The sequence below is a fragment of the Peromyscus maniculatus genome, chromosome 2 (assembly GCF_049852395.1).
Source record: "Peromyscus maniculatus bairdii isolate BWxNUB_F1_BW_parent chromosome 2, HU_Pman_BW_mat_3.1, whole genome shotgun sequence".
NCBI classification, from domain to species: Eukaryota; Metazoa; Chordata; class Mammalia; order Rodentia; family Cricetidae; genus Peromyscus; species Peromyscus maniculatus.
In genome coordinates, this window is record NC_134853.1 from 155,815,831 (window position 1) to 155,887,643 (window position 71,813).

At 51.9% G+C, this 71,813-nt stretch overlaps 1 long non-coding RNA gene across 1 annotated transcript; it reads right to left on the reverse strand.

Annotated features, from left to right (window-relative positions):
- Positions 1–32,193: 32,193 nt before the first annotated feature.
- LOC143272024 (uncharacterized) lies at positions 32,194–51,801 on the reverse strand. The gene is made up of 2 exons (XR_013049400.1): positions 51,679–51,801; positions 32,194–33,073 (listed from the first exon to the last, which is right to left on the reverse strand). It is a non-coding gene; the product is annotated as an uncharacterized LOC143272024 (long non-coding RNA).
- Between the last annotated feature and the right edge of the window lie 20,012 nt (positions 51,802–71,813).

Genomic DNA, 71,813 nt, shown 5'->3' on the forward strand with positions numbered 1-71,813 from the left:
CATGTGAGCATGTACACTCATTGTCCCCCTGCGCTGGTCCTCCCCACCCCTAGTACCGCTTCCACGGACCCTAGCTCTGTCCCCTGACTAGTATAACCTGCCGAGCTGAATTCTTGCTGGCACTTTTAAACAATTCCAGTTATTTGGGGGGAGGGGTACCACTGTGTCTCCCAGGAGGCTGTGGGATGGGTGAGAGGGAGCCAAAGGAACCCACTTCAGAGCATGGCAGCCTCCAAGTTGTTTGCGCTGCTGTCTGGAGCCCCAGCCTACTCACCCCGTCCCCAACCTCTTTACTCCTGGATCAGGCCTCAAGGAAGCCCCGCACCTTCCAAAGCCCAGGCTTTGCCTTGAGTCCTGTCCCTCATTTCCCAGCAGATGAACACTGACATCACCCCCAAGGCCCTGACAGCCCCCTCTGCCCAACCCATCTGTGTCACTCTGTTTGGGTGACACTCTGCCTCCTGAAGGATGGAGTCTTTAAGGACAGAGAGTGCAGTGGTATCTTCCTATCCACACCCCGTCCCAGCACAGGTCCTGAGCCCAGAGATTCCTCCAGGACCTTGAGAAAGGGTCCAGCAATGTGGGGGTTTTGAACTGAGTCAGAGTCTTGGGTCCTGACCTGGAACTAATCACTTCCCTGGCCTGCCATCCCGACAGCCTGGGCCACTGAGGCCTCAGAAGGGCCATGAGACTGCTCTGACCCTAAGGGATGGAGGCAGAGTATTCTGAGAACTTTTGGGGCAGGTATGAGCCATGGACAGGCCAGTGCCACAGGATATCAGAACAGAGCAGGTGGGAGAAAGAACAGGGCAGGGTCTCCAGCATCCCCATCCAGTACCATCACCAAAATCATTGCCACCATCCAACACCATGTCCCCTGTTACTATCCCAGTGCCACCAACACAGCGTGATTGTTCACACACTGTCTTCCCATCAACCCCTACACAGCTCTGACCTCACTCCATCTGCGCGCGTGCGCACGCGCGCACACACACACACACACACCACATATAGACACATATACACATCACACACACACACACACACACACACACACACACACACACACACACACACAAACAGCTATTACAGGGCAGGGCCAAGTGACTAAAGTTACCCAGCCCCTCCTGAGTGGCAGCCCCCTATGGCTGCTGAGGTAACCATCTCTCTGGATCCTTGAGGTTTCCTGCAGAGACTGGGCCCAGTCTCAAGTCAAAGCTCCCAAGGATGACCAGAGGATGTTATAGATCTAGGGGAAAGGGACTCAGTATGTGAGGGGGGCTGGGGAGATTGTGCAGCAGATGAGAGCACTTGCTGTATAACCAGGCTCTGAACTTGAGTCGAGCACCCATGTAAAACACTGGGCATGGACACGTGCACCTGCAAACCCATGCTGAGCGGGGAAGAGAATCACTGCTGCTTCCTGGCCATCAGCCTGGCTCTGGGTTCATGACCCTGTGTCAAGGGAATAAGACAGCGGGTGATAGAGCAGGACCCCTGACGTCCTCCTCTGGGCTCTGTGTGCACACAAATATGTACATACACACCATAGAGAGAGAAAGAGAACTCAGTGAGGCTCTGAGTTTCTCTGTTTGTGAGCCTCAGTTTCCCTGTTTGTGAACATGGGGACATCATACCCCAGCTGTCCCTTGAGCAGAGGGGAGGATGGAATGAGCAGCAGGGAGGTGTCCCTCGGGATCACCTCCCTTGAGGTCAGTTCCTACAAGCCAACTGGTCTTTATCTCAGCACCGCCTGGCTTTTGGAGATGGCACAAGGTAGGGCACTCTCCAGGGTTGGGGTTTGGAGATGGGGCCCAAACATGACGTTTTGACCTGGTAAGTTTCCTACATCATTTCCTGCCCACCCCACCCCCATACTCTACAGGGAGTCTGTGTCTTCACTTTATAAATAAGCAAACAGTAACTCACACATGTCCTCAGCCAACAGCAGAGACTGCAGGATCGTTGACTCTCGGGGACATCAGTAGGTCAGAGGCTCTGAGCAGTGCTGAGACCTGAAGCTTCCACCTTGTCCTGACAATGTGGCACCAGGGCCCAGAGAGGCGCTGCTCAGAAGAGTCCTAGGAAACAGGTCTGCCCAGTCCCTTGGGATGGAGGACCAGAACTCCCCAAGGAAGTTCTTTCTCTAGTCTATCCTTTATTAAGATTTGGACACCAGTGCAGTGTGGGAGTCATCCTTACTGTGCCCTACCCCCACACTTGCCAGGAAAATGGACCAATGGCCCAAGCCAGGCCCACTCCCCTGGTCCACTTCCCCTAGAAGATAAAAGAGCTGGCTGGCTGTCAAGCCTGCTGACCCCACCACCAGTGCAGGGACAGCTTCCTGTCTGTAGGGACAGGCACTGCTATAGTGTCAGGGGGAGGTGGCCATCCAGGTGGACCTCCCAGCCTGTCCCCGTCACAGACATCCACCTTGCCAAGCAGCTAGCTGGCAACACCATGAGGCCTCTGGTCAAAGGGGCCACAGGCAGGCACTGCCCGCAACCTGGGCAAGCAAGGCACTCTTTATCTCTCCCAGGCTTCTGGAACTTTCCAGACTCGGGACACCAGGAGCCCAGTGGAACAGGAAGGTCAGACTAGGGAGCGTGGGAAGGGGCCCAGGGAGGGGCCAAGGGACTTGAAGCTCAAGGCCTAAGACTTCGGTCAAACGGAAGAGGTCAGGGGTCACCCTCAGGTCTCTGTCTCCACTCTGTCTATCCCTGGGTGCAGCTGCTGTGTGGCCAGAGGCACAGCGCTCCACCTCTCTGAGCCTCTGGCTCCTCTACTACCAAGCGGGAACCACAGAGATAGTTATGAAGGTCTGAATCTGCCAGACACACAAACAGGGCACTCAGTTAGTGATAATAAAAGTAAGAGTTGAGTTTGATGGAGGACAAAGCCTGCCACGGGCTATTTTCATTCAATGCATGTGACACCCTAAGATGTGCAGCTTGCTGACATCCCCTCTTGCAGAACGTTGAAGGTGGAAGAGAGAGCGGGGAGAAGTTTCCCAAATAGCACAGGCAATAGGTGAGTGGCTAACATGTTACCCGGTGAATCAGCTAATTCAGTTGAGCACATAACAGGCCCTCAGCTTCTTCCCACAGCCCACCCCAGGCATCAACCGCAGGGTCTTCATCTACCCATCCATTGTTTCTCAACCGTTCAGTAGCAACAATGAGTAACAGCAGTCAGCAACTGGGGTGTGTGTGTGTGTGTGTGTGTGTGTGTGTGTGTGTGTGTGTGTCCGTCCCTCCGTCCGTCCGTCCGTCCGTCCTTGATAACAACCAGCGAGGGTTAAGGCAGCTGCCTGGCATCGCTGGGCCCTGTGAAATCAGAACTGGAGTCTGATCCAGGAAACTGAAGAGAGACAGGGTGGAGGCCCCCAGAGGTGCACAGCAAGCTGAAGTCAGAACTGAGGCTGCTGAGGGCTGTGTGGCCCGAATGGGAGATCCTGGACACGGCTCCATGGAGACCAGCAGCACTGATTGCCAACACAGTCCAGGGCAAGAGGCCCCGGGAGCAGGAAGAGGGAGGGTGCGTCTCAGATAGGGACTATCAAGGAGGGAGGGGGTGGGCAGAGGAAAGTGGGGAGGGCTGCAGGAGTGGGGCATCCCTTCCTACATCCTGTCCCTGATCAGAAAGGCTGGACTTCCAGAAGCCACCGGGAGCCACTGCCTGCCTGTGCCCTCTCCCTATGGTAACCAGAAGTAGGAAGCTGCAGTAGATGGAAACCCACACACACACTGAAGATGCCCTACCCACCCATTCTGCAAGCCTTCTCCACATCTAAACTGATGCTTCTGGGTCTGACCACGCCCGTGCTCATTGCCTTGCCTCGGGTACCCACAGCTCTGGTGTGAAGGCCACATGCCTGAGCATGGAGTTCCAGGTTCTTCACGACCGAGCCCCACTTCCCACGCCTGCGGCATAACCAGAGCGGCCCGCAGATGCCCCAGCCAAATGGACCTTCTGTTCGAGGGATGTTCTTCATCCTCTCTCCTGTGCTCTTACCCCTGCTGTTCCCACAGTTCTATCCTCACAGGCCTTGTTTCGGACAGCTCCCAGGCTCTCCTGGGGCGTTCCTAGTGCAGAACATGGAATAGACCACAGGACTTCATTCACAAGCCAAGATCTGCTTGAGGCTGAATCAACGAACTGATGAATAGATAAGCCGCTGGATGAGTCCCTGAGGTGGTGGGTGACTAAGTGAGTGAGAAAACATGTGGACATAGTAGCAAGATAAATCAGAGATTTGGGGGGACAGTGAAGATGGGGTGGGGATAGGGAACAGATCGGAGTGAATGGATACTCAAAGGAAGTAAAAGCAAGGAGAGTCCCTTCACGTGGAGGCACTCTAAGTAAAGCCAAGAACAGAGAGAGGCTAGTGCCTCCAGCCCCGCCCACAAGCCCATATCATAGGCTTTGTAAGTTTGGCCCAATGCTTGTGCTTGCAAATAAAGCTTTATTAGAATTTGGCCACTAGTTTGTGTCAGGATTGTCAGGGCTGCTTTCAGGCTACAGCCTCTAAAGTAGTTGTAGCAGAAATTAGTGTGAGCTGCAAAATCCAAAGTTTCTACTGCTTAGCCCATTCCAGAAAGTGTCCGTTTGTCCCTCTGGCAGAGCCAAAAGATAGAAGGATCTGGCCTGCGTCCAAAGGGTAATGACTGCGGCTCTCTTTTAATGGCCACCCATTTGCCCACCTCTGGCACAGTTCTCAACCCTCTCCAGGCAGCCCTTCCCCTCTTGGGATAGCCATGCCTGCTGTCTGCAGAGCAAGACATCCTGTCCTCATCCTCACCCTGAGCCCAACCTCCCTCCTTGACCATCATGTTTACCCTGAACTCTGCCCTGCATCCCCACCAGCTGAGCGGGCTTGGGCCGGCTGGATCCCTCACTCCAGCGGGAAGGCCATGAGTCACCAAGTCCAGAAAAGGGACATCTGCTGGCCTCCTGTGCTCAGCTAATCTCATCAATGCAGGACAGAGAGGCCCCCCGCCACTCTGCTGCTCCGCTCTGTGTTTGCCTGGTGTGGAAGCCAGCAGTCTGGGAGGAGACCCACTCAAGCCGAAGCGTGGGCCATTTGGACCTGAGTGTTTACTTCAGCTTTGGTTTTGGCTGCAGCTCCCAGGATGGTTTCCCTAATGGAGGAGGGTCAGGGATCTCAGAGAGGCCTGTGCATGGGAGGGCACAGTACTGCTCTCTTGTGAGCCCCACACAGATCCCCACCCCCACTTTACAGGTGGACACTCACCAACTGTCCTGTTACCCATCCAGGTTTCCACCCACTGTTTTGTCCTTTCTGGAACCTTCTAGAATATAGAGTCTCGGTGTGTTTGTTTGGACCTTTCTTTTTCTCTTTCTTTCTTATTCTATGTTAGCGAGGTTTGAATTCAGGACTTCACCCATGCAAGGGAAGCAATCTACCACAGAAATATATCACCAGCCCTCTTTTTATTTACTTTGGGATAGGGTTTCACTAAGTTGTCTAGGCTGGCCTTGAACTCACCTTATAATCTAGGTTAGCCTTGAACTTGTGGTTCCCCTGTCTCAGCCTCCCACAAGTAGCTTGTGCCATCACGCTCCTCTTTCAGACTCCATTGAACATATGCCAACACTTCTGACCTCGGGGAGGCTTCCTTCCCCATCAGACTACGAGCTGTTCAACACAATATGAGCTCATGGGAGGGACCCATAGCCCAGGAGAGAAGAGAACAGACAGAGAGACAGAAATGAAGTAAGCTGGCGGTTACGAGCTCCAGGTTTTGAGCCCCAGACTGGCCAGGTTCAAGGATGAGACCCATAAGCAGGGCCCTGGTTCTCCTCCTCTGTCATGTATAACACACAGATTCTTGAGGGTGTGAGGAAGTCACACATGTGTGCCAGCCTCAGACCCAGGGTTGGGTCAAACCAGGTACTCAGCCAGTGCACACACCTTCTCTTAAACACAAAGGGCTACCTCCCGATTGCTATTTGAATCCAGAACTCACCCTGATCCAGATGCCAAGCTCAAAGTTGATTCTGTTTACTACTGGTATGAGGCCCCCGGCACTGTCCCCAGGCCAAGTCAGACCAGTCTGGGAGGGGACCCTGCCACGGGAGCATACCTGGCCTGCTGCTGCCCCCATGGCGTCACCTGCACACATTAATGAAAAATTCTTGACGCGGAGCAGAGCCAGGCCAGACCAGGAAATTGCAAAGTCGTGGGGGCCTTACCTCAGCCTCACTGAACACTGCTTTTATAGCTCCACGTGTAATAACATAAAAGCGTAATTCATACAAGTATCACTTTAAGTGGGATGGCAGGGGGGTGGGCCTGTGCCCAGGGACAGGGGTGTGAGTGCCACATTGGCTGGAGATGCCAAGTGAGGGGAGAGCCTGGATGTGTGGTTCACCTGCCTGCTGTCAGCACAGCTGTTGAGTGAGCCAAGAACCCTGGCCCTGGACAAAGTATCCAGGAGCTACCAGAGGCTGCCACAAAAGGCATGAGAGCCGGAGGCAAGAGCTAGGCCTCATGGGTTTGGATTCTGGCTGTGCGACCTTGGGTGGTCAGTTGCTCTCTCTGAGCTGCTAATTCCCTGTCTGTAAATAAGAAGATTTGCTGAGGGGGACCCAAGTCCCTCATTAGCAGCCCTCCCTCTGCCTGGGCCTGTTCCTCCCGGGGTGAGAGAGATTTCCAGGCAGTGAGCTGTGCCAGGAAATGGCCTGGGATCGCCTCATTAAACACGCAGGGGTATTTACACTGGGGGAAACAAATATTTATCTGTGGATGAGAAGGACGAAGGTTTTTGGAAGCCTAGCCTGGCTCGGCTCAGCTTGGACAGGGACGAGGGAAGGGCATGAGGGAGGGAGGGCTCAGGCTTGAGTAGACAGGGCCAGGGTTGGGAGACAGGCAGCCTGGGTTCCCATCCCAGCTCTGCCTGATTAGCTAAGGGCCACCTCTCCCGGACCTGGAGTCTTCCCAGAAACACAGCACTAGGCGTACCCCATCTTCTCAGACAAATGAAAGACTGGAGAGGCAATGCATGCTGGAGCAGCAGGGAGTTTGGGCCCTGACACTGCGGGCAATCTGCAGTCTCTCGGAAGGCAGAAGACGGCTAGGAAAGATAGCACAGGGCAAGGTCTGTCCTGGGGACCTGCACCAATGGCTCACGGAGCTGTCAGCATCAGGGAGCCCGGTCCCTGGACACATCACCCTCACAGAGGGTGGACAGCCACGGGTCAGAGGCACAACAGCCATCCTTGGTTCTGGGTGGCCCACCCCCAAAGAAGGACCACAGATGAGCGGCCTCTCGGGGACAGGGGCCAAGTTCAAGAGCCATGGGTCAACCGAGGAACCCTAGGGTGTTTCCCGCACGGGGCCGGTCCTAGGACAGGAGATTTTCTGGAAAACAGCTGTTCCCCTCCACCTGTACAGCTACCACCTGGTCCTGGTCCTGGTCCAGGCAGCATCGCTCCTCCCTCGACGATGCTGGTGGTCTCCTGGCTGCTCTTCCCACAGCAGCCAGCGTGTTTGAATGTTGGAAGTGGTTGGAGGTGGCTGAGGTCAGAGGGGAGGAATCCTGTGAAGTGGACAGCAGGCAGGAGAGGAGGTGGTCGGATGTGGGAAGAACTTCCTGGCATCTTCCTGCAGTCTCACTTCGCGGAAGCTTCGGCTGCCGCTGGGCTGTGACCCAGAGTAGGCCCAGAAGGCACCAGAACTAAAGGCACAGTGTGGTGCGAGCAAATCTGGCTGGCCAGATAGCAGCAGGGCCCCCCCAAGGCCCTGGGGCCAAGCAGTCCACCAGGCAGGCCCTATTTGTTTAACACTGAGACTACGGGAGATGGAGTCAGAGTCCTGTTGGTTGAAATGACTCTAGGGTTCTCCTCCCACCGGGGACTTGAAAGTAATGTTCTTCTACCAAGCTAAGAGGAGGGCAGGAGCCAGCAGAGGACAGTGGAGGAAGGGCAGCTAGGGACAGGCTAGGGGAGGGGGTTCTCAGAGTAACCATCGATAATGGATTCATCAAAAGACCTCACAGAAAAGGGGTTCCAAGGTGTGGGGTGGAAAGAGTGGGGAGCGGTTAGCACCCTAAAGTCTGCAGGCTGAAGTGGGGAGCAATGCCTTGAGCTCGTAGAAGAGCTGCATCCAGACATTGAAAGACTTAGAGAGGGAGCTGGCTTTAGACAGGGGGCCCCTTCAGCTCCCACCCTCCCCTTTGGCTGAATCTAACCAGCAGTAAGCAGCCTAGACCTCGAGCTCTTCCTGTAGACTCTCAGGGCTGTTGAGTGACCCAAAGCCCAAGCCACCTAAAGCCCCTTGGCAGGGTGGAAATGCTCCCTGGGAGAGGAAGTCATCAGGTTCCAGGCTCCACTTTGTCCCTAATCGGGCAGGGCAAGGAGGCACAGGCCTATAAAGCCAGCACTTTGGAGTTGGAGGATGATCAGGAGTTCAAGGTCATCCTCACCTACATATAAAGGTCAAGGCCAATGGAAGGCAGAAAAAAGGATGGGAAGTGAGTTGGACCTGAGTTCAAATCCCAGCTCTGTCCTTCCAGGCCAGGAAAACCTTAGGGGCAGGCATGGGGAGGTGCTCACTCAACTAAGCTAAGACATTTACCTGATCCATGGGGTTGAAAAGATTCAGGCCCGGAGATGGCTCAGTGGTAAAGCAATTGCTCTGCAATCATGAGGATGTGAGTTCAGATCCCCAGCACTTACTTAAAGGTGTGGCCGTGGATGTCTGTGACCCTGGTGCTGAGGGGCAGAGACAGGAGAGCCCCAGGGGCACACTGGCCACACAGCTGAGCTGAATCAGTGAGCTCCAGGTTCAGTGAGAGACCTTGTATCAAACAAATAAGGCGTAGAAGTGAGGCCGAGGAGATAGCTCAATGGATAAAGAGCGTGCCCTGAAAACGTGAGGACCGGAGTTCAGATCCCAGGCAGCCACCTGGCTGTGGCAGCCTGCCTGCAAGGCCAGGACTCAGAAGGTGAAGACAGGAGACTCCCGTGTAAGCTGGCTAGATTAGCCAGCTCTGGGCTCGATTGAGTGATCCTGCCTCGGTGAATGAAGTGGAGAGTAACCAAGCAAGAAAGAAATACATACACACACACACACACAGACACACACACACAACCTTCATATGCATGTGTCCTGCATACACATGCACACTAATCCCAGAATTAGGGCCCAGAATCCCTCTAACCACACCAGAGTGAAGGGGAGGCAGGCACACATTTGAGTTTTAGGGGTGCATCTGCCCCATCCCCAGTCATTCAGGAGCAAGCTGAGCCCCCTAGGCTGGCCGTCAGAACATCACTTCCTAGACCATCTACTTCTCCACTGTTGCCCCCTTTCCCGGGACCACACACACACACACACACACACACACACACACACACACACCACTCTTCTCCTTTTCCAGAAGCATCTCCAGGCCTGCAATAGTCCTGTCTACTCACCACCTCTGCCCTGGGCCCACCATGCCAGTGTCCAACAGCTGTCAGCTAGATGGACATCATAAGAAGGGAGGCCCTGACCTGGTCCCAGGGCTCTGTTTAGATCCTCCTCTCTGCCCCTACCCCAGACCCCAGCTTCCCTTTGTGAACAATCAAGGGTAAGAGCCACAGCAGGTGTGTGCATACTCAAACACCCATGCTAGCCTCTCTGCAGTACCCAGAGCTTCTCTTGGATTAGAGTGCCAGCATGCCATGGCAGAGAGGTCGGGGGCAGGCCAAGGGAAGGAGCTGTGAATTCCACACACACAGCTTGTCCCCACAAGGCCCGCACCAAACACCACAGAGTGCTCTGCCCATCTGCCTCTGGGTGGGGTGGCAGTGAGGGGCAGTGGGGCAGAGGTACGGGTAGGAAGTGGTCATCCAAATTCAGAATGCCAGAGAAACACACACTGCCCATGGATGCAACTGCACGGCCATGTGTTCCCATGAATGCACACATTCAAACACAACATGCATGTGCTCTGTGCATTTGAACTCACACACAAGATGTTCTCTTTTAGCCACTCAACACCCATGGAGCCGTTGTGTTATAATGCTAGCTCTCTTTCTCTCACTCTTTAGGGAAGCATGACTCCATGAGACTGTTAACATCCTGAGACACTCAAGCTTGCTCCAGTCAGCCCCATACCATCTTGCATCCCAGGCCTTACATTGCAGGCTTCTCTCAAGACCCCAGCAATATGTTCACATGATGGTTAAAGCCGGGGGGAAAAAAAAAAGGAGATGTGTGGAAATCAATAGCAGACAGAGTAGCAAAGGAATCAATGAATTCAAAAGATGAGGGGCTGGGATGTGACTCGTTGTTAAAGCATTTACCGAGTGTGCGCAAAGTTCTGGGTCCCAGGCCCAGTACGGCACGAACCAAGTGGCACATGCCTGCCATCCCAGCACTCTGGAGGTAGAGGCAGAAACATCAGAAGTTCAAGGTCACCCTTGGCTACATAGTAAGTTCAAGGCACATTAAGAGCTTATTTCAAGAAGTCAAATATTATGAGCCAAGGAAAGGCCTCACTGGGCGTGGTGTTTTGAATAGGAATGGCCCCTACAGACTCATGTGTTTGAAGGCTTGGTCGTTAGGGAGTGGAGCTACTTGAGAGGGATTAGGAGGTGTGGCTTTGAAGTAGGTGTGTACTTGGAAGTTCATCACTGGGGGTGGGCTTTGGGGTTTCAAAAGCCCAAGCCAGGCCCGGTGGCTCTCTCTTCCTGCTGCCTATGGATCCCGATGTAGAACTCTCAGCTACCTCTCCAGCACCACGTCTGCCTGCTTCCCACCAGGACGATAATGGACTAAACCTCTGAAACTGTAAGCAAGCCCCCAACTAAATGTGTTCATTTATAAGAGTTGCCGTGTTCATGGTGTCTCTTCACAGAGATAGAACAGTGACTAAGACACTGGGTAAACACACTAGCTTTGAAAGCCTGACACTAGAACCTACTTTTATAAAAAGTCAGATATGGGGGTGAGCATCTGAAATCCCAGCACTCCTATGGTGAGCTGGGAGATGGAGACAGAAGAATCATCCAGAAGTTCATGAGACAACTAGCCTGGAGTACAAGGAGACCCTGCATCCACAGGTGAGAAGGGAAAACAAACTCCCCAAAGCTGTCTTCTGACCTCTGAATGTGTACACACCATACCTGCACAGGGACAGACACACACACACCACCCACTCTCACTCACACACATACACACTCACACACACACATTCACACACACACTCACACATACATACTCATATACACACACTCACTCACATACACACACATTCTCACATATACACACTCTCACATGCACACACTCACACTCACATGCACTCACTCATATATACACTCACACACTCACACTCACATACACACATATACACACACTCACACTCACATACATACACTCACACTCACACACACTCACATACACATACATACATCAATGAATAAAGATAATAAAAATGTTTTAAAAATAACTGTAACAATAAATAAAAGGATGATAATTTCCTAGACTGAGTAATGTTAGAGTTTTGTTCCCCTAAAATCTTGTCGTGGGTGGTTCGCTGTGGTTTCTCTACTGGAAAGGTCTAGTATTTCCAACTTTGTATCCCAAGAGAAAAAGGTCTCCAGCTGTGAATTTTTTTTTTAGTCTCTCCAAACAAACTTCCAAATGTTCAGCCCAAAAATCCCTCCTGTCAATCACACAGCCCTCTCCAAACTCACTGCAGACAGGTGGTAACAGGGCACCTGCCACCCCAGGCCTCAGGTCACACCTGTCATTCTGTCTGCTGATGCCTGACCCTTCGAGGCCTGCACCCTGAGACGCCACAGTTATCATAACAGGTACCAGCCGCAGATCTCCCACCTCGAGGCCCCAACCATTCTGGAATAACTCAGGTGAACTCCTCGATGGCCAGTGGAAGCTGATACAGATAAGAGAAAATAATAGCTGAAATTATACAGCCCTTCCTGGAGTCTACATCTGCTACATGTTCACAGGCAAGTGAGCACATCTCTTGTGTCTCCGTTTCCCCATCTGCAAAATGGGGGATACAATTTTACCACGTAAGCCTGCAGTGAGGGTTATCATAGGCAAAGCCCAGCTTATGGGTACAGTCCTTGTTCCTGGAGGAATGAGCCCCAGACCTGCCTCCAGCTCTGAGCTGGGCCAGCTCCACTTCCCTTCCCCTTACCTCTGCCACACCACCCTCAGCCACCAGCGCACCTGCTTCCCAGGGCTTCAATTTCCTGTAAGTGTAAGAATTTAGGTCAGACACAGCCAGAGGCCCACAGCCCCCTCCCGGCCAAAACCCATAAATAATGCAGCTCAGCCAGCTTGGCCGCGCCATGAGACTTTCTCTCCTTACCCGGCACCATGCTGGGCCTCAATGCGGCCCTGACTGCCAAACTGTTACAGCCATTTCCATGTCACACTGGGAAACTGAGGCACAGGAGAGGAAGCCCGAGTTGAGACCCTGACCTGTGAACTAGTAAGAGTTGTCCCTCACCACTGCAATGGATGACCTCCTGCCAATCCCTAAAAGTCAAATGACTCTGGTCTGACATCAACCCACCAGGGCACATAGCTGTCCTTCGAGGGCCATGTAGAGAATTGTTAGAATCTTAAAGCCAGACGAAGTCGAGGACATGCTCCCTGCTCTGGGGATAGAGCTACAGGCAATATTTGAAGGAAGAGACACAGGTCTGTGCCAGGAAAAGCTCTTCACAAAATCAGGAAGCAGGCTGGGTTTGGAGGAGCTGGCCACCCCTGTGTTGGTTCACTGAACCCTGCAGTACCCAGAATGCAGCCCAGAAGCCCAAACTGTCAGCCCCCGGGACCCTCAGAGAGAGTCTCACACAACGCTATGTAAAGGACAGAGCAGAGGCCCACGGAGCAATGCCACCTGGCCAGGCTTCCCACAGTCAGAGCTGGGACTGTGGATTCCAGTCTGGTGCTCTTTCCTGGCACCAAGGGTGTGTCCTCTGATTGTGAGCTTTTGGCCTTCTGCTCAATGCTCCTTTGTGTCCTGACAGAGATGCAGCTGGAACCTGGCGTGTCTTCCAGCTGGGAAGTGAAGGTTCTCTGAGCATCCGGATCTGTCTGACAATGGACCAGGCTGGAACCTGCAGCATCCTATCCCCAGCATTGTAGTAAGAGGCACAGGGAGAGTGTGTGGCCTGGGACCCGGAACCCTTGAGGCAGCCCTAGGCCCAGACTATTCCATCTCTTAGCCTATTGATAGGTCTCCACTGTGGAGACCATCCTCTGGTCACTTAGAAGTTCCAGTCCCACCCTACCCCTCCTTTCTAATTGCTAAGATCGAACACTGTGGGTTGCTACCACGTGCCCCCAGACTGACTGCCACTTGTGCTCTGGAAAGTAAAGTCCCCCTGGTTGAAAGCCACTTCCCTGGACACCCAGGTCCGTGCTCTGCAGTGTGCCACTGAGACACCTGTACCCTTCTAGCCTCAGTCTCCACAGCCCAGGATGGGCCCGGAGCCCCTGAGCCCCAGCTCTGGCTGGAGGCAAGGGACCCTGACAGAAGAGGAATGTGGCCACAGCTGCAGGGCCCCAAAGCACTGAGGAGACACGAAGACGTTTCCCTGTGAGTCAGGTCTCAGGAATGTGTCGCCCAATGTGGCCACGAGCCAGAGCCCCCCCAACGCCATGCCGACCCCCACAACCCCAGGGCATCCGCCTTTTATTAGAACAGAAAAAGAGGCAGGTGCCAGGTCTCCGAGAGCCCATTAAAGAGCCAATAAAGACCAAGGAGGGGCTGCTGGGCTGGCTGCTACCCTGAGTGAGCAGGAGGCCTGCCCTGCCACTATGGGGACAGGGCTGTGGAGAGCCAAGGGACCCCGTCCCCATTCCACTGTGTGCTGGCCTTCCTGCCTGCATTTCCTTCTTTCTCAAATTATTATTATTATTATTTTTTAATCATGTAATTTTTGGGTCCAATTTTTGCTTGTAAGGAACCTCAGTGGACTATAAGTTTTAGCACTGTTCTGGGTGGAGCTGCCTAGATCTGCCTCCAGACGGCCACATGTGCCCAGGAAGGTAAAGTCCTCAGCAGGCCTTAGTTCCACATCTGTAAAGTGGGGTCACCCCTAACAGAGGGGTCACCGCCCTCACAGAGTTTAGGGCATGCTCTGTGACTTTACCTTGATCCTCCCCTTTCCACTCCCAAGCCCCGGTTTTAAACAAACCCTACAAGCCTAGACCTTCCCACACTGCTCTTCTCTCCCATCCACAGGGCTCATGCACACTTGCTTTAGCTCCCCAAGTCCACCCCGGTGCCCAAAGCTGCAGCTGCTGCCTCTGCTCCTCCCAGGAGCCTGTCTGGATGGCTCGTTCCCAGCACAAAGGTCCTAAGAGCATCCCAGTGACCCCTACCTTCTCCTGGGACATTGTCACTGTGCCAGGCACCAGCCAAGCTCCTCACAGAGCCCGCATGATTTGCACCCCACAGCACAACCATGCCCCCATCTCCCAGATGTGGGAACCAAGCCTCATGGAGGTGTGTGGACTTACAGTCCATGCATTTCTCACAGTGTTGGGAAGCCCGTCCACTCAGTTAAAAAACGTTTATGTGAGAGTTTTTAGCCATGTACCAGATGACTAACTGTACAGATAGATGTCTGATTGCTATTTTGTTTTGATTTGAGACAGTCCCGTGTAGCCTAAGCTAGCCTCAATTTTTTTCTTAGAGATTTTTATTATTTTTAATGATGTGTATGTCTCTGCGCATGTGTGTGCACTGAAGTGCAGGTGCCTGCAGAGACCAGAAGTATCAGATGCCCTGAAGCTGGAGTTACAGGTGGTTGTGAGCCACCTGCATGGGTGCTGGGAATTGAACTCAGGGCCTCTGCAAGAGCAGTCTTTCTGCACGCTGTGAATATATGTTCTTCCCATTGGTTAATAAATAAGCTGCTTTGGCCTATGGCAAGGCAGCTTAGAGGCAGGTGGGAAATCCAAGGAGAGAGACAGCAAAGAGGAAGTTGGAGTGGGAGAGACGCCAGACTGCCATGGTAGGAGCAACATGCGCTTCCCCAGGGCTGGACTCACACACATGCGCCACCGTGCTCAGTTTTGTGAAAGTGCTGGACACTTAACCTAGGACTGTGTAGGCTAAGTAAGTACTAAGTAAGTACTCTGTCAACTGAGTTACGTGCCGGGCCCAGACACTTCTGAATTTTTATGTTCTGCTTTCTTCCTCCTCCCTCTCCCTCTCTTCCTCCTCTCTCTCCTCCTCTTCTCTCTCCTCCTCCCTCTCCTCCTCCCTCTCCTCCTCTTCTCTCTCCTCCTCTTCCCTCTCCTCCTCCCTCTCCTCCTCTTCTCTCTCCTCCTCTTCTCTCTCCTCCTCCCTCTCCTCCTCTTCCTCCCTCTCCTCCTCCCTCTCCTCCTCCTCCCTCTCCTCCTCCTCTTCTCTCTCCTCCTCCCTCTCCTCCTCCTCCCTCTCCTCCTCCTCCCTCTCCTCCTCCCTCTCCTTCTCCTCCCTCTCCTCCTCCTCTTCTCTCTCCTCCTCCCTCTCCTCCTCTTCCCTCTCCTCCTCTTCCCTCTCCTCCTCCTCCCTCTCCTCCTCCTCCCTCTCCTCCTCTTCCCTCTCCTCCTCCTCCCTCTCCTCCTCTTCCCTCTCCTCCTCCTCCCTCTCCTCCTCTTCCTCCCTCTCCCCCTCCCTCTCCTCCTCCTCTTCTCTCTCCTCCTCTTCTTACTCCCTCTCCTCCTTTCTCTCCTCCTCCTCTTCCTCCTTCTCTTCTTCAAAATAATAACACATTATATAGCCCAGACTGACTTTGAGCTCCTGACAATCCTCCTGCTTTGGCCGTCTACCCACAAACCCTAAAATCATGTGACCCCAAGACATCTTGGGGCTCACAGCCCCTTGCATCATCTTCAGCCACCCTGACCCTCCACATCACTTGAGGGCTAGCTCCCTCTCCCCTGACATCATTACTTCCCCCAGTCTCCGGAGTGGGATTCACATCTGCAGCCCCCTCCTGTGGACCTTGGATCCAGCTCTCCACTCACCGGTGACTGAGGGCCTCCTTAAAACTTGGGGGTCATGGGGGAGGCACAGAAACCTGCTGCCTCAGGAACTGCTGAGGGTCTCCAGCCCAAGGCCTGACTAAGAGCCTACTCGTTCCTTCCACGTCGCCTTGTCCCCAACTCTGTCCTGTAGACTCCCAAGGCCACTGAGATTGCAAAGCACTAGCCTTTGTCTGCTCTTATCCAGGGAGGTCTGGTCCCCAGTTGGGCCCCAAAAAGCCAAGCTGCATTCTTATCTCATTGGGTATGGGTGGTATGGATGGCCTGGGAGTGGTCTCCACCTTCCCTGATCCCATGATGATACCCAGGCTTGGACCTCATCTTATAGTTTGGCAGGGCTCAAGGGGATTGCATACCCAAGGAGACATTCCCCAGGGCCTGGGCCATGGCAGAGAAGTGCCAGCACTACCCAGGAGGGTATAGGAGGGCCAAGCTCAGCTTCTTTATGGACACCTCTGTACACTCACCTTTCTGCACTGTGCCCCTGGCAGGCATCGCCTGCCCACAGCAGCCCACCACAGAGGGTGGAGCCTGGCAGAGAGCTCCTGGCCTGGACTCAGTGCCCCTGGGGTCCACCTATACCCATAGTGCCTACTGCAGACCATCCTGACCCCTGTTAACATCATCTTACCTACCCCAAGGGCTCCTATTTCACGGGCTGGACCCTGGACAACTGTGCCAGCTGGGGACTGTAGTAAACCCAGTCCTGCCCACTCAGAGCCTTCAAACCTGAAATTTGTCTTCTTCCTCTGAAACTTGAAGCATGAACTCTGTTCCTACAACTTTGCTCTAAAGATTTATTTTTCTCTTTTGCCAAAACACTAGAAGTCCGGAGGTGGGAAGGACCTGAGACCTCTGAATGAAGAAAGGAGGGGGCTGCAGCTAAGAGAGGAAAGGTGGCCGGTCGGCAGTGGCGCATGCCTTTAATCCCAGTCCTGGGAGGCAGAGCCAGGTGGATCTCTGTGAGTTCGAGGCCAGCCTGGTCTACAGAGTAAGATCCAGGACAGGCACCAAAACTACACAGGGAAACCCTGTCTCAAAAAAATGAGAGAGGTGCGGGGGAGGTGATTCCCCAAGGTCACGCAGCATGATGATGACAGAGCTGGGGCAAAGACCACAGTATGTGGTCCCTCTGTCCGTACCTGTGGCTTTGGAGCCTCCAATCTCTGGAGCCAGGACTTCCCGAGAGGCCTTGCTCTAGAGGGAAGGTCTACTTCCAGCCTGTCTACTGAGCTCTAGAGGGAAGGTCCCGCCCACCCCACCTCAACCCTCCGGAATGGCTCACAGGCCAGAGCCCATGTCCCAAGCTGTATCAGGGTCAAGAAGCACCCTTGCCCCCTGCCAAGGTGCCTGGGCCTCCGTGCCACCCCTAAAATAGCCCAGCTCTCACGCCTTCAGATCGGATTGCAGCCTGGCCATCCAGATGGGGCTCTTGGCAGGATGGCAAGCACTTCCCCTCATATTGCCCCTGCTCCCCTCACCTGTCAGCACTTGGGCCAGCCTTAAATCAGCCTCCCTCTGCAGGGCACAGCCTTTTCCAGAGCCTGGGGGACACAGCAGTAACGGGAGTGGTCTCAGGAGCTGGGCAGGGGCAGCAGGTGACATTGACATCAGAGATGCTGGAGTCGGGTCCCCACTGATGAGCCAGGGAGCTTACACTGCTACAGAACTACCGCATGGCCTCTAAAGGGCCACTTCCCGTTCTGAGCCTGCCTGTCCGTAAAGTGGGCACAGTGTTCCAGCTTATCCAAAGGCTATGACTCAGCAGCAGGCGGAACAAAGGCCCCTCCCAGAGGAGTCTCCTTTCCAAGGGGCAGCATGCTCTGGCCTGGCCACCAGACTCCAGTGTTTTGTGCCAGTGGGTACCAAGGGCCAGGAAGATGGCTATGCTATTTCATTTAGAGTAGTCCAGGCAGGTCTGTGAGGAGACCTGAGCACTCCCCCTGGGGCTAGAGGATGGGCATGAGAGGTGGGACCCAGGATCCTCCCCACCTAGGCCAGAAGAAAAAGCCTCGCTAAGCTCTGTCCAGCTTCACGAGTGTGGTGGGGATTGGCTTCATGAGGCCCAGATTGGGGAGGGCTGGTGTTCTAGGTGGACAGGCCTGTGAGGGTGTCATTGTGAGGTGTTCCTGTCCAGGAGGAGACACGCTGGCTGTTACAAGCATTGCTCACCAAGTCCACAGCAGTAGTGTAAGGGACATGGATAGAGCCTGCGGGGGACCACGCTGCCAGAGGGCCACACATCTGGAAAGCCAGAGCTGCAGCTGGCTGAGTCCCGGCTTCACAGGCTTTAGGTTTTTAAAATGGTGAATTCAATTTAAGGTAGTTCATTTTATCTTTGCTTTTTGAGGTAGAATCTAATTCTGTCACCCAGGCTATCCCTCAAACTCATGATCCTCCTGCCGCAGCTTCCAGGCTGCTGGAGTCGCAGGTGCACACAGCCACACTTGTCCAGGTTTTTAAAAATCCGATACATGGTTTGCTGTTGTGGCCTTGGCAGGCCCGGCTGGTTCTCTCTGTCCATCTGAGGAGCCTCATGTTGCTTCTTCAAAGAAGGAAAAATAAAAGCACTCAGAACAGGTGATAATGAACTGGGAAGATGTGCACAGGTAGGGTGGTCACACACACACACACACACACACACACACACACAGAGAGAGAGAGAGAGAGAGATACAACACAACACAGCTCAATGCATACACAATGTACACATACACATATATCACACACACAAACATGCACACACTCACACATACATACAAACACATCACACACATACACACAGCACACAAATACATACAAGTGCACATATACACATTCATACACACACACACACACACACACACACACACACACACACACACACACACTTTTCCCAAAAGTGGGAGGCTGGCTGTATGACCCTCCTTCCTGGAGCATGAAATCACCGCCTGAGCAGAGGAGCGCTCCGTTCCCAGGACTGAGCCCAGACCCATGTGCTGGCTATCCTTGGAGACGCCCGGCAGTACTGTCTGCCACAGAGCCTGTTCAGCGACGTGTTTGTGAATGTGTTTGTGATTGAATGAATAAAAGAATGAGTGAATGAACGAGACGAAGAACCCAGAAAAACGGAAGCAGTCAAGAGAACACGAATGCTTCTCGTGGTCCCCTCCAGCCACCCAGCGGAGCAGGGGCCGGTCAACCACACGTCACTGCAGGTGTCAAAAGCAAGCGTGTGAGCAGAAATGGAGCAGGAAGGTGTCTGTTGTGTCCCACTCAGCTCCCGCCGCCACCCACCAGCTGCCCCCTCTCCCATCTCCCACACCACCTCCTTACGGTGTTAGCCCTGCCAGCAATGTTGTGCCCCTCCAGCCAGGGGCCAGCCCGGCCTCCTCCCCTCCCTCCCCTAAGCTGCTTGACAAAAGCTGTCCTTGTGGGGAGCTGGGACATTGTAATTAAAAAGGAAACATAATAAAGCCATCTCTGGGACCAAATCCCCATCCCAAGCATGACGCCCAGCCCACCCCTTGCTGCCCACCAAGGACACATGCCCCTTTGTGTGCCCTGATCCAGGACCACGCCTACTCCAGCCCACTGGCCACTGCTCTCCCTCCCTCCCTCCCTTCCTCTTACCCTAGGGTCCTACCATCCCAGCTGAGTGAGGGCTGCCTTCTCTGATCGGAGAGAAAAGTGAGGCCCAGAAAGGCAGAGTCTGTGGCTCTCTCCTGGACTCTGTGCTCTGGAGCAGAAGTCCTGAGCAAAGGGACAGTATAAAGCTGGGATTAATCCAGCAACAAAGCTCTGCCCATGCCTTGAAGGTCAAGATGCTGACATCCAGAGAGGGTGACATTCCTAGAGGCCACACAGCAAGGCAACCCCTCATGAAATGTTCTGCAAGGAATCTCTTGTTTGTCATGACATTGACTCTGTCACCCCAGCAGGGGCCTGAAGGTGAGCCGCAAGGCTATGACTGCCCGCCCCCCCCCCGCACCCCCCCCCTCCCGCAATGCAGGTCTGGGAACTCTGGAGTCTTCCACTTCTGTAGGATAGGAAAGTGAAGGGCTGACCAAGAGCCTGCATCAAGGTTGACCCTGTCCCTGCATTAGCCTCCTGCTTGTCCCCAGCCACACAGTCCTTGTCAAGTGACCTCAGCTACGACTTTGTCCGCCTCACCGACTGCTACAACCAACATGAGCATACTCATTTATCTGGTATCCAGTAACTCCCAGAGGCCACCATAGCCATCCAAGGCTCAGAGAATCCTACAGAGACCCATCAGAGGTCAAGGACCAAGGACCAGGGTCCTGACCAAGATATAAGCATTGCTGGGGATAGAGAGGAGGAACTATTACAGAACAGTCAGGATAACCTGTTGCGACTTCCTGGGCACTTATGGAAACACTATGCCCCAATTGCTCCCACACAGCCCCCCTTCTAGGGAAAACCTTCTAAGGAAATCACCAAAGGACCGGCAGCCGGGGAGTACTGCAGTTTGGGTTCAAAGGCACATGCCTGACCCAGAGTGCACAGAAGGGATGCTACCCTTCGCTCTGTTTGGCCTGTTGACCTTCAGAACTGAGGGATAGTGGCCACCCGGGCTGACCATACCAGTCAACTCAAGAATCCACCAGAGTGTGAGCATAAAAGTGGGTGTGAAAGTCTTGGGTGGTGCTGGTCAGGCCTGGAATGGGAACCCTGCCATGGTCTGCCTTCTCCCATGGTCCAGCCAGCTTATCCAGCAAGGCTGAAGAGGAGACATGCTTACACCCAGGGTAGAGGACAGATGGGAGGGAATTTGGTATGGGTCCCAGCACCCCTGCACCCCAGGAGCCAGCCAGGGCAGCCAGGGATTAGGCAGATAATGCCTCTTGTAAGAACAGCGGATTGTTGCGAAGGGGAAGCGAGAGTGGGGGGCCAATGCCAGTTCAGATTTCTCCTGGGGTGAAAACTGAGCCCCCCGGGAGGAGGCACCCCTGCTGCCAGCCCTAATCCCCCATCCTTCTCACCAAACCCCAAAGAAGGGGCTGCTCCCTGTCTGCAGATTCCTGGGATTCATTAACTAGGGATTTGCAGAGGGACGGCCCGCACCCCTCCACCGACACCCTCCACTGTCGCCAGGCAGTAATCTGAGCACACAGGTGGGTACCCCTTGGGGACATTCAGGGAGTCACAGAAAGGGAGGCTGACTGGAGGCTTCCCACCTTCTGACTGAGCTGAGGCTTCTTCCTGGACCATCGAGGACAATGGGTATCCTCCTCGGGTGCTCAGGAGTCAGGATCCTGGGACAACCCTGGTGGCTGAGGACACAGAGGCCACGCCCACCCAGGACCCCAGCCTCCCCACCTGTCTCCATTTGGCCCATTTTCACTTCCGGCTTCTCTTCTTCTCTCTACACATTCGAATGCCTAGTTCTTTTGGTCAGGATAGAGACCCAGGTCCTCCCATGAGCAAGGAAGAGGCCATTTCACCCCTCCTGAAATGTCCCTTGTGCCCTGCTGGCACTGGTCCCCACCCTGAGCAACAAGGATCAGCTTTGCTGCCATAGGTCAGCTTGACCTCTCCTAGAATTTCCATGACTGCAAGCCTACTCACGGTGGTGTGCTCCGTGTGACTTCAGGGGGTCCTGTGTAGTCACTGCTGTCTGGTGATCTTGAAGGACACACCCCTGGCTAACATAGTTTGTAAAATCTGCATCTTCCGAGGCGGGAGGACTCTGGACTCCTCCTGATCCCTCCGACTCACACCCTCAGCTGTCCCTGTGCACACCTCACCCGCCAGTCCCTTCCTCTATCACTGCCCCCACTGTCCCTGCTGCCACCAAGACCCCCTTCCCTGCTCTTCTCCAGCTCCGTCCTCACTGACCCCCCTCCACTCCGCTCAGGGTAACTTTAAGTGCTCTGTCACACTTCTCACATGCTCACTGCCTCCCTGACGCCCCAGAAGAAGGTCTGAGCTTCTTTTGCCTGGTGTTCTGGAACCTTCCTGGTCCGATCCCTCTTCATCTCAAGCCTCATCTGCCACAGCCTGGGCTCCATGAGGACACTCTAGACAAGCCAACTGCTCTCTCTCTCTCTCTCTCTCTCTCTCTCTCTCTCTCTCTCTCTCTCTCTCTCTCTCCCCCATGCTGTTTCTTGAAACAGAAGCACTCTCCCTCAGGAGCCAGGAGCACTCTCCCTCAGGAGCCAGGAGCACCCTCCCTCAGGAGCCAGGAGCACTCTCTCTCAGGAGCCAGGAGCACCCTCCCTCAGGAACTAGCAGTATCCTCTCTCAAGAGCTATGCGGATCCAGGTGTTACCTCCCTGGGAAGTCCAGCTTGAATGCTCCCACTTGGACAAGACTCAAAGGTCCTCCGTATCCCCATCCTCCTCAGATCTTCTGTGCTACCCTGCCTTGACCTACCCTTCCTCCACTTGGACTTCCAGCCTCTAGGGAGGGTGTCTGGTTCAGACAGGATTCTGGAGTCCAAGCCAGAGTAGGTGCTAAATAAATCTCAGCAAGCCCCTGCCTCCACAGCCCCCCTGGCCTCCTCAGCAGAGCTGCCATGCACCTGAGCACACAGAAGTTAGATTGGATAGGACTCAACGTGGTGTGGGCCAGAACGGAGATCCCAGAACACAGAAAGGATCAGAGGATCACATCAGGCTCTCTAGGGAGTAGGTGGATCTGGGTTCAAATACAGTCCCCACAGTGGCATGATTTGGGAAAGTCTTCCAACATCCGGTGCCTCAGTGTCCCCATCTATAAACTAGATATGGCCATAACACACATTTTACTGTTTTCCAGTCTGCTGGCACTTTTATATAAAGGCTTTGGTATCACGTTGCCTGTGGCTGTCACTCTATACAAAGTGAGACAGGGTAAGAAGGAAGTGGAGAAAGTGTCCTCTGATGACAGGTGATAAGCCTCCAAGGCTGGCCCCCTCCCCCAGGAGCCTCCAGAACTCAGCCTCAATCGAAGTACTTCGAGTACTTCGTGTCTTATTGTCCCCCAGTCCTCCAGTCCCCCTCCCTCTCAGTGTGGGGACAGGTCACATGCTAGACAAATCCAGACTAGCAGAGAAGCAGCCCATTGCCCATCGTGAGATGAACAAACAAACAAACAAAAAATAGAACTCAGCCATGAACAAGAGGAAGGACTGACACTCAGAGGGGCGGACATTGAAACTACAGCACCAGGAGAAGTCAGGCAGTTAGATCATGCTCCCCGACCCCCGTTCACGTGTCCAGAGCAGGGCCATCTGTGGAGACAGGAGATGAGTGTGGAGGCAGGGGCAGTGACAGCTAGGGAAACAGGATCCCTCTCAGTGGTGACTTAAACACTCTGCGGTTGCTGTATGGTTGAACTTTGAATATGACGAAAGCCACCGAGCGGTGCTGTTTTAAACAACTGGATGCCAGAGTGTGCCACTTACAGCACCACCCTGCCATTTTAAAAGCATAACAAGTGGGCAGGAGAAGATGGGCCCCCCAAGGGGAGTCCATGCTAGTCCACTCTAGACCTCAGAATGCCACGCTCTTCTACCACCAAGCCGCCTGGAAAGCTGTCCTCTGCCCAGTGCAGGGGAGCGCTAAGTCTGGCAGCTGACGGGGAAGCTGCTGGAAACCTGGGATTTGAGTCAGAGAGTTAACTGGCCCTGGCCTGCCTACCTGGCCACCCCTCAGCCTCCCGACACTCCGAGAACATGGGGCTGCTGTCCCCCAGCCTGTCACTGGCTGCTCTCCCAGATGCTAAGAGGGGAAGGAGAGGCTACCAAGCCTGCACCAGCCCCAGGCATGTCCCCACAGGTGTGGACACCCAGGCTCGAGAGGCCCACCTAACACTGCCTGGCCTTGTGCCCAAGCCCAGCCTGCATCCCCACCCTCGGGGCAAGCCTGGGCAGCTGAGAACACCTGCCCAGCAGTCAGAGATCTTTCGGGGTGCCTGGAGTGGTGTGGGGGTGGTGACCAGGTATAAGGGATGAAGAGCCAGAGGGGATACGGGTTTGTTCAATAGCATGGCATGCACACTAGGTCCCCGTGTGCCCCAAGGGTGTGACAAGAGTGCAAGAATGTGCAAGTCAGAGAAATCCTAGCAAGGTGTGCCAGCTGGAGGGTGGTGGCGTCGGCCATGTCCTGCCTGGTCTTGAGGGAAGAGCGGAGAGGTGGGGTGCAGGTATGTGTCTGGAGACACTGTCCATTGGGACGTATGGCCAGCCTGTGAAACTGAAGACACCCCCACGGAAGAGTGACATTGGACTAGATCCAGTGAGCAAACAAGTGGGAGTCAGTGTGACCGCGCTGTGTGGTGAGGGTGCACATTTCCAGCATCCCTTCCTCCCCAGAGGCCACCACCCTCTCGCCTGTCGGTCCACTTCCTCCACTCTTTTCTCTCTCTTGACTCCCTTAATCTTCAAGCACTCAGAGCTCAGACTGGGTCCTCCAGGGGAGTCTGCTGCCTCTTACAGACTGTGACACCCGGCAGAGCCTCAGTTTACCCCAAGTGCCATGAAGGAAACATTATTTACTACCTCAGAAGCTGCTACAGGGGCAAGGTTAGAGCGGCAGGTAAAGAACTGAGCAGCCGAATGAGTGGGTGGGTGAGAGAGTTAGTGAATGGGGGAGGGAGTGAGAAAATAAGTGAATGAATGAGTGAGTGAATGAGGATCAGGTGAGTAGGGTGGGCAGACCTCCTTCCACCTGTTCCTGTCCTAGCTGCACCCCTCCAGCCAAGGCACAGGAAGGTCCAAGCCCTCACCTCTCCTGCTTGCATAGATCAAGGAGAGGTGGAGACACCAAGGTGTTGGAGCCCTCCCTCCTGGGCAGGCAAAGGCAGGTCAGGAAGAACCAGGAATCCCAAGAGGTGATACCCAGAACCCCAGGTGCTTTGCCCCACAGGGACAGATGGAGCTCGGAGATTGGGGTGTGGGTTCGTTACTGACATGCATTCACTCAGTTAACTCCTTCTAGGCACAGATTCAATGCCAAAGCCCAGACCAAGTACCGAGGATGCCAAAAACTTGGTCCCCACCCTTGCCCTTGGGGATCTGGTGAAAGGTACAGTTTTAACCCATTATGTGCAGAGACAGAATCCCAGAGGCTCTGAGGAAGGCCCCAGACCGGTGGGACCAGGAAGAGCTACCAGAGGAGGAGGCAGAGACAGAGAGCTTCCTGCCGAGGCTGGAGCTCAGATCTGTTCCCCCCCAACCCCCCACCCCACACACACAAGAATCACTGCAGAGAGGCTGGCTGGTAACATAGTCTCCTGAGTTCTTGGCTTGAGGGCCAGAGGCATGGCTGAGGCCATACTGCAAGCTGCCTCTGAGTCCCTTCATCACCATCTATTTGAAGGTCAATTCCAGACCCCTTTGTGGGGAGAAGACTAGGAAAAGGATAAGACTTAGGGCACCCCAAGATCCCCTCCCCCCAGATACTACACTTGAAGAATCTTTCCCAGATCTGCTGTCCATTATGGACTTTCAGCAAGAGCCTTAAACTCTCTTGAGCCTCAGTCTCCAAAGCTGCAAAATGGGGGTGGTAGCGACACGAATCTCCTAGGAGGAAGCATTGAGGATGAGATCATCACACATAGCTGTGCAGCCCGACACGGGGCACTTGGCTCACCTAGGTGCTTGCTAAGTATTTGCTAAGGCTGTGCAGGTGACATTAACAACAGGCTCTGGGTGGGAGGGGGGCTGGCTTGCTGCATGTGCTGCTGTCTCATGGTGTCAAGACCCTCACTACCCTAAAGATGACCCGCTTCAAGCCAAGGGCCCTCGGTCCCCGAGTAGGACAGCAGGAAGCAGTGAGGAGCAGCCTGCCTTCACTTGTGGCATGTCCACCCTTCAGTGAACAGATGACAGAAGGGACTGAGAACAGATGAGCTGGTTGTCACCTTTGCTGGGTATGGTGTGCTGAACTGCAAGTGTGAGGTGTGGCACTTTTAAAGGTGCCTGTGCAGAACCTTGAACAGCCACCTTGCAAATGCCTGAGAATTTAACAATTGGCCTCGACAAGCTGCCCGGCCAGGCCAGGTGGCTGATGTCAGCCTTGGAAAAGGGAGGTGGAAAGTCTCAAGTCCCAAATTGTTCATTGGATAAGGCTTTGTGTCCTAGGCCAATAAGATTGGGGGAGGGGGATGCAAGTTCCTCCCTGTAGGTGAATAGAACAGAGACGTCTCATGATTTAAAAAAAAAACGTCTTACACCAAACCAGCGTGCCAACCAAAATCAGTGTGCCGACTGTTTCTGCTTTTTCTCTATGCCAGGTCACTTTCTGCCAAATTGTGTATTAAAAACTGTTTCTTTTCACTGGTCTTTTAAATTTGCTGCCATCTTATTTCCAGCAGTGTTCACGCAGTGTGGCACACCACTACCTTTGCACAGGTATCCTATCTGCCTGGAAGGCCCTTCCCAGTGTCCCCTTCCTTTGGTGACATCTGGGGAACACCACCTGCTGGGTCCCTCCATGTTGACTTAATCCAGCCGTTAGCCTCTCACTGACCCAGCTTGACTTTAGAGGTAGATGGTTTGGTTTTTTGAAAATAGATTCTTCTCTCATGCAATACATCCCAACCACAGTTTCCCCTCCCCCTGCCCCTCCCAGGTCCCCCACCCATCTTCGCTCCCAACCCCCCTCCGCTCCCCCTCTGCTTCCCTTTAGAAAAGAGCAGCAGTCAGACAGGACAAACCAATATACAATAAGAGAAGACGGAAGCCCTCACACCGAAGCTGGGCACGGCAACCCAGTAGGAGGAAAAGAGTCTCAAGAGCAAGCAAAAGAATTGGAGATCCACCCGCTCCCACTGTTAGGAGTCCCACAGGAGCCCCAAGCTAACAGCCATAAAGAACACTCAAAGGACCTGATGTAGACACACGCAGGCCCTGTGCTCACTGCTTCAGGCCCTGAGAGCCCGTAGGAGCCACACTCAGGTTGATTCAGTAGGCCATGTTCTCCTGGTGTCCTCCATCCCTTCAGACTCCTACTGTATTTCCTCCTGCTCTTTCATGGGGTTCCCCGATCTCTGAGGGGAAGAGCCTGATGAAGACCTCCAATTTAGACCTCTGTATAATTGTCTGGCTGTGGGTACAGAGAATTCTCAATAGTGGAATCTCAAATGGATGAGAAACACTTAAAGAAATGTTCAACATCTTTAGCCATCAAGGAAATGCAAATCAAAACTACTTTGAGATTCTATCTTACACCTGTCAGAATGGCTAAGATCAATAACACAAGCGACAGCTCATGCTGGCAAGGATGTAGAGCAAAGGGAACACTCCTCCATTGCTGGTGGGAGTGTAAACTTATACAGCCACTATGGAAATCAATATGGTGGTTCCTCAGAAAATTGGGAATCAATCTACCTCAAGACCTGGCTATACCACCCAAAGGATGCTCCATCCTACTACAAGGACACTTGCTCAACTGTATGCATTGCTACTTTATTCATAATGGCCAGAAACTAGAAACAATCTAGATAATCCTCAACTGAAGAATGGATGAAGAAAATGTGGTACATTTACACAATGGAGTATTATTCAACTGCTAAAAAAAAAAAAGTGACATTATGAAATTTGCAGGCAAATGGATACAACTAGAAGAAAAATTATTCTGAGTGAGGTAACCCAGACCCAGAAAGACAAATATAGTATGTATTCACTTATAAGTGGATATTAGCTGTTAAGTAAATGATAATCAAACTGTATTCCACAGACCTAGAGAGGTTAAGTAAAGAGGAGGGCTGGGGGTGGGGTGGGCAGGGTATGGATCTCCCTGGGAAGGGGAAATGGAGACCGGAGCAGAAAGGATCAGATTGGGGCCAGGGCTAGAAGGAGAGAGTGCGGGGGAGATACAGCTGGAATTGGGGGGGGCACTTGGGGGTCGCATGGAAACCTAGTGCAGTGGAAGCTTCCTGAAATCTGAGGATGACCCTAGTGAGGACTCCTAGCAGTGGAGGAAACAGTCTAAACTGGCCATCTTTTGGAGAGGTAGACATTTATGGCTCCATTTGGAAGATAAGAACACTGAGCTTTGGCAAGGTCTGTCAACTGGATGGTGGCCTTCCCGGATGGTCCCTAGAACATGTCACTCAACCACAAGTGACTTCAACCCCTTCTCATGCCTGTGGTCCCAGCTCTGGGCTTCCATTCAAACACATGCCACACCTTTTTACCCAAGTGCAGTTATCTGGAGTTTCGGGCGTGGGGAATGGGGAGCTGGCTGAAACTATGTAGAGCTGTGCATCCAGGGACACCCCAGAATCTACTGCAGAGAGCTGGGAGGCTGCAGGGAGGACCATGAGCAGGGCCATGCCGATCCTGTTTGCAACCTTGGGGGGAAGCTACAGAGGAATGCAAGCTATGAGGGAGGAGGGGAGAGCAGGCCCGGGCAGTGCAGGGGCCTCGGAGGAGAAGCTGGGGGGAGGGGCCTTGGCAGCTTGGCCCGGGTGGCCAACCCAGGTGATACTCTGATCCATCCATCATGGAGCCGGATTCCAAGTGAGCCCTGGAGGGCAGAGTCCCCACAGACGTCAACTGCCTGGTAAGTCTGTGCCCTCAAACCTCAGGCTCTGCTGAGCTAGGGAGGTGGGATGAGACCTCAGCCCAGTCACTCTCTGGAATTACAACCTCCAGCATGGCAGTCTCCAGCTACAGCCTTGGTTTTTCCTTCTGCACACCTCCTACCACACAATATGGTGAAAGGCACGGTTAATACAAAAGTGGTGTCCAGAGGAGTCTGAACCACCATGGCAGAATGAACAGCATCGCCACCCCGCGGTGCACACCTGGACCCAGATTTTCTCTGTCATTATCCCTCCCCGCTGCCCTCTCCCACCCTGCCATCTTCCCCTCACCATGGCCTTGGTGATATAAGAGCTTTGAATAGAGAGGAAGTCAGCCTCTACAGATTGGGTTTTCCTAAGAGTACACAGCTCAGCAGCTAGTGACTGGCTATCTGGCTCTGCCCTGTGAGCTGACCCTCTAGGATCCCTTGGCTTAAGAGTGGAGTTGGTCTTAGTGGCAGAGTGTTTGCCCAGTATGCCCAAGGCCTTGGGTTCCATCCTCAACCAGACTCTGGCTTGGAACTAGATCTTCTAGGTCTAAAACACACATGGTGTAGCTCTGACTATAGCTTGTGGACTGCCTGAGCCCGGCACAGACCCTGGGGTGCTCAGCACATTCTGGTCCATTGTCCTTCCCTTCTCTCTTCTCTCCTCCCTTCAAAAAAATGTGTGCTTCTCTCATCTACAGGAAACTGAGCCAAGGTAGGAGTCATATGCAGGGAGACACAGAGTCAAGACCAGGTCCCAGACCAGTCCCATTCCAAACCTGTATTCCCTCTGTAAGGCCCCCATGGCCTTCAACAATCACATGCAGCCCTTGTACTCTATCATGTGTCTGACCAAGACTCTTGGACTGGGGCCTGGGAGAATGAAAGAGCTGTTCATCCTGTCTAGGTCAAGCCAATGGTGGTGGTAGTGATGATAGTGATAGTGGTGATGGTGGTGGTAGTGGTGATGGTGGTGATGATGGTGGTGGTGATAGTGAATGAATGGGAGGATGCATGTATAGATGGATGGATGATAGATGAATGAATGGGAGAATGGATGGGTAGGTTGACGGATAATAGGTGAATGGGTGGGTGGGTTGGAGAGAAGATGGATGGATATGTTAGAAGGTAAGTGGATAAATAGGAGGATGGAAGGATGGATTGAAAGATTTATATATGGATGGATGGATGGATGGATGGATGGATGGATGGATGGATGGATGGAACTATGAGAGGATGGATGAATAGATATATAGCAGGATGAATGGATAATGGGAGGATGGGAGATAGATGGATGGGAGGGAGGAAAGATGGAAGGATAGGTAGATGGGTGGATGGATGGGTGGATGGATGGATGGATGGATGGATGGATGGATGGATGGATGGGAAAGTGAAAGGATGGGTAGGTAGGTAAATTGATGAGTATATGAGAGGTTCAATGGTGGAAGGAAGGAAGGAAGGAAGGAAGGAAAGAAGGAAGGAAGGAAGGAAGGAAGGAAGGAAGGAAGGAAGGAAGGAAGGAAGGAAGGAAGGAAGGAAGGAAGGGGGAGCTATGTAGTTGGATGGATGAATGAATGGATGGAAGAGTAGCTGAGCTCATGAGCAAATCTCCAGCTCCCAAATAGAAATCTGTGCACTGTGGCATGTGCCTAAAACCCCAGCTCTGCAAAGGAAGAAGCAGGGAGATCTCAGGGACTTGCCTCTCAGCCAGATTAGCCAAACTGGTAAGCTTCAGGCTCAGTGAGAGACCCTGCTCACAAAGAAGGTATTATGGAGTAAGCCATGAAGATAAAGTCACTTGCTGCCAAGCCTGACCACCTGAATTTGATCCCCAGGCCCCACAGGGTGGAAGAAGAGAACCAACTCTTACAAGTTCTTCTCTCACCTCCACAGATGTGCTGTGATACATGCACACACAGACAGACACATTCACGCAGACACATCCAGTAAATAAATGTAAAAAGTAATAAAAAGTGGAGAGTAACAGAGGAAGACAGTGGACATTGACCTCTCACCTCCACATGCACCTACACACTTACATGCACACATATGAACTTATACCATACACATGTACACATACACACACATATACATACGCATGCACACACACACACACACACACACACACGAAACTATGACTGTAGTCCAGGTGTACAGGGTCATTCCAGTACTGACTGTCATGGGTGGTATGATCTCTTCCCAAATGAGGCTCCTCCCCTCTGAACCTCAGTGGAGGTGAGAATGCCCACTTCTAAGGTTGACATGGGAGTGTAGGGAACTGTATTTGAAGCCACTAGTGCCTGGTGCTCCCTGCAGGAGTGAGCCCAGAGCAGCCTTTACAGGCAGGCAGTCCCTTGCTCACCAAGCCCCTTCCCTCTGGCTAGGCCATGCTCATGGTATCTACACAGTCCCCTCTGTGTCCTGCTTCAGGAGACTGGTCTGCCAGCCCTCCACTCATCTGCAAGGGTCACAGGATTCCCAGGGGACTTCCAGGTGTGCAACCCCGAGACTCCTCCCCAAGGCTCTGCCAGCTGCTGGCAGGTAGTGGGACTGGGTATGAGGGTGGTGAGGGCTGGGCCTTGAGTCATTAAATATTTGCTTTCTTACAGAACAACTTTCTTCTGGATCTTTACTAGTTTGTATAGAATTAGTCAGCATCTGGCCCCCAGCTGCTCAAAGAGGACTTTAAGGTGTCAGGGTGTGGCATCACACACATGTGCACACACACACACACACACACAGTGGGCAAGTTTCGTTGTGCCAGCTCTGACCCCTGACCTCTGTGTTCATATCCTAATGGACAAGCCCAGAGACTCCAGGGAAGGTCTTCAAGACAAGCCATCCAACCCTCTGGCAAGAGTTCCCGAAAAGTCCATGGAGATTACAAAAGAGTCAAGTTCAAGTGCCAGGCTTGCTCTCTGACCTTGAACAAGCTGCTTCCTCTGCAGGAGTGTAATCATGTACGTGATTGGCAAGCGAGCCATGTTGCCTTGGTCTCCGATGCCTGGGCTTATGGTGATTGGGTCAGGAAGCACCAGCAGACATGTATCAGGTAGCTCGGGGAACATTAGTCCTGCTTTCTAGGCCTTGGTATCCACACTTGTACAATGGGCAGGTTGGAACAGAGCTTCTGACATTCCTCCCATGCCTACCATGCATGTGTTGCAGTGATGAAAACCATGCAGCTCGCAGCTAAAAAGTCAGAGGGATGGCGTTCTTGAGGAGGCTGTGCCTAAGCAAAAGGAATGCCCGTCTAAGAGTGAAATACTCCTGATGGGAAAGATCGCAATGCAAGGCCAGCCTATGCACTCTCCCTGTCAGCTCCCTGCATGTGGCCTGATCATATTAACCTTCTACCCGCATTGTTCCCATGTCAAACACGTGGTGATGACCTGGGTTGTATAAGTATTGGGAGAGGTGGGAAGAAAAGTCACCAGGAGGCTGCAGCTTGTGAAGAGTGAGGTTAAAGAAGGCATTGTGAGGGGGCTGGCAATGGACACCTGTCACCGAACCTAAGCCCAAGCTCCATCCCCGAGATCCACACTGTGGGAGGAGAGAACCACTCCCACAGATGGCCCTCTGACCTCCACATGTATGCCATTGATCATTGCGTGTGCACATACGCGCACACACACACACACAAATACACACACACATAAATAAATGTAATTAATTTTTTTAAATGGTATGAATAATTTTCAGAGGTAAGTTTTTTTAAGAAAGAGGAAAACAAACCACCATGGGATGGGTCCAGGCTCTTAGAAGTCCCCTGACCCTCTGCCCCTGGGGACTAAGGGTCCATGGGAGGAACAGGGCCTCCTGGGAGGCTTTCAGGCCTGGGTCGGTTGCTGGAAACACTCATCCCATGAATGGGGATTAGGCAGGCTGCAGGGCAAGACTGGGATTAGGACAAACCTCTGAAATACAAAGCCAGACCCGTCTCCCCACGCCCCGGCTACTGCCCCGGAAAAGCCCTCAGCTGACCCTAACTCCAGGCAGGTGCCAGGCCTTTGTCTTCTCCTGCCCATCTTCTGAGAGGCCTGGAGGCCAGGGAGGGGAGAATGCAGGCAAAGCCCCATGTGGGGGTCTCAACGTGGCCACCCCCAGTCTTTCCCTTCCCACTTCTGACCCTGTCAGAGACCTTCAGGCCGGTAGGTGCCTCACCAACAAATGTACCCCAGCCAGCTGCGAGGCCACCAGGTCCCACACAGCATATTCCTTTAGCTTGCTGCTCATGTACAAAATACAATCGTAAACACATCACTGACAAGTTTCCACTCACTTAAGCAGTTCTCACAACCCCCTTCTGTTCATCCCGGCCACTGTCCACGGTTGACTGCCATCCTGACGTTTACACTGTGGACGGCTTTACTGGGCTCCGGCTGTGTGTGAGTGCGACCACTTCCTTCACTTGACTAATCCGGAAGTGTTGGCGACGTCATTGCCTGCAGGGACATTTCGTTCCTTCTCACTGCTGTGTAGTATTCCATCCCCAGGACCACACCCCCCATCCACTGTTGATGGACATGTGAACGGTTTCCTCCAACACAAGAGCAGTGGTTATTTGTAGCTGTGTAATAAATGATCTCTAGCTTCCCAGCTCGAAATGACAATGAACGTTTGTCATTGTCCCTCTGGTCAGGATCCTAAAGACCACAAGCTGGGCATCTCTGGGACGGCTCTTCCTCCCTAGGCGACAGAGAGGATGGCAGTCACAGATGTCATCATGGAAGGCCTGACTCGGACAGGGATATCTGCTCCCAAGACCTTCTCCTCTGCTGTGGGGATTGATAGGAGGCCTCCCAAGTGACTTCCTGAGTAGCCCAACAGGTTTCTCCCAAGTAAGGGATAGAAAACCTCAAGAAAGGAACTCCAAGGCCTTTGGCAACCTGTCTCGGGGGTCCCAAAGGTCGTTCCCATTGTATCCCAGACAACGAGGAGTCTGGTCCCAGTCCCTTCCCAAAGTAGGGAGGGAAAATTCCTTCCTGAGCACTGTGACAGAGCACCACATCAAACCACTCTGTGTATATAAAGTTTGATGTCCCAGGTCCCTGCCTATTCCCGCGACAGCCACCACTTCACTCCAGGGGCCCTGCAGCTACTACAGCCTGCTGCTGCTCTCTGAGACGCTCCTCAAGCCCCAAGGTCTCCCGTGGGGGGGGCAACAGCCATGTCGTCCTCACTGTCTCTCCTCAATACAGGATTCCACCAGAGAAGCCCCCGTCCCCAGCTGCCAATCCCAGGTCCCTTGGAGTGCCATGCAGGTGCGATTCTACCAAGAATCAAGCTAACTTCCTGACAAACTCCATCTTGCTGGACATGGCCAAGAAGCTCAGTTAGCCTGCCCTGACCACTCAGTTCATCTCATCTGCTGTGGCACCCTGGGTATACAGGACCCAGATTCCCCTTGGGTCCTGCTGGAATGCTGGTGCCAGCCCGGCCTCCCAACACCTGACTTCTCCTTTCCAGAAAACCCAGAAAGAGCTCAGTGGCTGGACTGTGCCATGGTGGCCCGCTTGTAGCCAAGGTCGAGCATGGCTCTGCCTTTCCTGTCCCTGATTCTAGTACCTGGTGACAGCTCTTGCCCTACCAAACACCAGGACAGCAAGAGCTAAACCCACCACCTAGAGCTGGGTTCTGAGGGGTGAAGCCCCTGGGGCAGCGGCATCTGCTGCTGGAGGGAGGGAAAGACAGACCCACGGGTGTCAGGGCCAGCCAGTGCTTGGGCCGTCTGTTTCTAAGTAATAATCTGATCTGCTTCATGTTGTTCAATGAAAGGCTTGTGTGTTCAATTGGTGCCTTCAGGGTTCCTCTCAAATTCTGGGTGTCCCTGCCTGACCACAGGACCCATTAAGACTGCCTACACCAAATGAAATGGAACCCAACCCCTGCCTTGCTGTGTGACTTGCACAGGGCAGTTTGCCTTCTCTGTGCTTCAATTTCCCAGGTAGATAAGATTAGACCTCCATGGTCCCCAAGAGAACTGAGGGGACAGATGCCACATCCGACCTCGGGACTGGGCCTGTGACCTTCCTCAAGGAGACAGTCTCAGCACTATCCCTCCCAGCTGTCTCTCCCGCCCCATCCCTCCTCCTCCCCCTGCTCTAGTTCTGACGGGGGCAAAACCCCTGTGTGTTTCTGCTGTGGGACGGTCTGTATGTCAAATTGCTCTGATTGGTCAATAAATAAAACACTGATTGGCCAGTGGCCAGGCAGGAAGTAGGTGGGACAAGGAGAGAGGAGAATTCTGGGAAGCGGAAGGCTGAGGCGGAGAGACACTGCAGCCGCCGCCATGACCAGCAGCATGTGAAGATGCCGGTAAGCCACCAGCCACGTGGCAAGGCATAGATTTATGGAAATGGATTAATTTAAGATAAAAGAACAGTTAGCAAGAAGCCTGCCACGGCCATACAGTTTGTAAGCAATATAAGTCTCTGTGTTTACTTAGGGTCTGAGCGGCTGTGGGACTGGCGGGTGACAGAGATTTGTCCTGACTGTGGGCAAAGCAGGAAAACTCTAGCTACATGTTTCCCTCCCAGTCACCCTGTCCCGTCACCCAGCTGCCTCCAGGGGCCGACCGTGGGAACTCAGCCAGTCTTACTACAGGTACCACCAGGGACCAGAGCAGCTGCTGCTGCAGGGTGAGCCCCTCTGTCCACCATGGCTGCCAATCTCTGGGTCCCTATGGCAACAGGCACCAGACCAGACTCATGTGGATCCACCAGCAGGCTGGAGAAAGGCAACCGTTTCCCCGCCAGGTGAAGGTGCTAAGGATCCAGACAGACCATCACTGGTCAAGGTCACATGATGGGCCCTGCGTATGCACACTGCAGCTGCCATCGCTCTTGACCCTGTGTCCTGAAGCTCGACAGGATGTCACTTCATCCCCTCTGCACACCCAGAAGGAAGGAAGGAACGGCTGACATTTGACAGGTGCAGAAGAGGAGGCCCCAGAAGGTGGAGCTGGATGCCCACAGCCACTCTCGGAGCTAGGGCCGCAGTCTGACAGTTCCTGGATCAGCCCAAGCCACAGCGCACAGCTACAGCCTCGGGGCCCACCATGGCCACTACCACCCCAAGTCTTGCAGCAACTTGGCTGGGACCCCTCGCATCTGCTGACCTAGTCTTTCCCTACCTGGCCTCCGGGGCACCCGACACCCAAGAGGCCTCCACCTCAGGTTCCCAGGCCCCCCGGCTCGTCTTCTTTACTCCTTTCACTCTGAGCCAAGCAGGTTAAAAACACGCCAAAAATGAGCTGCCTCTCGCTTTAGTGCACTCGGATAATGTGTGGCAAAGAAGGCTGCATTAATCGCCCGGGACCCACATTTTTCAGTGACATTAATCTCTAGCCGGAAAAGCCTCTCTGGACGGCTCTTTTCTGTGCGAAGGCACTTAGCGCTGGCCAGGAGCAGAAGGGGCCTGCCTGGAATTCCTCCGACACACGGCACCACACCCACCAGCCTGGCCCGGCCCAGCAGCTTCCCTGACTGTGGCTTTAGTGGGAGGAATGCCTACAAAGGACACAGGAATGGGGGAGGGCAGGGTGCCCATATATCCAGCGTGTAGGGTGTGCACAAACGGAGAGGAGAAAACTGGGTTCTAGTGTGCATGGTGTCCCCATACGGGTCTGCTCTCTGGGAAATGGGTGTGTCTTTGTGCACCAGGACACGCATACTAGTGACCCTGAGACACTGTGTACATTTGTATGCACCATGGTGTGTGTGTGTGTGTAATTGAACATGTGCATTGTCAGCTGAGAGTGAGCAGAGGTGTGTGCAAAATAAACCAGGTGTGTATGTTTGGAGATGGTCTATGTAGTGTCTCTGTGCATATAGGAGCAAGATTCTGGAAGAGGACATTTGCAGGCACAACAGTGACTGGGAGCCAAGTAGGGTGTGCCCGAGTGTGCACAGGGGAGGAAGGCAGTGGCCTGGCCTGCGAGTGGACAGCAGAATATGAAACCCCATATACTTACACACTGTACCTTTGGATCACTGTGGCCACAGGCTAGGTGACAGGGGACAGTTCCGAACACGGACATTGTCAACACAGCAGCTGAGGGCGTGTCTCCTGTAACTCCATGCCCAGCTTCCTCTTGATGACTTGACATTGGCCAATGTGCGGAATGTGTCTCCTCCCGCCAGGGGAATCTCATCCAGAGAGCTCACCGCTGAGGAGGACAGGATCCATCCCCATCCAACCAGACCCCATGAGTGCTTCTTTTCCTGTACATCAATGTTTCTACGGGCACCCCAAAGTCACCTCCAATCAGTGCGCTACAGCACCAAAGGTTAGAACATAGATCTAGAGAGGGAAGAAGAAGTGGACAGGACGGGGGGGGGTGCTTAAAGCACCCCAGTGTTGTCACCCCAATAAATGATCTCCTCATCTCTGGTGCTAGTCAGTTCTACAAAAATAAAAACATCTGCTTAATGGCTTACACAGGCACAGATGTGGCCGTGAGGCTCTCGGCATTGAGTGGGTTGTACCCAGCTGCAGTGGGATCCCCAACCCAGAGCTGCAGGCCCAATGGTCCAGGAAGGTGGTAACAGGGGAAAGCCCAGCTGCAATCCTACCACAGGCCTGTGGGTCCTCGGACAAGTGGCTTAACCTCTCGGGGCCTCAACGCTCACTGTAAAATAGGGACTGTGCTGTCACAGCCCTGAGTTTTGTGGTAGGGATTAAACACTCGCAAGGGGAATGTAAAATCCAAGGACCCTTGCTAATTCATATGCAAAATGCTTGGCACAGTGCCCAACACCACTAATTCGTTTTTTAACACTTGTGTCTAGAGAGAAACTCAGTCCCGAGGGGCAAGGAATCAGGGGAGGGCTGTCCTCTACACAGACGCACTGGGTTTGGCAGCCACTCTCCATCCTGAGAGAGTGGGCGAGGACACAGAAGATACCTTGGCCTCAGTTTACTCTTCTGTACACCTTGGGTAATCCTCCCTGCATCCAAAGTCCCCAGGAAGAAGATAAGATGAGAACATGTCCATGTCTGAGCTAGAAGACGACCCCCAACAGCAGGATTCGGGGTACAGTCACCATCTTTGGTAGCCCTACTGAACTAGCTATGTCCGGCCATACATCATGGCTTCAGCTCATGCTGTCCTTGCAGTCATGAGTATTACCAGCCTGGTCTATAGAAAGTCTAGCTGAGGCTCAGAAAGGTCTGAAGGCTTGCTCAGGCCACACAGCTAGAAACTGTTCATGTGGTGAGCGGTGGAGGTGCACGCCTTTAATCCCAGCACACTCAGGAGGCAGAGCCAGGCGGATCTCTGTGAGTTCGAGGCCAGCCTGTTCTACAGAGTGAGATCCAGGACAGGCACCAAAACTACACAGAGAAACCCTGTCTTGAAAAACAAACAAGAGAGAGAGAGAGAGAGAGAGAGAGAGAGAGAGAGAGAGAGAGAGAGACAGAGAGACAGAGACAGAGAGACAGAGACAGAGACAGAGAGAGAGGAAGGAAGGAAGGAGGGAGGGAAGAAAGGAAGGAAGGAAGGAAGCAAGGAGGGAAGGAGGGAAGGAGGGAAGGAGGAAGGAAGGAAGGAAGGAAGGAAGGAAGGAAGGAAGGAAGGAAGGAAGGAAGGAAGGAAGGAAGGAAGAAAAGAAAAGAAAGAAAGGAAGTGTTCATGCGACCCATTCCACGGGAGTCCCAGATGGTCAGGGCAGAAGGGCCTTCAACAACTTCCAGCCCACAGGGGTGTGGGTTCAGCTAGCTGGGAGAAAGTCTCACAGACATAAATGCACAAAGGCCCTGCGGCAGGAGGCAAGGCTGCACACTCACCTGTTGCTGAGGGAAGGAGAGTCTGCCGGAGAGGGGTTGGCCCTTGATGCCTTAGTCCCACAGAATGTCAGGACCCACAGAAATGGATCTGAATGTCAAACAGGGCACTGGGAATGTGAAAGTGACCAAGAGCTGGTCTAAGGCACTGTTGCTCAACCTTCCTAATGCTGCATCCCTTCAGAGTTCCTCACGTTGTGGTGACCCCCCAACCATAAAATTATTTCATTGCTACTTCATAACTATAATTGTGCTACTGCTGTGAATCATAATGTAAATATCTGATATGCAACCCCAAAGGGTCATGACCCACAGGTTGAGAACCACCGTTCTAAGAAGACAAGTATTGCTGATCTGCAAAGCTCAGATCAGACCAGAGGGAACTCTGGAAGTTGGGATCTGTTAAGAAGTGACCATATCAACCAGGTAAGAAGGGACAATGGCCTGGGCCAGGCAATGGCCAGGTATGGATGAGTCGATAATATGGTACTGGGCATGATGCAAGCCTGTTAGCCCAGCATCTGAAAGAGAGAGGCAAAGAGGATCAGGAGTTCAAAGTTATCCTTGGCTAAAAGTAAGTTTAAGGCCAGCCTTTGGCTATATGAGACCCTGTCTCAAAATTCATACAGGCAGAGAGAAGGGGAGGGAGGGGGAAGGAGAGAGGTGATAGATAGAGAGACAGACAGACGATAGAGACAATAGATAGATGATAGAGATAGATAGATAGATAGATAGATAGATAGATAGATAGATAGATAGATAGATAGATAGATAGATAGATAGATAGATGTAGATAGATGAGAAGATACTGGGAGAATCCCTTGGTCCCTTGGCAGGTGACACACAGAAGACTGTATGCTTTCTGTTCCCAATATCATGGGCAGGATGTGGAGACTCAAGGCTCAGCCAGAGTCCACCCACTGATACCCTGTACCCCTCCAGGGGGCCCACAGTGAGTGACCCACTCAAGAGTTAAGAAATGGGAAACGGCTGCCCAGTTAGCATAGGAAAGTTGGTGCAGCCCTGGTGGCCTGCATTTCCAGACCTGTACAAATCCCATGCAGCCCTCAAGGAAGGCAGAAGAGAGGCGGAAACAGAGGCCTTGAGAGGTGGAGCTGCCCAGGGTCTCTGGGGTAACATGAGGATGCTGTGTCCTGAACCCCAAGTATCATCCCAGCTCCAGAACTCAAGTCCCTAACTGAGCCTGTCAGCAGACAGGACAGAAGATGACGGAAGAGGACCAGGGGAGTGGAAGGACTCAGAAGCATGAGGGCCACTCAAGCCAAGAGAAGGAGGTTCTAGAAGGCAGTGGTCTTCAAGATCTACAATAGAGGCCATCTTACGCAGTGTGTAGAGGGCAGAGGTCTTCAGGGGTCACATGTCACAAGGTAAGCCTGAGTTCAAACCAAGAGGATACCAGGAACTACACAAGGGACTTGGGGCATGAAGACACATTCCCAAGGGTCCTGTCCCAAGCTCAGGTCTTCTGGCTTCCTGTGACTTCAGTAGTCAGCTTCCTGCCCAGTCCCACTGACCAAGCCGTGTGAAACACCACCGTGCAGCAGGATTCAGCAGTTGGGGGGGGTCCCCCCCTCTGGGAATAAGAACTCAAGTCAGCTCCCAGACAGCCAACACACCAAGGCAGCCAGATGGCACCACAGAGACCCCTGTCCCTGGCAGTCTCCTCCCTGGCTGCCAAGTAACATCAAGGGATGTTTTTACTAAGGGATAGGGCCTGGGGAGCTGACCCATAAGGCAGTACCAGCCATCCATCACCCGGGAGGAAGCCATGCTGGGTGGTAACTGGACCCTCTGCTCGGTGGCCCGCGTACCCTCTGTCTTTCATCTCTGTCCAGCCAGCTGCGTGGGCTTTCAGTGCCCAGTCATTAACTCTGGCCCCAGGAGCCAGGCAGGCGCGGGGAGTGGACGCATCAGAGCATGGATCCTTCTGAGTGGGCAAGGGTGCGTGCAGATGTGCAATGTGTGTCAAGCCAGCATGTGTGCCTCTACATGTGTCTATGGCCTACACACACATGTGCGTGACAGACCAGAGCACCAGGAAGAATTTAGACAGTCCCTGGTTTAAGTTTAGCCCCACCGTGTCTAGCTGGGTCAGCGGGGAAGTCACACGATAAGCCTTGTGTCTTCATCTGCAATTTGAGGATGGACATAGTGGTCTTAACTCCTAGATGGTCTAGTGAGGATCACACGATGCCATTCATGCAGAAGTTTCTAGAACTCAAACTTGGTACATGTTCAATCAGTGTACATGCTAGTCTCATTACGCTTGGGGGAGTATGGATGGCAGAATTCTAACAGGAGTCCCTGGTGGTGTTCTGTTTGTTTGTTTGTTTGTTTTTTGTTTTTTGTTTTTGAGACAGGGCCTCACAGTATAGCCCAGGATGGCTCGGAACTTTCTCATTTCCTGTCTTGACCTCTGGAATGCTGGGATTGCAGTCTACACCAACACACCCAGCTATGCAAACCCTTAAAAGTGAGGTATGAGGTTGGGAAGGTGATTCAGTCAGCAAAGCATGCACATCAAAGCTGATGGGGACTCCCATCACCCTCAGCGTCACAGCTAAATGCTGAGGATTAAGAATCAGTTTCATGGCCTGGAGAGATGGCTCAGTGGTTAAGAGCACTGGTTGTTCTTCCAGAGGACCTGGGTTCAATCCACAGCACCCACTTGGCAGCTTATAACTGTCTGTAACTCTAATTATAGGGGATCTGGTACCCTCACAGAGATAGATATACATGCAGGAAAAACACCAATGCACTTAGAAATAAAAGAATCCGTTTCACAAAGCCAATGAGTCAAAAGTATTTTAATTTGTATTTTTCAGATACTATTACATTTGGAAAACTCTGTGTGTTTATTCCCATTGTTTCTTCCTTGACGGCTCTACACATTAGTCATTGAGTCAAGGTCTCTCGACCCCAGAGCTCACTGACAAGGCTAGTCTGCCTACCCAGCATGCTCCGAGGACACTCTCCTTTCCCTGTCACTGGAGCTGTAGGAGTGTGGCCAAGCCCACCTGCACTACAGGGGTGCTGGGACCGAGCCCCTGGTCCTCATGTTTGCACAGCAAAGCCCTCCCACCACTGAGCCGTCTCCCCAGACCTCCTGCTCATGCGCGATCAGAAGCGGGCTGTGGAGGCACATTCCTGTAATCCTGCACTTGGGAGGTAAAGGCAGGAAGATCAAGGGCTCAAGGTCAGCCTTCACTACATAGTAAGTTTGAGGCAAGCCTGGGCTATAATAAGACCTTTTCTCAAGTGTGTGTGTGTGTGTGTGTGTGTGTGTGTGTGTGTGTGTGTGTGTGTGTGTGTGTATTGTATGTAGTGTGTATATGAAAATATACATACATATGTATATATATAAATATATAAGTAAACAGTTTCTTAATTAATCCAGACTTTGAAGAATACCACACAAATATGCTATAAAATTCAACATGTAAAAAGAGACAGGTTTCAGGGACTGGGGAGATGGCTCAGTCAGGAAAGTGCTTGCCGCACAAGCATGAACACTCGAGTTCAGATCCCCAGCACCCATGTAAAGCCAAGTGCAGCCGTATGTATCCTCAAGGCTAAGAGGTTGGAGGCAAGAGGGTCCCTGGGACTTTCCGAACAGCTGGCCTAGACCAACAGTGAGCCCTAGGTAGAGAAAAACTAAGTGGTAAGTGATGGTGGAAGATGTCCATAATGGACCTCTGGGCCTTCACACACAGAGACAAGTGTGCATGCACTCTGAAGCATATACGCACACACATGCATTAAAAAGTAAGGTGGATTAGCAGGGCAGTGGTGAGGCATGCCTTCAATCCCAGAACTCAGAAGGCAGAGGCAGGCAGATTTCTGTGAGTTCAAGACCATCCTGGTCTACAGAGTGAGTTCTAGGACATCCAGAGCCACATGGAGAAACCCTGTCTTGAAGAGAGAGAGAGAGAGAGAGAGAGAGAGAGAGAGAGAGAGAGAGAGAGAGAGAGAGAGAGAGAGAGAGAGAACCCAGCATTGACTTATGGTATGCACATGCACACAAGGAAAAAACCATTTTGAAAGCTACCATCTCCCTCCATCTCCCAGACACTGTCCCCAGCCACCTGGTTCATCACTCCAGTTAGAGTCCCTCTCCACTTCACTAGGCATTCACCCAGATTTATCCCGGGTACATAGACAGTGGCAATGGTGTCTGAGCCATCTCCCTAGCCCCTCAAATTCTTTCTCTTTCTTCTGAAATGATTACTTCTCCACAACCACTTCGTATTTTATGGACTTGTATCTCTTCTTTTTTTTTCTGGATTGGATGATAAATTTTGTCATTTCATCTCTTCAACATAGCCTTTATCACTGCACTTAGTGACATGCGCCAGTAATCCCCACATCTGGGAAGCAGAGGCAAGAGGATCACAAGTTCAAGACCAGCCAGGGCTGGAGTGAAACCTTGTCTTAGAAATAGATAAATAAGGGCTGGGAAAATAGTTCATTGGGTAAACACACGAGACATGCAAGCCCGCTAACCCAAGTGTAACGCCCAGAACCCACATGAAGGGCCAGATGTGGTATACATCTGTGATCCCAGGACTCCTATAGTGACACAGGAGACAAGACAGGACAGTCACTCAGGAGAAGAAGTCCAGCCTAGAGTACAATGGTCCAGCCTGGAGCCATGAGCTTTCCTCTGTAGATGTGGACAGGGATCAGGTGACTATCTCCATTTCTGACATTTGTGTTGAGTCCCTTCTTGAGTTGTGTTGAGTCCCTTCTTGGTTTGATTTGTGATAGGCTCTCCTGTAGCCCTGTCTGGCCTCTAACTCACTATGAACAGACACTGGCCTTGAACTCCTGATCTTGCCTCTATCTCCCAAGTGCTGGGATTATAGGCATGCACCACTACGCTCAGTTTGCACACTGCTGGAGATGGAACTCTGGGCTTTGTGCGTGTTGGGCAAGCACCCTTCCAGGAGCCAGAAGACTGACACATGGACACACTGAAGATTTTCCCCATTTCTTTCATTTTCCCCAGCTGTCATTGGCCCTAACCAGACCCACCTTCGTTTCTATCTCAGAGACAAGCAAGCCAGTATGGTGGCACACACCTGCAATTCCAGCATCTGGGAGGCTCATGCAGGACAATCGCCTCCAAGCTGAGGCTAGCGTAGGCTACAGAGAGGGTCCCTGTCTCCCCACATACATAAAACCAGGATGAACGGACATGGTTCTGGCATCTGTCCTTCATCCTCTGGGCTCATTTCTCCTCTCCTAGCTCTTCCAGAAGACATCCTAGGTCCTGACCACCCCGTGTCTCACCGCCCTGCATCTCACCACCCTACCCTCTATGTTGAAATCCAGGGTCCATTTCTACAGAGCCAACTGCAAAGCATTGGTGAGAGAGACGGGAAAGCCCCCGAGGCCTGGCGGAGACCTCCCTTCCAGGCTCCCTCTGCCTTCCTGCTTTCTTAACTCGGGTTTGAGAGTGTCACACAAGGTCATGAGGTGTGTTGGGGTGGAACTGGACTGTGGGTCCTCAGGAGCTTTACCTACGTCGGTGGGAAGTCACTGCAGGGAGGGTTCTCGCCCTTCCTTCCTCAAGGGAGCAGCCTGGCTGGGCCCCCCTGTGAGGTCATCCCTGCCACAGGCAGGGAGCGAGTGGGACAAGGGGCCCCACCTGTTCCCGATAAGCTCTCTAATCCCACTCGTAATTACTCTTTATTAACAGAGGCCTCATCACAGGCTGGTGGGAGGGCGCTGGGAGGGAAGGCGCCGAGATCTGAAACTTGTCACATTTTCCAAAAGGGCTTATTTGCCACGACCAAAATAACCTTTCCCAGGAAGGCTGAGTGCCTGCCTCGCCCTTTCCGGTGCCCTCGGACTGTCCCCAAGTCTGGTGGAGATCCCCCCAGGCACCTGAGGCCCATTCATCTCCATTCACTGAGATCTTTCCTTAGAGTAGAGCTTGCACAAAGTTTGCAGCCAGGTTGTTGTTGGTTTGTTTTTTTTATGATCTATTCATTTTTATTTTATGTACACTGGTGTTTTGCTTACATGTATGTGTATGTGAGGGCATAGGGTCCCCAGAACTGAAATAACAGACAGCTGCCATGTGGGTGCTGGGAACTGAACCTAGGTCCTCTGGAAGAGCAGCCAGTGCTGTTAACTGCTGAGCCATCTCTCCAGGCCACAGCCAGGCTTTTGCTGACAGTGGTGATTGACCTGTGTCCCCACCCTGGGCTCACTGTCTAAAATGGGAGCTACTCCAATTGCACCACCAAAGACTTCTGAGTGTCATCCTGGAGAGAATGGTGGCAGTGACAGAAAGAGGTCCCGAAGTACAGAGGAAAGTTCCCACAGGACACCAAGCAAGGAACTGTAGGAGGGGCAAAGCAGAACCGCGGGGCCATAGCAAAGTTCTGAGCCGGGGCACCGGGAACTCGGGCCTGGACGGGTGGACAGGGCCAAGTCACACAAAAATTCCCCTGTGGTGCTAGGAAGTCGTGGGAGCTTTTAGATGGGGAGGTTGACAGTATCGGCTTGGGCTTTAGGAAGACCCACCCGGCTCAATGCAGCGGTCAGCCTGGAGGAAGCCCCTGGGTGCAGGTAGCATTTGGAGGTGGGGTTGTAACAGCCCAGGAGAGAAAGGAGCAGTTTGACACTTGTCAGTAACAAAAGACAAGGTGGGTGTGGCATCAGATGACAGAGGCACAGTCCCTCTGAGCCACTGTGGCACACAGACAAGAGCAAGACGGTCTAAGTTCCAATAAACCCATATAAAATCTGGTCATGGCAATGTATGCATCCGCCACCTCAGAGCTGGGAAGGTAGAGACAGCCAGATCGCAGGGTTATGATGATATCTGGCCAGCCTTGCCAAATTGACCATCTCCAGATTCAGTGAGATACCTATCTCAACAACTAAGATAAGTGGAAAAGCAATCGAGGAAGATAACCCATGTCAACCTCTGGCCTTCACCTCTGCATACATGGCTACATGCACACACACACACACACACACACACACACACACACACACGTTAAGTCACATATACAGCAATACGGCTGGCCGGTGGTAGTGCATGCTTTTAATCCCAGCACTTAGGAGGCAGAGGCAGGAAGATCTCTATGAGTTCAAGGCCAGCCTGGTCTGTGTAGAGGGAGTTCCAGGACAGCCAGGGCCACACAGAGAAACACTGTTGAGAGAGAGAGAGAGAGAGAGAGAGAGAGAGAGAGAGAGAGAGAGAGAGAGAGAGAGAGAGAATAAAGAGAAGGAAGAAAAAGAAATCAGGGAAGCCAATGGCTCCAAGACTCTGCACTCATCGGCTCCCTGAACCTTCTGGCACTGATCTCTCCAGACACAGGAGGGCTCTTGGACATTCTTCCTGCCCTCACAGCCAGGGAAATGCGACTAGGGAGCCAGAGACCTGGACCTGGAAACCCAGGCTCTGGCCCTGCCTGTGTCTCTCTCCTGCCTGTGTACCTGCAGTCACACCTCAGCCTCACCCTGCTGCACTCCCTACCCCATGAGCAGCCCTGCTCTCAAGCTTCCTCCATCCTTCCTGCCAGCCCACCTCCATGCTTCCTGTCCACACCTAGGCCTTATGGAAAAGTTTAGTGAGCAGGTCCCTTGCCAGTACGTCCACTCTCCAGCGTCTGCCTTTATCCTGGCATCAAGGCCTCCCTGCAGCTCAGGTCTCAGTATGGCTGCCCCCTCCTGTGCTCATCAGGGTCCTGTTGTCCCTGCAGGTCACACCATCTAGCTCAGCCTCCAGCTCCCACTCTCCAATCTTGTCTACTGCTTCCTCTTCTCTGCCAACTCAGTGCCTGATCCCCATCCAGAAGTCAGGCATCTCAACCAGCAGAGGTATTGTGTGTGAGGCAGGCCGGAGCAAGGCCAGAGATGGAAACAGCACCTGCCAGGCCCCCTTGTCTTTTCCTGCTGCTGACATTCCCACAAGTACACAGGGTGAACCAGGAACAGCAGCGGAGTCAGCTCAGAGAGGCAGGAAGGATGGAGGCTGGCCCACAGGTGGCCTTATAGCTAATCCCCAACCTCTCTTGCAACCCAGTCAGGGGGCTGGTGCTAGGCATGGGTCCTGTGACATCTTCCTCCTCTTCTCTCCCCTCTGCAATCTGTTCTGTTTGGGGCGATGAACTTACCCATAAGGCCTCCAAACCCCAGAGAGATGTATGATGTAAGACTGAGCTCACTGCTCCCTGGGAACCTTGAACCATTGTCTGTGCCGGGAATCACAGGTGCCTGGCACGACCCAAGAGGTGCTCTGTCCTCAGGCAGCCTGGGCTCCATCCCAGCCCTGCCAGTCACCACCAGTGGCCTCTGCAAGGTACTCCAGATAGGTCCACAAGAGTCCTCTCTAGATGTACATACAAGAATGAACCACCTCTCGGCCAGAAAGATGGCCCAGCAGAGAAAGATATTTGCTGCTAAACCTGGTGACCCACGCTCAATCCCCAAAACCCATATGGTGAAAGGAGAAAGCTGTCTCCCTCAAATTGTCCTCGGACTGTCATACACATACTCTGGTACACACATGTGCACACAATAAATAAATAACTAAATAAATAGATGTAGTGAATAAATAAATAAATAAATAAATGTAGTGAATAAATAGATAGATGTAGTAAATAAATAAATAAATAAATAAATAAATAAATAAATAAATAAATAAATAGATGTAGTGAAATGGCTTAAATGATGTACAGTCGCATATTCACTTTGTATAAAGGGCTTAGTAACTGCAAGGTATGGTGGTCCATGCCTGTAATCCCACCACTTGGGAGGTGGGCAGAAGGATGGGAAGTTTGAGGCCAGACTTGGCTACATAAGGAGTGTTGGGCTATCTTGATGTCTTACTTAGGGTTTCTATTGCTGCCAAAAAACACCATGATCAAAAGGCAAGTTGGGGAGGAAAGGGTTTATTTGACTTACACTTCAGCATTGCTGTTCATCGCTGAAGGGAGTCAGGACAGGAACTCAAACGGGGCAGGAACCCAGAAGCAGGAGCTGATGCAGAGGCCATGGAGGGGTGCTGCTTACTGGCTTGCTCCCCATGACTGGCTCAGCCTGCTTTCTTACAGAACCCAGGACTACCAGCCAAGGGATGGCACCACCCACCATGAGCTGGGCCCTCCCCCATGGATCACTAATTGAGAAAATGCCTTACAGCTGGATCTCAAGGAGGCATTTCCTCAACTGAGGCTCCTTCCTCTCTGATGACTCTAGCTTGTGTCAAGTTGATGTACAAAACCAGCCGGTGCTCTTTGACTACATAAGACCCTAACAACAAAATGCTTAGGGACAGCCGGGCAGGCCATGATGCTCAGTAGCCCTCCTTACAGTTGCGGACCTTGAACTAAGCATTTAGAGGCCCATAGCTGGTCCCAGGCCTCTAACTCGCTGTATGATTCTTTCCCTCACTGGGCACTGTCTTCTGAACCATGAAATGGAGCAGTAAAACAAAGTGCCCTAGCTGGGTGTGGAGACACATGCCTGCCATCCCCAAGGAGGCTGACACAGATCACAAGGTTGAGTCTAGCCTGAGCTACACAGTGGGACCATCTCAACGCTCCCTCACACAGACCAAAGTGATGAGGCCTCCTTAAGATCTGAAGAAAATCAGATCCACCCGAGGCCTCCTGCCTTCTTCTCTCCTCCTTCTCCCTGTAACGCTCTCACCCTTCCTCCTACTCTGGCCCCCACACTTTAACCTGCCCACCCCTCTGCCCAGCTCCATCTCTGCATGGCTCCCTCCAAGGAAGTGCCACCTCCTCCAAGGGGCCCTCCCTGACCTTTTCTCTTACTAGTTTCCTCCTGACCACAGCACTTAGCCACACTCAACAGGGCAGCCATGACATTGGCCTTCCACTGACTAGACTAAGGTCTCTTTGCTTCACAGCTTCCAGAAACTACATGGAGCTGGTCAGAGTGGGTACCCCATAAGCACAGGAGGACTACAAGGCTGAAACTGCTGTCTGGGCGGGATGAATTGAGAGAAGTCTCTAGAACCCCATCCCGCATGCCAGCTCTACAGCACATCATCACTAGGCCGGACCCTTCCCACAGCCTGCAAAAGCACAAAGCTCCCCCATAGGGGCACATGCCCACTGCCCTCAGGGGGTCATGGACCTAAGCCAACCCCAGGCTCCAGGCCTTCCCATGGTCTAACGCCACAGCCAGCGGAGGCGTGGTATGGTCTCTGAGCTCAAGCTTTATCCTGAGCCCTAGCAGATTTTTAATTCCAAGGTTTAAAGCTCCTCTGCCCCTTCCCAGATAAAAGACTGCTCAGCAAGGATGAGACCCTGCTTCCCAGGGGCAGAAAGCCCTGGAAAGCCTGACCCACCACGGAGTGCATGCTCTCTGCCCGCCGAGGCACACAGACACTGCCTCCGCCACTGTTCCAGGCCACTGCCCCACAAGAAAAGCCCATTAATCTAACCTTAATAGGATTTTCAATTCATCACCAGCCTGGGGGAGCAGAGAGAGCTGGGTGGGGGACAGAGTGTATCTGCATGGAGGGGAAGCTTGGCCAGAGACTGGCCTGCATGTGCGACAAGTCTCTGCTTCCTGAAGGCCCTCAGTTTCCTCCAGAGAGAGAAAGTTCTGGAAACTTTTAGAGGATTAAGCCAGGTTGTGCAGGGGCCACAACCAGCTGGCACTTCCAAGCAGGTCCCATGTGGATGGTACTTCAGTTCCGTTCCCAGACGCCAGCTCCACGCAACCCCAAATGGAGTGAGTGACTGGGAGCCCACAGACGTTTCACCCTCTGTGGGATCCATGTCCTGGATTCTTCACTGCTTGTGGAAGCTGAGCATCTCAAGGCTTCAAACCCCAGCCCAATCAGCAGGTCCGTGCCAACCAGCTGCGCGCCTGTTCCAGCCGAGAACATAGTCCAGCAGCTGCGAGTGCCTGTCCTCCGGGCAGATTCCTCCAGGGTCAGGAGATGCCAGACGGGGAGATCATGTCTGTGTCACTCTCTGGTCATGGCTTGGAACGATGCTCCCCTACGGCCTGGAAGTGTGGACCGCCCCAGTGTGGCAAGGAGCCCAGGGTGGGGGATGGGAGGAGATCCATCTCTTGAGCGGTGGACGTGACTCTCTGAGCTGGGAATGGGAGGCACACGGGAGGCCCCATGTCCCCGTTCTGGGCTGCTGCTCCCTTAGCAAGACTCATGAGCAGCCTGGACTCGCACAGGGAGAGAGGACCACAGCCGGAAGTATCCATGGTCCCTGTGTGCAACATTGGTCCCAGGCCCCCTCAGGAGCCCCAGCCATAAAAGCATCTTAGTCCTCAGCACCACGTGGGGCGACGCAGAGAGTGAGTGGGGACGGGAGGAGACAGTAGGGAGGTGAGCGGCTTCAGTTGCCCTGCGCCGCAGACCTCAGGTGACCAGAGGACCGTGTCTTTTCCTCAAAGAACCGGTGCAAATGGTGTCCGTCTCATTTAATAGCCTCTTGACGATGTCAGGTGGGCCCACACAGGCCCACCCACACAGTGGACACCTTTCACCAAATCAAGGCGGCTGGGTCCAAAGGGCTGTGGGTTCTTGGGCCCAGGAGAGTGCGGTGCGGATGCCAGGGAGGAGGCTGTAGGAAAGGGTGCTCCACCAGTTCCACCAAGAGTACTTCCGCCAAGAAGCCTCAGCAAGAGCCAGGTGGAATTCTAGAAGAGGCTGAGGAGGAGGGCAGCCTGCCACCTATGGGAAGTTATGCCCTGCCCACACAGGAGATAAAAGGCCTGTAAGGACCCCTTGACCATGGAGCCAGTCTGGCCCATGAACTATTCAGAGTGTCTTTGGTCCTGAGTCACGTCTTTGGCTCAAGTGACAAGTGTCCACCTCTGCTCAAAAGCAGGAAGTAGGGACCCAGGCCCCGAGGGGACACATGCTGAGACAGGAAAAAAGACCTTGTCACCATATCCAAGAGTCACTGGAGGTGTCCCCTGAGATTCATTCAGAGTGTCGTCCCTGCCCCCTGCTCTGCCCAGGTGCCCTGAATCACTGGCTCCCTGCTGAGAGTGATTGATCCTCAGTGTCCACATGCACTCCAGTGTTTATTTATTTTTTCTGATTTGTCTTTTTCTTCTTTTTTATTAGTTTTACATACCAATCACAGATCCCCTCTCCTGCCTCCTCACACTCCAGTCTTGATGTGTGAGCTGAGCTGACCATCCTCTCTGTGCTTTTATTTTTATTTATTTTTGAGAGATGGTTTCTCTGTGTAGCCCTGGCTGTCCTCGAACTCAGAGATCCACCTGCCTCTGCCTCCCAAATGCTGGGATTAAAGGTGCGAACCACCACAGTCTGCCTTCTCTCTGAGTTTCTAGAGGGAAGAAGAAATGTGGAAGGAGAGATGGGGCCCCTGCCCTAGGGAAGGTGCGTGCTCTGTATAAAAGGCTTCGAGAACCATATTCAGGACAAAGACTTAGAATAAAGTCCCTGGACTTTATTCAAGGGATTTTAAGACTAGGAGGAAGTTTTATCGAGAGTATAAAATCTATCGTGTGCCACCCCATTGCTCAAAAACAGTGACTTATTGGGGTCCCTTTTGTCAGACTCCACTCCAGAGAAGCAGAACAAGGCCCCACCCTCAAGCATGCAGACCAGTAAACAAGGACCAGCCAGGGTGAGCAAGGCTCTTGCAGAGGTCACAGGGGCTGGAGGGCAGAGGAAGAGGGGACAGTGTAGGTGGATTTCTTCAGCAAAAGAGACCACTAAGTTATCATTGTGAAGGCATGAGCACCTGGCACCATGCATATCCCGGAAAGGAGGAGAGGTCTGGGGACACAGCTCAGTTGTTGGAGCGTTTGCCCAGCACTCCTGAATCCCCAGTTTGATCCCCTCAGCTACAATGCGAATTTGAGGCCAGCTTGGGGACATATGAGACCCTGTTTCAAAAAAAAAAAAAAAAAAAAAGGAAAGGAGAGGGAGGAGGGAGGGGGAGGGAGGAGGAGGGAGGGAGAGGGAGGAATACAGACCCACATAGTACCCAGAAATCAACCACCTGCCTAGAACACCACTTGAACGCTGCGCTCAGTTTCCACAAGGCAGACCCAGCCATTCGCTGCATTATCCCTACAGCAAGCTTCTAATTTCTTCAAAGAACCCCACAGCAGACAGTGGCTCCACCCATCAACGGCTGATGTGATTCTGGTCCCTTCCACTGAGCGGCCAGCACCTCCCAACCATCCCCTGTTCATCAGTTTCTCTTGATCACCAACCACACACCAAGGACCGTGCCAGAAGCCAGGGTACTTGCCAATGGTCCAGCCAGCCCTGATACCAACCCCCTCCTGCCCCCAGTAGCTTCACCCACCTCTGCCCCCCATGATCCCAGCAGGACACACCTGGGTGGACACTAGGAGCTCCCCGAGAAGTCTACCATCAGCAAGATGAGGCTGTGCATGGCTTTCCTGCTGGTTCCTTCCCAGCCAAAGGCAGGGCATATGCATGGCTGGAATCCTGTTGGTGGCCCCCCGCCAACTGGCTGCCACTTGCTTATTTGGCTTGGAACAGGAAATACATTTTTCTGCTATTTACACTGCTGACCTCAGGAATAAACTCATTGCTGCCGCAGCCGCATTCCCACACTGCCCTGCTCACATCGGGGGGCCTAGCCCAATTAATGACTCCCAGGTCCCCTAGCTTAACAAATAATCCCAGCACTCGGGAGGCAGAGGCAGGCAGATCTCTGTGAATTCAAGGCCAGCCTGAGCTACAGAGTGAGTTCCAGGCCAGTCAAGCTACATAGTGAGACCCCGTCTCAAGAAAAACAAAGTGGACGGCCAGTCTAATGTCACCTACCTTACTGCACACTTTCAGAGACGCCACATGACACTCCCAGCTGACCACGGACACAGAAGTGACACATCACACCGAGACACATCCCTCCACAGTTCTACAAACCCACTGCCTTTTCTTCCTGAGTACACAGTTGAACTACATTTCCCAGAGTTCTTTGGAATCTGCAGGTCCAAGCCCCTGAGTCCTGGCTAGTAGAGGGAGGGTTCAGGCCTGGCCTTGAATTCCCATGGAATACTGCATGCTTGCTCTCCTTGCCTGTCTCTGGCTGAATGGAGAGAGTGTGGAGGGCCCACATGATGTAAAGCCATCATGGCAGTAGTGTAGGTCCCCATGTCACTACCCGGAAGAACAGCTAAAGAAATCCACACTGTATCAAGACCTTGAAATCATACCACTGTTTCAATGGTTCGTCTCCTCTGACTAAGCCAAGACTCTCGTGGGACTATGTGTTCATCTTCCCCCAGACTGTAAGATGTATGAGACTAGAAACTTCTCTCTGTCACACAGCACTGTGTCACCCGAACTTAGCATTATGTCCTGAATGCACTAGGACCTGAGTAAATGCTCCTTGGTTGGATGAATAAATGAATGAGTACAGTCTTAATGTGTGGCACATGTTCCTCTCATCACTGTGGAGACACCTCAGCTCCCCACAGTCGGACAAGCCAGGCCCAAGGTAGTGGAGAGACGAGCCGAAGGCCCACCTCCCAAATGAGGAAGGGACTGAGGGGGGGTGTCCATCAAACACAGGCTGTAGCAGCGTGGGAGGAGGGACATGGGCTGGGACAGAGCGAGCCCCAGGCTGGGAGACTGAAGTCCTTGGCTCTGGGACCAGTTGTCCCTCTGAGTTAAAGCATGACTTTGGTTAAGAAATGTCCTCTCTCCCTCTGAGCCTCAGTTTCCCCTTCAGCAAAAAAGACAATGGTTTTGAATGTTTTGTAGCAGCCGGCTCCAGCCCCATGCTGATCACTGTTCATGATGCCGTGACAAAAAGGCCTGGCAGACACACCCTGAATCCAGAAGGGTGTGCTCTGTGCCAGCTTTCAGAGGGTCTGTCTTATCCTGTTGGGGTGGTACAGGGGCCAGGAAGCAGAGGCTGGGCAGATGCCCACCCCCCCACCCCGCCCCCCACCCCCCCCACCCCGCCCTCCACACCTTTCATTCCCTCTGGTCCCCAGGCCATGGGACGGTTGCCACCCACAGCCTGAGCAAGTCTTTCCTGCTCAGTTAATCCTCTGGAACGACTCTCAGAGACACACCCAGAGGCAGCCTCCCATCTCCTAGGTGATTCTGAATCTGGTCAAGTTGATGATGACGATGACAAGCCCCAAAATAGTCTTGTGAGCCTCAAAACACAAAGCAGATAGGAACAGGGGGAGTGGAGGGCTCTCACCGAAGCTGGGGGAAGGCGTCAGGGCTGACCCCAGGCCATTTCCTCAGCCAGCTTCCCCGATCCTTATACTCCAACCTCGCACCCAGCCAACTTCCCCAACTTTTGGCCTACCAAGAAACTTCTGGAAAATCCTACCAGGCCTCCAGCGTCCGTTTGCACACCTGCAGTGATAGAGCTCTGCCAGGTCTGGAAACCCCTAGGGGAACCCCAGGTTGACTGACCCACCGGCACATGCACCATGCACAGGGTCTCCTGAGTCTGTGCCACACAGCCTCTGTGCCCGCAGCTGGAGATGAGACCAGAAAACCTGGCATCCAGAATAGAAGATGGCTGCACCCAGGTGCCAAGCAGGTGTGTCACTTCAAGCTTCACAGATAGAATGTGTGTGACCCGGTAAGTAGGGCTGTTACTACTACAGACATCTTAACACCGAAGCATAAAGAGTCTCTGTCGCTTGCTCGACATCATATCGCTGGCAAATTGCAAGTCAGGACTCAAATCCACCCGATCATATGCTTTCAACTGATTCTCTGATGTGGAAATTTGGCCGAAACTAAAAGCGAGTCCTGCTGAGGATGTAGCCTAGTGGATAGAGTGCTCACCTAGCAAGCACAAGGCCTGGGGTCTATCCCAGGCACTGCATAAACCTATCCTGGTGGCACATGCCAATAATACAAAATGGAGTCAGGAGGATCAGAAATTCAAGGTCATCCTTAGCTTAATATCAAGTTCAAGGCCAACGTGGGCTACATGAGACCCTGTCTATAGGTATCTAGATAGATGTATGTATGTATGGATGGATGGATGAATCAGGAGACCATAGTGGGTAGTATTAATAAAAATAACATAATTAGGGAGCTAGAGAGATCGCTCTGCAGCTAAGAGCACATACAGCTTTTACACTGGAGAGGACCCAAGTTCAGCTCCCAGTACTCTTGGCAGGCAGACCATGACAACTTGTAACTCCAGTTCCAAGGGATCAAACAACATCTTCTGGACTCCGATAGCATCTGCGCTCATATGTACCTACCCAAACATAGACACACACACCATACATGTAATTTAAAAATAATGAAAATAAGTCAGGCATGGTGGTGCATGCCTTTAATCCTAGCACTTGGGAGGCAGAGGCAGGTGGATCTCTGTGAGTTTGAGGCCAGCCTGGTCTACAAAGCAAGTTCCAGGACAATGAGAGCTATTAGACAGAGAAACACTATCTTGAAAAACCAAAAATCAATAGCAATGATGATGATGATGAAAATAAATCTTTTTTAAAATAGCATAATAATCAAGCCAGGCGGTGGTGGTGCATGCCTTTAATCCCAGCACTCGGGAGGCAGAGACAGGCAGATCTTTGTGAGTTCGAGGCCAGCCTGGTCTACAGAGCGAGATCCAGGACAGGCACCAAAAACAACATGGAGAAACCCTGTCTAGAAAAAACAACAACAAAAAACAAACAAACAACAACAAAAAAAAAACATAATAACCAGGAGCAGTGGCTCATTACTTTAATCCTAGCACTTAGGAGGCAGAGGCAATTGGATTTCTGTGAGTTAGAGGCCAGGCTGGTCTATACAAGGAGTTCCAGGCCAGCCAGGAATACATAGTCAGACACTTCAAAAAAAATAATAAAATGACATAATAATGACAATCATATCATTAGTGATCTTTGATCCCGTGTGGTGGGGTTCAGACATGAGCCCAAGCAGTCCAGCTCTAGAGCCCGTGTATGACATGTGGCATTTCTCCTCCATTTTTTTAAGACTTATTTTATTTTACTTTTATGTGTGTTATTGTTTTTCCTGTGTATGTGCACAGCTGTGCAAACGTGTGCATGCAGTTGCCAGCAGAGGCCAGAAGAGGGCATCAGATCCCCTTGGAATTGGAGTTATAGCCAGTTATGAGCTGCCATGTGGGTGCTGGGAAAGGAACCTAGGTCCTCCACAAGAGCAGCAGAACTCTTAACCACTGAGCCATCTCTCCAGCCCCTCTCCTCCACTCTGATATACACAGACCATGTACCACAGTCCAGCATATATGTGTCCCAATATTCACTGATCACTTCTCAAATCCATAATGAGCAAAAAGAATTCCATAAAATCAAATAGTCATTCATGTACAAAGCAAAGATCTCAGTGATTCCGAGTCAGAGGGATCCATCCTCAGCTCACTGGGCTTGTGCCAGCATCACACTGCACGGTAGAAACCAGTGGCTTTCTCTTACGACTAGAACAAGCGAAACCATTCCTTCCGGGGGTAGGGGGCATTGTTGGTTTGTGACTGGGTCTCCTTATACAGCTCAGGCTAGCCTGGGACTCAAGATCCTCCTGCACGTGCGCGAGCACGCACACACATTATATATAAAGTTTTTAATTAAAAACAAAACTACACCAATCAAGGCAGCATGGTATTAGAGTGAGAACAAACAGATCCACTGAGCAGGAGCAAACGTCTCAACACTTAATCCACACAAACACTATTAGCTGCTTTTTGACAAAGGATCAGAGGCCATTGACAGAGGAGGGGTAGCTTTCTGCAATAGTGCTGGGAATGACTGGACACCCACATTATAAAAGGAATAAATGAATCTGCACATAGCCTTATGTCGTCTTTTACAAACATTAGCTCATGGAACTAAATGCAAAACACAAAACTGTAAAATGGTGATGTCAGAGAAAAATCTAAATTATCTAGGGCTCAGTGATAAGTTTTTAGACACAGCATATTGAAATCTTTTAATGAGGAACTTACAATCCATCATTAAAATTGAACTCTGCTAGCCAGGGGTGGCTGTGCATGCCTGCAATCCTAACACCTGCGAGGCAGAGGCAGGAGGAACAGAAGACCAGAGTCGTCTTTGGCCACGTACTGAGCTTATGCTTAGTCTGGGCGACATGAGGCCCTGTCCTAAAAAGCCAATAATAATAATTGTTTAACACTTTGGTTTTGTGTGACAGGGTTAAAGAGAATGGAATGGAAAACCAAGTGTGGTGGTGTATGCCTGTAATCTCAGCACTCGGAAGCCACAGGCAGGAGGATTGTCCAGAGTTCAAGACCAGCCTGACCTGTAGAGCCAGATGACTCAAAAGGAGGAAGAGACAGAGAGAGATGGGGATGTGTGTGAGAGACAGAGAGAGATGGAGGGTACAGGAGGAACAGAAAAAGATGGGGTGGTTGCAGTAGGGTGGGGGATTCACAGACATACATGGTAAATAAGCATATAAAAGATGCTCTGTCTCACTGAGTCCTTAGACTCTTAGAGCAGCTGAAATCTGAAGGTTTGATATCGGTGAGTGCTGATGAGGGTACGGAGCAGCCTGATTCAGCACAGGATGGCAGAGACCTTGGAAGACAGCTGCACAGATTCATGCAAAGGAAAACCTAGTTTACCATCAGGTCTGGTCATCACACTTCTCTGTATTTATGCAGATGAGCTGAAAAAATGTGTCCCGAGGAAAATGTGTATGAACAGTCACAGTGTCCTCACTGCTCAGCACTTCCCCAGACTGGAAACAGACAAGACACCTCTTCAAAGGCAACTAGGTCACACAATGAAATACCACTCAGCAATAAAAAGATGTAGACACTCCAAAGCCATGGAAAGTCACAAGTGCACATCGCTAAGTAAAAGAAGCCAGCTAGATCCATTGTCCAAAATGTTCCTCTACCTCCCCAAACAGCATCACCAGCAGAGGAACAAATGTCAAATATATTAGCCTGTGGGGGACATTTTACATTCACACCATAACATTCTGCTGGTCCCCATGGACTCATGTCCATCTCATCACACAAGATGCATTTATCATATTTCAAAAGCCCAAATGGGTCTTCTGGTCCCAACACAGTTCCAAAGTCCAAAGTCTTTTCTGAGCTCAAACTCTTAGCTATAAGCATCTATAAAAGAAAAAAAGAAAAAAGGTTACACTTATCCAGTATACAGTAACACACATTCAGTTACACATTGGGTTTCCCCACTTCAAAAGTAAGGGATGGTGGTACAGTAAGGAAAAATCAGATAAAAACAGAGCCAAAACCTACAGGAGGGGAAAACACCAAACCACAGACCTGCATGTCTAGCATCCAGGGCTCACTCACAGTGGCATCATCTGGGCTCCAATGGGCTTGACTCATCCTGCTGCCCTCCAGTCCTCTGCTTTCAGCAAATGTGCCGTCTCCCTGGGCTGTCTCCCCTCACGGCTTAGAGCTTTCCTCAGCAGACATCTCATGATCCTGGCATCCAAACAGCCTAGGCTCTCCATCTCCACAGTTTCACACATCTGCATCTCAGAGTCTCCTGACAGGAAACCCTAACCCTGCCGCACATTGCCTGGCCCCATGGGTTTTTCCTGGAACCTTGGAGCAAGCCTCCATGACCTTATCATCCTTGCATTCTGTACACCTCAAGAGTAGTACCATGTGGGTGACACTAAGTTCAAGATGCAGCCTGGCTCCCTTGGACCACGCCTCAGTGGCCTCTGTGTGCCTTCACAGCTGAGCCTTCCTGAGGTGTTTCCCTTCTTCACCCACAGCTTTAAATTCCCTCTTTCTCCTTTTCTTAACCAATGCCATTTTCTACATCTTAATGCTCCACTATCTGCTCAGAATTCTCACTGGAAACCTGGCTAAAGGCATGAGCAATAACCATGCCACAGCCTGACTGTTAATGCTATCTTGAAATTTCCTCCATCAAACAAATTATCCCTTTACTTTTCAATTCTGCCTCACTGGGGTTTCCAGGATCTAGACAGAACTGAACAGAATACAGCAGATGCTTTGCTGAAATGCAGCACATGTGACCTCTGGCTCACTTCCCAATAGTCATTTTTTCTCTTCTGAGACCTCACAAGCACAATCCTCACTGTCTGCATTTCTGTCAGCATTCTGGTCTTCCAAGCTCCCAACAGAACAGAGGATCAAGCGTATAGCATTCTAAAGCACTTCTTTCTTGCTGAGGCTTTATATTGGTTCATAATTGAAGTCTACCGTGGCTAGGAAAGCAGTTAGGATCTCTGTTGCTGTAATAAAACACCATTATCAAAAAAATAGGGAGGAAAGGGTTTATTTCAGCTTAGAGTTCTACAGCACAAGCCATCACTGAGGGAAGTCAGGGCAGGAGCCTGGAGGCAGGAGCTCATGCAAAGGCCATGGAGGGGTGCTGCTTCCTGACTTGCTCCTTGTGGCTTGCTCAGCCTGCTTTCTTATAGCACCCAGGACCACTAGCCCTTGGCTTGGCACCACCTACAGAGAGCTGGGCTCTCCCACATCAATTATCAATCAAGAAAAGAAGATACCCAAGCACCCACTCCAGCCCTGCTACAGTGAACAAATATGTGATGGAGAGATGGGGGAGAAAGAGAAGCTGAGCAGTTCCTACGCTGTAGAGAGAGGTGGAACTGGAGACACAATGGCATTGAGGAAGAGGTCAATGTGAGGAGCCTGTAGCTGGAGTTTTCTCTGGTCCTGCCCAGACCCACAGACCTGCAGCTGCTTATAAAATAATGACTCAGAAGCTTATAGTAATTAAAAGTGCTTGGCCATTAGCTCAGGCCTACCACTGTCTAGCTCTTACATTTAAACTCAGCTCATTTCTGTTCATCTATATGTTGCCATGTTTTCTGTGGCTTTACCTGTGTGCCATTACATGCTGCTCCCTGGATGGCAGGCTGACATTTGCTGACTCAGCCTTCCTCTTCCCAGAATTCTCCTCTCTGCTTATCTGCCTATACTTCCTGCCTGGCTACTGGCCAATCAGCATTTTATTTATCAACCAAATCAGAGCAACACACCTTCACAGCATACAGAACAACACTCCCATCATTTCCCCCTTTCTTTCTATTTAAAAGGAAGGTTTTAACTTCAACAGAGTAAAATTATATAGAACAATAACAGTTATCAAGCAAGGATTATAGTTATAATATCTAGTCTATTTATATTTGGCAAAATTAAAGAAAATATCCTATCTATCCTATATTTGTGAGTCTAAGGTTTCATATCTATCTTATCTCTTATAACCAAGGAAAATTATAACTATCTAGTCTTCAACTACATCAAAGACCCCAGAAGGATACAATATTACCTAAGTAAACAGGAAGAGCATTGTAAGCAACTTCCAAAAATCTAGAATGACAGACAGCTGGCTATCTGGAGAGTCACCCAAAGTTCTTCTGTAATGTTGGGGCATCCATCTTCAGCCTACAGGCCTAGAGTCTCCCAGTTGCTTCTCTCTGTGTCCAGTGGAATGTCTGGCAGTTTCTTCTGTGAAGCAGGAATCTGAAGGACCATCTCACCTTGCAAAGTTCAGTGGTCACCTTCTTATGGGTCCTGCATGTCCAGTTGATACAACATTTTGTCAAGCAGTCCAGGCAAGAACAGTTTCTTGCTCAAATGGCCATTTTTTGCCAAGAAGAAGATAAAATCCATATGGAGTGTCTTTGATGCCCATCTTTCCTTTTGAAGTAAATTTGGTGCTTCCAGGAGTAGACATGTCTCACTGACCAGAAAATCTAAGTTTTTAAAACATTTTAAATGTCATATTCTATAGGTCTTTGAAGTGTTTGAAGATTACCTATCTATCTGGAATATATTTACGTATACCTAGAAAACTAAACTAACATGACTATAAGTTTGGCTGTCATAGATGATTAACTATTAATCTGTATTTCTTAATTATACATTACAATTTTAAATGAGTTGTATACACATAATACCTTAAACAAGAATAGAAATATACATACAATATAACAAAATTAACTTTAAATTTATATCAATAAACTAAAATTTATACCAATGTAAAACATTTTAAACAAGTTGTTGCTCTTTAAAAGTAGGTTCAATAGTCTACCCTTTCATCCTATCATATCTATATCCTATGTTTCCATATCATATTGCTGGGCATGGTGGTGCACGCCTTTAATCCCAGCACTCAGGAGGCAGAGGCAGGTAGATCTCTGTGAGTTCGAGGCCAGCCTGGTCTACAGAGTGAGATCCAGATTGCTAAGGGAGGCTGACCCTTTCCCAGTGAGAAATTCTCATCACTCGGAAATAAAATGAAAAACTGTTTAATTAATCATGCAACCTAGCTTCTATTGCCTTGCTGTTCTGCCTTCTCATTGGCTCTAAGCCCAGCCACATCACTTCCTCATCACTGCCTGTATATACAGACCTCCGGGTCTCTAGGTTGGTACTGGGATTAAAGGCGTAGGTCACCACACTTGGCTGTGTCCTTGAACACACAGAGACTCTGCCTGCCGTGTGATCTGATTAATGGTGTGTGCTACCAACACCTGACTTCTGTTTATGGCTGGCTATGACCTCTGATCTCCAGGCAAACTTTATTTATTAACATACAAAGAAAATATCACCACATTTCAGCACAAATAAAATATCACCACATGAGCCTGCACAGCCACCTGAGGCCATGGTGATGTCCAAGCCTAGCCTACTGCCAAAGGCCATGTCTGGATCCTAGCACAGCAGGGGTCTGTGTTGATGTCCAAGGCCTGAGTTACCACCAAAGGCCATGCAGGTATCTGTGGCCTGAGCTGCTACCTGAAGCCATGTTGATGTCTGAGCGCCGTGCTGAGCTGGCCCCGCCCCTTGATAGCCTCGGAAGACCCGATCCTACCCCTCATTGGCCACCACACTCAAGAGAGCTGGCCCCGCCCCTTGATAGCCTCAGAAGAGCTGGTCCTACCCCTCATTGGCCACTACACTCAAGAGAGTTGGCCCCACCCCTTGATAGCCTCGGAAGACCCGATCCTACCCCTCATTGGCCACCACACTCAGGAGAGCTGGCCCTGTCCCTCAATGACCTGCAGCACCAGCAGTGAGGCATGGGAGAGCTGGCTGCACCCCTCACCAGCTGTGGCATAGACAGTGGCATGGGCATGGGAGAGCTGGTCCCACCTCTCCCCAGGGTGGCACAGAAAAGCTGGCCTTGCCCCTGGGGGGGGGGTGGGCAGTAGAGACCTGGGCTGACCAAATCAGCACCCAGGCCCAGATCCAGGGCCTTGAGTTGGCCTACCCCAACATCTACTCCATCTATGATCTACCAGAGCCAATGAAAGGATTCATCCTGTGGAACCATAGCCACAGGACCTCCATGACTCTGGGTAACAGCAGGATATCCAAGAGGAGTTTTGGTGTAGCAGAAGCCAGAGGTCTTGAACCAGACCAATGATTTGTTGCAATGAGCATTTGCAAGTAAAGCTGTTTGGGCAAAAGGGTGTATAGTGCATGACATACCACAGCTTCCAATGCCATATGATGAAGGAACATGTGATGGAGAGATGGGAAAGATGGAGGGACAGACTACGATGAAGGAGTATATGATGGAGAGGTGGGAAAGATGGAGGGACAGACTACGATGAAGGAGTATATGATGGAGAGGTGGGAAAGATGGAGGGACAGACTACAATGAAGGATTATATGATGGAGAGGTGGGAAAGATGGAGGAACAGAATGGTACAAGTAGGGTGGAACTGGAGACGCAACAGCTGTGACTGGTATGAGAGAAGGCTACGATTGATAGAGGAGCTGGTCTGGGAGACATTTTTTTCTCCTTTCTTACAAATTAAAATTTTTTATTTTCTTTTGGGGAGGTGACAAGGGTGGAGGGTGGATATAGAAAGACTGGGAAATGAGTGGGATTGGGGTGCATGATGTAGAATTCCCAAAGAATCCATAAAAAAAAATGTTTAAAGAAAAACAAGAAAAGGAAATATACCACAGGCTTGTCCACGGGCTATCAAGGTGGGAACGCTTTCTCTGTTGAGAAATGACTCCAGCTTGTGTCAAGTTGACACAAGACTAGTCAGCACAGCATGGCAGCCATGTGTGGTCCCCAGTCCTTTTCCCCAGCCTGGGATCCCAGCCCATGGGATGGTGCCACCAACATCCAGGGTGCGTCTTCCCTCCTCGGGCAAACCCTTGTGGAAACTCCTGTACAAGTACACCCAGAGGTATGTTTCCAAGGTGACCCTAGACTGTGCCCCAGCTCAGTGCTCACATAAGGCTTCTTTAGTCCACGGCTCCAAACGCTTCCACTGACCTCCTGCAAGCTGGCTCCGAGGGCTTCGAGGTGACTTGGTTAGGTTTACCCCAGCAATGATCCAACTCTTGGGGCCAATTTGTTTCTTATATGAGTGAATTTTCTCATTGCTGTGGCATAATATCTGTCACATAATATGTGACATAAAAAAATTAAGAAGGGTTGAAAACAGGGCTTATTCTGTTCACAGTTTGAAAGGACACAGTCTCTCATAGCAGAGAAGGCATGACAGCAGGTGTGGCTCAGGCTATGGCAGGCTGAGGCAGGAGGATTGCTGTGCATTTGAAACCGGCCTAAGCTACATAGTGAGACCATCTCAAAAAGGTCCAAGGAAAAGCCTCCAGACTCTGGCAGTTAGGAACATGGACCACACAGCCAGAGGTCTGGGTTCAAATCCTGCCACACTGTCCACCCAGCTGCAGGGCTTTGGATGACCCACTTCACTTCTCTGGGCCTCTTTTCCTCAGCTGTCAATGGTTGAGAGAACTACCCAGCCAGCACATGGGAAATGTTTGAACGGAGCCAGCATACAGTAAGTGTTCATTAAACACTCACCCTTAGGGACTATAGCCCATCTCTTTGAGAGAGAGAAAGAGTCCCTCTTTTGCCAATGAGATTCTGAGGCCCAAGTGATGTGGTCACTCCCAAGGTGGCACTGGTAATTGTCTCGTAACAGTCATATGCACGGGGCTCCTGGGGGCAGGGTCTGTGCTAGGCACCATAGCCCTGGAGAACCACACCCTCCGTCAGGCAGGACTTAGGAGAAGACCCAAGTTCTCTGGGAAGCTGAGTCCCAGCCAACCCTAGTGACAGAGAAAGCGGTGGTCTGGTCTTCACTCAAGCCTGATTCTGCAAGCCTGTGAACCACACCAGCACCTCTGAGCAGGGGAGCCTCTGCAACCACCTGCTGTGCCCCTGGCATGGGAGGGGCCCAAGAGCCTCATCATGACCCCACTTGCCTTCGAGGAAGTCCCCAGAATCCACCAATACAAAGTGTTCGAAACTTTGAGGCCATGCAGGGTGCACAGTGGGGACTAGATAGGAACTTAGCTGTCTCATGCAAGAAATGTCAGGAGATAAGCGCAGAGTATAGACCACCTCACCCAGAAGATAGCATCTCAGAACAGGGGGTGCCACAGAATAATCCTCTATCCCAGCGCTGTCCCAGCCAGAGCCTTGCCCCGATGCCTCCTTACCCTGCCAGCCCTGTGCTTAGATAGGGTACTTGGAACTGAACCCTGGATCATGCTGCTAATTCACTTTGAGACTTTGGGCCTCCATGGGTAGTCTGTGAACTCTTACAAATTCATGGACCTCATTCAAGACCCATTCACAGGAGTCCCATGTAGCCATAAGTTTTCTCAGGTCCTGCAATCCACTTATAAAATAATTACTCAGAGGCTTATATTAATTATAAATTAATAAATATAAAAATGGTCAGTGTCTTAAGTTTCTTGCTAGCTAGCTCTATCATCTTAAATTAACCAATTTCTATCAATCTATGTTTTGCCACATAGCTATGGCATTACCAGTCTGCTGGCATGTTGCTCCTTGGGCGGCGGGCTGGCGTCTCCTCTGCCTCTGCCTTTCTTCTTCCTGTCTCTTGGATTTCCTGCCTGGCTATAACCTGACTCGCCATAGGCCAGAGCAGCTTCTTTACTAACCAATCATAGCAACACATATTCACAGCATACAGAAAGACATCCCACAACAGTCCCACTCCGTGCCAGGTCCTCGCTCTGTCCCACAACATTCTGGGGGAACCCCATCAGGACATGAAGCAGAATCATTGGGCCAATGCTGGAGAGCTTGCTAGAGAGGGGTGGAGCTAGGCTGTATCTCCCAGGATGCAAATGAGTTGGGCAGGTGAGTGTCCCATGGCAGCATGAATAGTCCCAGAGAACGAGGTGACCTTAAACAGTACCTTGGCAACTCCAAGAAGCTGGGACGGGATGGGTGCCTGGGGTCCAGAGAACACTCAGAGGCGTATGGTGGGATCCAGATAGTGCAATTCTCAGCCTGGAGCTCATTATAAAATGCACTGGATCAAGAGCTGGGGTGTCCTTGGCTGTAGCCTGGGAGGTTCAGGTTCCATTAGGGTTACTTGCTGAGTGTGCTCCCATGAGGCCTTACCCGAGTGTTTCCTCAGCCTGCAGTGGAGAAGAAGAATTGCCCTCACCTCACTAGGGGCCTCAAGAGAGACTCCAGTCCCCATGTTCCTTGGCTGAGGACGGAGGTTTGGGCTAGACATTTACAGAACAGACCCTTGGCCTTCTTAGGAGGCCTTTTCCAGGACACCATGGCAGTGCCTAGCCTCAGTGCTGGAGGGACCCTGTGTTGAGCACTATGGCCAGAGCAGCAAATAAGTTACTGTGCATGGCATTCAGCCCAGTGTCTGGTGTTTACATGTCCCCAAGGTGTGTCTTTGCCATCCTTGCCTGACCCCAAAGCAGTTCAGGAGACACAGCACTTTCATTACTACAGGGAAGCAACTGAGTGACGGAGTTGAGTGCCTATGGGATGGGGTCTTTGCTGATAAGACCCGCCCCACACACAGGGAGGGTCTTCACTGAGGCAGGTAAGGGTCTCGCTCAGAGCTGCAAAGCCTCTGCTGACTGTGGGAAGGCAGAGAAGTCTCAACTGGTCTGGAGGGCACACTGCTGCAAAACCAAAGGCCCAGAAGGTAGCCAATCAGAGCCAGGCACTGCCAACCAATCACATCAAGACACTTGGGTCTTGACCATCAATTAGAGCCAGGCAGATGACTCTCAGGTGGCCACTATCTAGTCCAGGGCTCCTTGCAGGCTGTCCCTAGGGTTCTAATGAGGTGGAGGTGAGCCATACATTTTCAACCTGGCTTCCAGGCGACATCAAAGCAGATAGCCATGACTGTTTGAGGGAGAAGGTTTCCCTCCCCCAAGAGATGTCAGAGGAAAGCCATCAGGGCCTGAGTATCGGCTACTGTCCAGAGTCCAGGTCCCTGTCACTCCTGGGCCTTTTGTAGAGGACAGGGGAAGGGACAGTGGAGACGGGAGCAGACCATCAGTCCCCCAGCCGTCCCTCCCAATGCCTGCCCAGCTGGGCTGTTGGCCAAGTCCATTCGACAGGTGAAGGTAGGCAGGTTCACAAGGTGTGGGCACAGCTGGCGTGTGGCAGAGCCAGAGCTGGCCTCTTTACAGCTCAGGCCACACCATCCTCCAAGAAGTGAGAAGAGGAAAGAGAAAGGCAGAGAGGAGGGGGCGGCAGGCCTGACGCAGAGGGTCTTGCAAGGTGCCCATCCTGGTGCCTCAGCCAGACTGGCTGCTGCAGGCTGAGCGCCTGCCTGTCCCTGTGCCCCACGGTTGCCATGCCGACCTCTAGGCTGTGTTTGCGGATGTTGTATTTGATTTCACAAGTTTGGAACTCCAATTACGTCATTTCGCAACACAGGGTTGCCATGACAGCGGGCCCCATGTCCCCGGGTGGCTCACACCTTGTGGGGGGGGGAAGGGAGGGGCCCAAATGGTTCCCCCAGCAAATCTCTGCTCAGCACCCCCTCAAGGAGTGAGGAAGGTGGTATTGCACAGCCCCTCACAAATCTAACAGCATCTACATCTGGGGAACCCAAGGTCCAAGGGGCACACATGCAACCCTTATACCTCACCCCCAGCTGAAGGAGGCTTTCACACCTGGCTGACAGGAGCAGAGAGGCCTGACACCAGGCCCCCAGCAACCAGCTTGGCCATCTGTCCCAACCAGCTCTCGGGGGCTCCCAAGTGGCATCCACATTGATGCTACTTCGCACAAACCACACACACAGGCTGATGTGGAGACAGCGGTGTGGCTGAGAACACTGCTTTGGCGTTGGGCCTGGGTTCAAACACTGGCTTCCCGCTAACCAAGTGTGTGGTCTGAACAAGCAAGCTGCCCGCTGAGCTTCTATAGACAGGGAAGCGAGTGGGTCCCCTCTTCAGGCTGGGAGGGTCAGCCAGTGTGCATCAAGTGGAGACGCAGTAAGAGAAGCTATGGGTTCATTCTTTCCTTGCTTCTTGTCTTCTCTCCACTTCCTCTCTCCCACTTTCCCTCCTGTCTGCCCTACTTCCTAGTTCCCCGTTGCTGTCAGTTCTTGCTGTGTGGCATTGGGCAGCCGACCTTCCCTTTCTGATCCTCTACACCAGTAATGATTCTTCTCCCATGCCCACTGTCTCATGGCTAGTTCCTCCTTGCCTTGATCCTTGTCTCCAATCACACAGCTTCTGAGTCGCCGGCTTCCATCAACCGTGTAGTGAAGTGGAAGGTGCTGGGCACAGTCCACCGCCCCATGGCAATGTGGGTAGGTCTAGTTCCCTCTTCATGGCTGCACACAGCAGGTGCGTGGGTGTCCCTCTGCAGCTCCAGATGGGGACCGGACATCCTTCTGCTGCCTTGATGCCGCAAGAGGGCACACGACTCTGGTTACCACCAAAGCTCAGTCACAGCTATGCCTGCAAAGGATCTGTCCCCAGACTCTGGGAGACTGGGCTAGTTAAAATCCCATTTCGTAGACAGCAAAAGTGAGAATCAAGGGTGATAGGCATTTCTCAAGTTTGTAGTAATTGTGAATAGTAATTATAATCCTCTTGAAACACACACACACAGAGTCAGCCCCATAGGTCACTTGGGGTCCAGCTCTTGGCTCAGAACAGGGTACAAGCATGAAAGTCCGACTGGTTTAGACTCCAACCCTCTTTTGCCCTCAGCTCCTGGGTCCTGTGAGCTGCAGCTAGTGTGCCCTGCAAGGTGGTAGGAACATACTTAGGAGGGGCTGGCATGGAGCTGTTCCAGGACTGTCCACCAGCACCCTTCTAGGGACCCACATCAGAGAGGCCACTGCCCCTGCATCCCAGGAGTTTATTTAGAACCTTGTTGAAGCTACGAGACCCTTCTTCCAGAAGACAATGAGGCATAGTCAAACGCTGCCACAGGGCCACCCACGGGTGCTGAGAAACTGTGCCCGAAGGAGGTGGGTGCTGAGGGAAGCCCAGAGTCCCTGCAGATGACAGCAAATGACCACATCTCAGCTATCCGTCCACAGAGACCAACAGACCTAGAATAGAAACAAACAGTAAGAAAGGCAGAGGGCAGCTCAGCCCAGCAGCCAGAGGCGGCTATTGAGAGGGTGTCTTAGTCACTGTTCTATTGCCTTGATAAGACACCGTGACCAAAGCAACTAATAGAAGAAAGAGTTTGTTGGGGCCTTGTAGTTTCAGAGGGTGAGTCCACGGCCATCGTGGCAGGGAGTGTGGCAGCGGGCAGGCAGGTTGGAACAGTAACAGGGAGCTTGCACTGTGAGACACAACCACAAGGCAAAGACAGAGAGACACTAAGAATGGTGTGGGCTTTTGAAACCTCAAAGCCCACCCCCAGGGACACACCCCCTCCTACAAGGCCACACCTCCTAATCCTTCCCAAACAGTTCCACCACCAACTGAGGACCAAGCATTCAGATATATGAGCCTATGGGGGCCATTCTCAATTGAACCACTACATTGCACTCCCATAGGCTCCTGGCTACATCATAATGCAAAATTCATTTAGCACAACTCCAAAAGTCTCCATAGTCTTTTTGTCTCAACATAGTTTCAAAGTCCAAAGTCAAACTCAAGGCAATCTCCTATTGTAACCCCTTGTAAATCAAAAAGCAAACTATATACATCCTACAAACAGCAAAACAGAATATACATTACCATGCCAAAAGGGAGGAGTAGGGTCACAGTGAGGAAATACTGAATCAAAGCAGGACTAAGAACCATGTCTAATGTCAAAGGGCTTAGTTGTCTCTGCCCTTACAGCTTTGCTGAGGGCAATAAACTTTCTCACTTGGGCTGGCTCAACATTCTTTCTGCAGCTCTCCCTGGCACACACCCCACAGCTCTGGCATCTCCAGCTTCTCTGGGTCTCCATCACAATCCAGGCTTCCCCTTCACAGGCTCATGCAATTATCTCTCTGGGCCTCCAAGCAGGGACTCCCCTGGCACATGCCTGGCCTCGGCAACTTTCCTTAACTATGGAAGAGGATTCCATACCCCTCTTCCTCATGAATCCTTCTGACTCTAAAGCCAGAACTACATGGTGAATGATGCTGACAGGTTCTGCTGCCTGCTTGAGATGGAGCCTGGCCCCCTCCTTGAATTACATTTGTATATGATTTAATTTGTTGGTGCTTTTTAGAACTAGAAAACACCTCAGGCCTTTTCGTTTCACAAGTTGTAGGGTTATCTGAGTAGGGCCTCACCCTGAGGGCACCCCGTTTACTACATTCCTCCTTATCTCTTTCAGCACAAGCCTTGGCTCCAACATTAAATTTCCTGGTGCTCTTTTTCCCCTTAAACTGTGTATTTTGCATTTCCTTTGCCTCACTTGCTCTTTTTTCATTGTGGATCCACATAAGAATAGTCACTAATAACCACAGGACATGGTCCATAGTAGGCTGTCTTGAAATCACCTCTACCAATGAAATTAGCCCAAAACACTTTGATTTAGACTCGAAGAGGCAGTTTCTTAGGACAAGGGCAAAAACAGCCATAGTCTTTGCCAAAATATCATAAAAATGATCTCTATCCCAGCTGCTAATATTGTTTCCCTCTGGGACCACCGTAGTCCAGATTGCTCTCGATGCTATTCATTTCCAAGTTCCTACTAGAATTGCCCATTAAGCCCTCCTTATAGCGTTCAACTGGTTTCCCGGTCCAAAGTCCCAGTCTCCCACCTTCCTCAAAACAACAGCATGGTCGGGTCTGTCCCAGCAATGGCCCACTCCCTGGTACCAACTTCCTTCTTGTTGTAGAATGGCACAGGAGAGCCTTGGTGGGTGGAGTCAAGAGGCATGGCAGAGGAGGGAGACACGGTGGTGTGGTGTGGTGGAAAGTTGCTCACACCATGCAGACACGACATCCATGTAGAAGGTTTTATTGCAGGGGAGGGAGATGGAGAGAGAGAGAGAGAGAGAGAGAGAGAGAGAGAGAGAGAGAGAGAGAGAGAGATAGGTGCACCGCACAGTACATCATGGGAATAGAGAGAAAGAGGGGGGAGGGGAGTTTTCCTCTTAAAGGGAGCTTTAGGTAAAATGACATCAGGACACTGGGCGGGTCCCCAAGGGGTGAGCCAGAATGCTAACACTTCTTATATTTCTTTCATTGTGGTAAGGCACCAAGTACAAAGCAATTTATAGAAAAAAGAACTTATTGGGTGCTTACAGTTCCAGAGGGTGAATCCATGACCATCCTGGCAGGGAGCATGGCCGCAGGCAGGAAGACAAGGCACTGGAGCAGTAGCTGAGAGCTTACACCTTGAGACACAACCATGAGGCAGAGAGACACTGAGAATGCTGTGGGCTTTTGAAACCTCAAAACCTACTCCCAGTGGCACATCTCCTCCAGCAAGGCCACACCTCCTAATCCTTCCCAAACAGTTCCTCCAACCAGAGACCAAGCATTTAAATATATGAGTCTATGGGGGTGAGGGGCATTCTCATTCAAACCTCCACAGCAGGTCTCACAGAGACAGGTAGGTAGAGCCACAGGTAGAGGAGCAGGCCTGTAGACCCAGAGGGTGCCGGAGGAATGCAGGACCAAAAACATAGAAGTAAATACAGCTGGAAAGATAGATAGGACAGATAGGGGGTGCGCTTGAGGGCCATGCCATACTAAAGGACTCAGAACTAGTCCCTCAGGCCTCAGGGTGTCACGAAGCATTCTCTGGAAAGCACTGATAGGAACAGACTTGAGGAGGGTGGGTTGAGTGGGAGTGGGTGTGAGGTTGAGGCTTGGATTGGGGTGGAGTTGGCTGTGTTGGGATTCCGCTGTGGTTAGGGGCAGGTTCAGGTTGTTGTTAAGCTGTGTTTGGGTTGGGTTGCGTTCAGGTTGTGGTTGAGATTGGATTAGGGTAGAGAGTGTGGGGGTTAGGGTTGCGGTTTGCAGGATTGTGGGCATGGTGTGGGTTAGGGATGAGCTGGGGTTGGAGTTGGGGTTGGGTAGATCACTGTAGCTCTAACAAAGGAAGACGTTTCCAGAAGGGTAAAGATGGTAACTACTGGAGCTGATGATAAGGCTTCCATTGTCCTGCTGTATGGTGGGGGCCAAGGAGACGTGACGGAGGACCAAAGCATGGTGGCCAAAAATGTAGAATTGACATGAGGCTGACTACATTTGGGAGGTCCCAAGCTAGGAAAAACTTAATGCCTAGGGAGAAGTCACAGTGTGCAGTTACAGTGGGTCCTTTGTTGGAGGTATAAATAAAGAGAACTTTCTTAATAAAGAAAAAGGGGGTGGCTGTCCTTTGAGAAGTCCATACCCATGTCCTCCTTGAGTATATGTTCCTTTCTTGTAGGGAAAGAAAGAACATTTCTTTCCACCCTAGTGTTTAAAATCTGTATTAAGATCTCTTAGTAAATACCAACTCTGCTTCAAAAATTATAACAGTGATCACAGTGGTGAGCCAGCAAGGAGGAAATTGGTGAGGGGAGGGGTCTCTGCAGGACCAAGGCTCCAGAAAGGACCCCAGGGAGGGGCAGGGCCCATGTACCTGAGATGGCTGAGTGCTCCTCCAGGCTCCAGGAGTATGGGAGCCATTCACATGGAGAGATGAAGACGGGAGGTTGGAACGTGACCCTGGGGTCTGGGGCCTCAGAAGTCACTTCTCTAGTGTCCAGGAAACCTCTGGGGCCTGAGAGTGCTGACAATGGCCTGGGAGGGGACTCCACACAGCAAGGAGGGTGCTTGATGGAGGTGCAGTTGTCTACAGCCAGGAAATGGGGCAGCTGTGTCCCACGGGGCAGAGAAGGTGCCACCACACAGGGTCCCTGAGGTAATGGGGCTGGAGTCTATGGGGCCCATAGGACACAGAGGCAGAGGGGAGGGGAGGGTTGAGGGGCCATGCTCGGCACTAGGGCTCAGAGCGGGCAGCCCTAGGGTAGCCAAACCCAGCGTGGCCACAAGCAGTGAATATGAGGTGGTTAGAGACAGAGATCCAGGGAGAAAGACCAGCCAGCTCCCAGATGGGCACCCATGAGGCCCCTAAAGCCACCAGGATGACGAGTTGGTAGAGGACAGCGAGAGGCGCTGTGTCTTCACAGGATGTCATGGATGTCAGGCTGGTGGTGAGGACGAGAGAGAGCAAGCGCCCAGCCTGACAGGACAGAACCGAGAATCCCCGGCGATAGCAGGGACCTAGGAGGAGTGGACAGCGATGAGCCTGAGATGGGTTTGGCTAGCCCAGAA